The sequence below is a fragment of the Bidens hawaiensis genome, unplaced genomic scaffold (assembly GCF_021521415.1).
Source record: "Bidens hawaiensis isolate Kalapana, Puna unplaced genomic scaffold, B.hawaiensis_p1.1 tig00012474_1, whole genome shotgun sequence".
Classification (NCBI taxonomy): Eukaryota; Viridiplantae; Streptophyta; class Magnoliopsida; order Asterales; family Asteraceae; genus Bidens; species Bidens hawaiensis.
Genome location: NW_027492021.1, coordinates 336,275 through 408,363, shown reverse-complemented (window position 1 = coordinate 408,363; position 72,089 = coordinate 336,275). Strand labels below are relative to the sequence as shown.

Genomic DNA, 72,089 nt, shown 5'->3' with positions numbered 1-72,089 from the left:
CCTCGTCTATTTTGTCCGTTAAGTTAGGGGCAAATTAGTAATTTTTTTATTTATTTTCTCTTTTAGCTAAGTGTCATTTTCATACATGTAGTTTGTTCAATTACGCAAATTTAGTATTTTTTTTTTTGAATTTATTGCAACTAGATAATTTGATTAGTTTTGGATAGATAGACAAGCCAAGAGAGACATTACATATTACAATTAAAAGATCATCTATAACCCTAAATGAACAGATCAACCCCCCCCCCCCCCTCTCTCATTGATCCTTCAACCTCTGACCATTGTTCATATTCAAGTTCAATGAATTACGATATATTGTTTTGTCCATGTGATTCGTCAACCGTCATTCATCTACAAGTTCAATTGATGTTATATTAAGAGGTGCAAAGTTGTGTGATTGTTATTTGGCTTGATCCTCCGATGTGTAAAGAGCTACTGTTATCATACCCGAACTTTTGAAAAAAAAATGCACATAAAGAAAATGCACGAAAAATGGCTAAGATGAACTTGGATCTTGAGCTACTAGAAATAAATTGGCAATCAAGTCTAAAAAATATGTTATACATTTCATGGTTGTTTTTCATTTTCTATCATGTATTTAGTTATCTTTTAATTGTAATATGTAATATGTAATGTCTTTTTTTGTTTGTCTATCTATCCAAAACTAATCAAAGTATCAAGTTGCAATAAATTCAAAAAAAGATACTAAAGTTGCATAATTGAACAAACCACGGGTATGAAAATGACACTTAGCTTAAAAGAAAAAATAAATAAAATAATTCAAATTACTAATTTACCCTTAACTTAACGGAAAAAATAGACGGGGTTAGAAAAAATACTAAAATTGCAAGTTTGATAAAAGTGAGGTAATCATTTGCAATAAATTCAAAAACGGTACTAAAGTTGCGTAATTAGACAAAACGCATGTACTAAAATAACACTTAACTCCAAAATAATAAGTTGTATTTTCTAGTTCATGCCTCATATTAAAACACCTATGATTAAAAAATATAAGTTCCATTAGTTGTTTGTTTTCTTTCCTATGATTTGCTACTTTCATGAAATAGAAAAACGTTAGCATTTATCGATAAAAAGTGCTGTTGATTTACTATTTTCACAAGGTTGGATCTTAATTAGTTTACCGATATTATGGTTTTCTTGAAAATTACAATGTCGTAGTTGGAGGGCTAAAGCACGACCAACATTTTTGGTTTCCGTAATTACCATTTTGATCCCTCCTTTTCATGCAATTATACTCTCATTAAGATTTGAAAACACCACTATACATGTCCTGATGTCCACGATTCTCCATTTGCAATATAATTATAAGCTAAAGAAGAAATTTATAAACACATGCAAGTGATAGGATATTTGATAGTGGTTTTTTTTAATATATAAAAAGAACAAAAGAAATGTATCAAGAATATATACGACTCAATGACAGATACGATTATATGATAAATCACCCGCAATATGCCCCATGGTCCGGATCTATGTGGAGGTAGGAGGACTTGAGGAGACAAACTTGCTTGTGTGGCTCAAGTCCATGAGTAAGGTTGTGGCTGCAAACTAGAGTTGGACGAAGTATGAGGGGTCACCACTCTCACATCAGCCTCACATACACATATATACATTATATATACAAAATTTTAATATTTTTGAGTGATGTTTACAGAGCTTTTGTGCTGTGAGAAAGATGAAGGTTTTTTAGGAGGTTTTAAATTTGATATGACATGTTAAAGTGTATGAATGCGAGTTTTAGCGTTGCGAGTGCTTTTAAAACAAGGAACACCAGTGCCACGCCATGGAAATTAGTCAATTACCATTGACAAACCAGTTTAACTCTAGTAAATCAACGATGCTCCAGAGTTTAAATCGATTAGGTACATAATATTATGGTATAATTATTTTTTCCCAGTTATTTAAACATATGGCCTAACTAATATATATTACTAATCAAATATAATATAATAAAACTGCACATAAATACATTAAAATAATTCCAAAAGTTTGACCATCTAACAACTTCATGTGATCGGTATTCTTTGGATGGTTGAAGTGTTTGAAGATAATTAAAAAAGACTTTAGCTTATTAATGAAAAGACAAAATATTATATATTTTAATTGTTTTGATTTTATTTGTAATTTCTTTTGAATACTGTGTAACTGATTTGAATTTAATAAAATAAATAGTTACTGTCATTAATATTAAGGACAGTTCGCGCTTCGATAATTCTGTCGTAGATTGGGGGTGTGACTGATGACGGCATATCAGAGGTGGTGGTGGTGCAGACGTGACTGTGCATCATTAGTAAACAATGTTTGTTATGATTTTTCTAACATGTGAAACTTATTTGGGTGGGCTAAAATATTTAGATTTCAAATTATTTCTTTTAAATCTTTAGAATATCGAACCCAAATTGGTTTTTATTGCATAAAAAATATATAAATTCATAAAATGAATTTTAATTTTAAATACGAAGTTAATTCATTTTTTAAACTTTATTTATTTATGTTTTTCTTATTAAGTCATGCATTTTTTTTAATTCTTATTATATTTATATTATTAATTTGAAAATTTTGTTAATTTAATTACAGAAAAAAATAAAATAAAATGGTTGAAAGATGGATTGGGATGCATTGCAAAGTTTGAAAGATGAATTGAAATGGTTTAGGTATGGAATGATGAAGCGCTGACTTGGAATAGAGAGTGTTAAAAATGGCGAAAGATGGTTAGGGATGTGTTGCAACCACCCTAATATGTTCATTGCCGGCACGAGAAAAACATCCTGTTTTACTCTTTAAGCAAAAAAGTCGTTGGCAGCCACTTCTTTTCATGACGCATATGCGAGTGTTACGGTGAACTCATTGACGATTGTATAAATGTTACAATAGGTTTCTAAGAAAACAATTATTTTGAAGAAATATAAAAAGGTAGTTATTAACCATGACATTTGTCAATTTTCTAACCTGAAAATCCTATTTGTTTTAAATTTTGATGTGAATCGGATTCCCTTTTACTTTTATGGTGTTATTTATGTTCGAAACACGTCCGACAACCTCATTTCATGTAGTTTTATATCTAAATTTGCATTTATTCAAAGTTCAGGGATTAAAAGTCTCAAAAACTAAATTTTTGAAATTTTCATCATTCGTGTGTCGCGAAGGGATCCTTATCCTCTCTTTGCGGTACCCGACAATCTTAGGGTTTTCTACTCATTTCAGTTGGGCCGCGATACACAAAGCCCTGAACCCAAAGCCTCAGTGATACGCGACGATCCTCATGAGCACGCAACACCCATTTGGGTCGCGCATCGCGAAGCCTGTAGGCTTAACCTATTGATGGAGTATTTTATGTTTGTCTTGTAATTTGTACGTATTTGGTCTAGTTTGGATAGTTAATGTCACACCCCAACCTAAGGCGGAAATGCCGGGGCGTATCCGATTGCTCACAGCTCGAAGATACTATCATAAGTATAAATGACAATATCTAATTAATTATTTTATTTCAATTATACACGCACAATACCCAAATATAACAACCAATTCAAATAAACAAATACAACATGTTAAATTCATGTATGTCTTCATTATAAACCTACTGTCTTTCTAAGTGTTCATACTTCAACTTCAAGCAACCTGTATATGCGTAGAAAACAAAGTTTGTCAACAACACATGTTGAGTGAGTTTATCACCAGTTTTGACACCAAAATAATGTTAATATAATAAATAAGCAAAACGTAATAAATGCGGTAATGAAATCAAACCATAAGCAAGTAAGTTGTCGATTAAATCATTGCCAAGCGAATCGGGCACCGGTAAATCAACCATGAGCAAACAAGAATAAGACCGTTGCCAAGCGAATCGGGTGGTGGTCAATAGAATGAGAACCCTCTCCAAGGGGATATGTCAAACGAATGAATACAATAACACATAAGCACATAACAAGTAGATTTGACTAATCACACACAATTACACGTTTGCTATTTTTGATATGTATGTATAGTATGATATACGCATATGTACCCAAAACGGTTGTGAAAATTGATTAAAATAGGGGAATGATAAAACTCACCTGATCGATTAAGCCAAACGGGAATGATTACGACAAGAAAGTGATAATCACGATCTTTGAGAATTACCGACAAGAATCCTAATTAAATAATGTTATAAGTGAATTATAAATGATATAATACCTATAATGGATTTGGGATTTTGATGTGATTTGAGTTACAATTATGATTGGTATGTTACAGATTGAACGATTGATCTCTACAAATTATTGTTATCATTTAATTATAAAAATCGTTGTTTATCATTTAATCGAACTTACAAATAATTAGTTTAATAAATATGAGTTGAGATCTATTATAATAAATATCGTTTAAATATGTAATTATAGTAAAATTTATATTTTAAAATCGTTAACGAAACCCGATGGTAAAAACACGTCTTAGCATGTTAATTACGTTTATGATGATTTTGTTTAAAATAAATAATACATATATATATATATATATATATATATTTATATATACACATATATTTATACATACACATATATAATATATATCTAATAAATATGAGTGAATTTATAAAGACGTCTTAACGGCAAAAACATTAATATTGGTGTCGAGTTTTAATAAAATAATATTGGTTTAATAAATAAATATACACTTATAATACATACATATATATATATATGTATATGTATATACATACACACACAAAACTTGTATCGAAACTATTTGACACGAAACGTTAACTTATGATATCGGTATAAATAAAATATTGTTTATTTAATAATTAATATTAATTAATATATATTATACATCAATAAAACAAGTTAAAATAGTTAATAATAAAAAAAATATCAAAAATAGGGTCTGCTAGGACTCGAACCCGTGACCTGTGGACTGCTCAAAGGTTTAAAAACACACACACCAGCCATGCGTGCTGGTGTGTCAGTTGTTTAGGATCCGTATACGCGTATATAAATACAGAAACTGATTAAACCAATTTTGTACATAAACCCTAAATCCTAAAACTGATCAATCCATAAACCGTTTACTTAATTAATGTTAGGGCTATTGTAAAGCTTAACAAGACAAACTCGGACATATAGATTATTACTGTAGGTCCCGATTCGGGTGGATCTAACAACGTCTTTGGATCAACCTAACTTAGTGCTAGCGGAAATCACACTAAGCAACCAAAAGTTCTCGGATCTTGAGTTTATTTTCGGTAAAGGAAAGGAGAAGTTAGAGAGAGAGAGAGAGAGAGTGATAGAGTTCTTGCAAAAGGAGGTCCCGATTCGGGTGGATCTAACAACGTCTTTGGATCAACCTAACTTAGTGCTAGCGAAAATCACACTAAGCAACCAAGAGGTCTCGGATCTTGAGTTTATTTTCGGTAAAGGAAAGGAGAAGTTAGAAAGAGAGAGAAAGTGATAGAGTTCTTGCAAAAGGAGGTCCCTATTCGGGTGGATCTAATAACGTCTTTGGATCAACCTAACTTAGTGCTAGCGGAAATCACACTAAGCAACCACGAGGTCTCGGATCTTGAGTTTATTTTCGGTAAAGGAAAGGAGAAGTTAGAGAGAGAGAGAGTGATAGAGTTCTTGCAAAAGGTTTTCTTTTGTATATTAAACTTCAACAACCTTGCTTCTCATAGCATGCTTCCTATTTATAGGGAAGCATGCATGAGAAGTAAAGTACTTCTAATGCCCAATTGGCTTCTTTACAATGGACCGTGGCCTAACAATGTACAAAATGACCCATCGGCCCAAATACATAACTTAATCAATACAAAAGACTAACTATACAGAACGGGGCCTAACAATCTCCCTCTAGTCTTTTGTATTGAAACCCGTCGGTGTCGTATAACAGGCATTCGTCCTCGGTCAGTGGAAGTTCAACAAGTCTACGCACGAACTTGTTGAAGGCTTCCACTATCCGGTCGGTATTCTGACGGCCCAGATCCTCGATGGTTCCCAGCGGCTTGTTGTAGAGCTTCTTCACATCTTTAACGTGTAGTCCCATAAGCTCATGCTCGTCAAACACTCTGATCTCGTGCATGCCACGGCAGTGAATAACGGCCTCGCCGGTTGTGTTATCGAACTCTCAATATATGAAGTCTCGGAGAGTGTTGGGAAGATAAGGCTCACCATGATAAATCTCGTGTCATTCTTTCGGCGCCTTGTATCTCCACATAGTGCGAGGCTCTCCGGTAGCAGGGTTTATCTCTCTTGGATTCTTGTACCTGCGTCCCTTAATCGGCTCGAAGTCCTTGTAGTTGACTCTTGATTGTCGCTGAAGATAAGTCGGGACCCAACTTTCCAGCGTACTTCCAGTAGCACCAGGACCTAGAGCTTTCTGAAGATAATTCAGATCAAGCTCAGGTAGAGTCTTCAGCTCGTGATGACTAAGATAAATGAGATCCCCGCTGTAGCGTCTGATGGCCCAGACTTTATTCCGCTGATCATACCTTGCATACATGATCAGCGAGTCGTCATGATATGGATAGTTGAGCACGCGGGCAGACGCACAGCTCGTGACAATGTGCGTCTTTCGCTTCTTCTTTGGTGGTGGTACAGTGACAGGATCTGTTGCAAGAGCCTCTGAAGCTTGAGCGGGAGGAGTATCCGGATTTGGCGAGTAATTAATGTCATCGTCTCATTCATTCACTGCCTTCTCCGTTTCCGTTCCCTCGATGAACTCCTCAAAGCTCATACCTGCATTAATAAAGTCAGCGATCACACCTGTATTGTCAGTCGGAGAGATGATATCTTTGTATAAGCTGTCAAGTATTGAATCATCCTCTCTGACTTTGCTGGCTGAGCCGGGGTTAGCAGGGTCTTGAGTATCGTGTTGAGAGTGTGGAGGTGATTGAGTGTTAGCTCCACCTCCACCTCCTGCAGTCCCGGCCCCTCCATCTCCACCACCACCGTTGCCACCATCGTCAACATCATCATCAAAGCTGTCATGAACTCATCGTCGTCGTCATCTTCATCATCATCATCATCATCATCATCCTCTTCATCTCCATCATCCTCTTCATCACCATCATATCCACCACCGACACCGCTAGATTGGCCGCCCTGTTGTACTAACCGACCAACAGTCGCCTCTCCTTCTGACACAGCAACGTGTACTCCTCGCATGGTCACAGAAGGACCTGCGGCAGGTTGCGAACCACCAACTTGATAAGTCTCACCGGACCTTCTCCAAGTTCTAAATACGGCATCAAGCCTATCCTCCAGACCATGAAATTTGTCTTCTTGAATGCCCATGAGGTCTGAGGCCGCTTGGTACTTGCTCACCGTCTCTTCGTTTGTCTTGAGCTGGAGCTCATTCAGACGGGCTTGTTCTTTGATTCTTACTTTGATGGCTTCCAAATCGAGAGAGGTGGAGGAAGCGAGTTGATTTTCCAGATCAGTAACTCGTGAGTTTGTAGCTTCCTTCTCAACATCCCACCTTCTTGTAGCATCTTCAATTTTCTTGTTTACGCTCGATCTGAGAGCACTAGCACTTGGTAAGTCTCTTTCAAGTGTGGCCAATCTATGTCCAAGTCTAGTATGATCGGCTCTCAGATTAGCGTTCTCAGATGCCTCATGATTCATCAATGTCTGAAGATTTTGGATGTGGGTGTGGAAGGTATTGGTCAATAACCGTTGATTTTCAGCAGCTTCATCACTTGCTGCCTTCTGGTCTTCCAACACCCGGATCCTTTCCCTCAGGTCCGCCTTTTCTTTCTCGTCCTCAAGAGCCTTTTGTTTCATTTCTTTGATAAGCTTGAGGAGGGTAATATCTCATTCCGCCCTTTTGGCGTTTGATTCCTCCAGTGCGACGATCCTATTGAGGATAGGATCAACGTACACTGGAGGTGTCGCAGACATTCCTCGTGAGATTGGTTTGGGAGAGATAATGGTGGATGGTGGGGTGGTGGTTGTTATTGGTGGTGAGGTGGTTGGTAAGGGTAGGGTGATGGCTTGAGTGAGGACTTGTGAGGCTATAGTGGTGGGTGGTGTTAGTTGTATTGTAGTTGGTGTGACGGTTTGGGTTGGGGAAGTAAGGATGGTTTTGCTCCATATGCTTATAGTTTGTATTGGGGAGCTAAAAACTGAAGAAGTGAATATGGATGAGGTTGGTTGTGCAGGTGGTGTTGAGGCTTGGGTAGGTTCAGGTTGAGATTGTTGTTGAGGTGGTGAGTGTGGTGAGGAAGGTATTTGGGGTAGGAAAGTTGGAATTTGTTGGTCTGTAGGTGAGGATTCAGGTGAGTCATGGAGTAGGGTCTTAGTTTTCTTGGCTTTGGATTTCTTTCTAGTTTTAGGTGGTTTGAGGGCAGGGATTTGTATTTTGGTCACGTCTAAGGTTTTGAGGGCTTGGGCTAGGGCTTCTTTTGTTATTTTTGGTAGGTCTGAGGGCTTGTCTTGTGAGGGAGACTTGACATGAGACTTGGTTGACTTATGGGAGTCTCCATGTCTCCTCAAACGCTTTAGTGGCGGCTGGTCTTCTTCCTCCTCCTCAAGCTCTATTACTTTGCCCTTTTCTGCCAACTTTCTCTTCAAAATCGTGTTTGTCCTTTGTTCTATCTTCGGCCAGCTCATCGGACGAATCTTGACCACCTTCAAATATGGGTTCTTCATCACTTTCTCTTTCACCAGACGCCTCTTCCCCGGCAGGCTCGGTCTCTTCAAACAAACCAAACTTGGGCCCAGGTCGTGGTCCTGTATATTGATGACCTCTGCCCTTGGTGCTCAACAGCACACCAAAAACTGATTTCTTAATCTCGTGAACGTGGAATGGCTCTGGGTGAGACTTCTTGTCCTTTGCTTTCTTGTATCCCGGCCTTTGGACATCTGGGATCATATCATCTAATAACATCTGCACGAATCTTGGTTACATCAACCATGTGGCCCCACTTTTGATGTTCGCGAGCATGCACAAAAATATTCGCCTTGAGTAGTTGAACTTTTCTTTGTTGGTCAATGCGTACATAACTCGAACCCAATATGTGCTCATGCTGTCAAAACCGCCTCGAATATCTGTGAAGCAATGAGTAATAATGTGGAAGAGAAATCTCCAATATGGTGATAGATGGCTCTTTTCTAAGCTCTTCCATTCTGTGTCATACCCCATTTGTGCAACGAACCCTTCAAGCATCTTTTTGTTTCCTCTCTCGTACTTGTAATCGGGCTGGTCGTCGATCTTTAACACCCTTCTAATATCATCTTCAGTGATAGTCAATTGTTGTCTGGCAATGGTCGTGGTGAAGGACATAGAATCGTCAGCAATTTTGGCGAATGCCCAGAAATCTAAGATCCACCTATAATAGATGGCTGGATCCGCAGTGATGGCATATGCAAGGGGCAATTGCCTGAGCCCTTGACCATAGGAGTAAACACCTTGTCACCCTTTTCTTTAGGCAACGCTAGAGCACAAAAGTTGTTATGACCCTGAAATTTACAATCAAAAGATCATGAGAATCATTATTAAGACAGACCAAAACAGACCAGATATGTACATGGACATTAATAATTTATACATTAGATAAGTTAGATTTAATACTACCATTATGTACATTCTAAGTGTAATAAGTTAATAAGTTAGTTTTAGACAATCTATAAGTCAATTGGATCATAATGTACAAAGATCAAGTTCAAAACAGTCCACAAGTCCAAACAGTGTGTTTGAGTAAAAACAGATCAGTTGCAATGGGTTTTAAGATTCTGAAAAAATTTGCTAAGTATAGAATTTTCGCATGAGACATTGTTTCACTTCGCATGATCAAGCGAAGCGAAACAGAAGGTGTTTCGCTTCGCATGGTCAAGCGAAGCGAAAGACTCTTTCATGCGAAATCCTGTACTTAGCCCCTTTTTATCCACTTCTTTCTTTACTCAAGATCGCCTTTATGCAAATTAGGTTTCTGGAAGGTTTGAACTTGAAGCTCCTATGATTACTAGGTCAATTTGTCCTTAGAACAGATGAACAAAAACTTAAATCTACAAACTTTGTACAAAAAACCCTAATGCTAATAATTAATGATGATACTCAAAATTTATAAGTCCAAAAACAGATTATTCATAACATATGAACCAATTTCATATGAAGATCAATCATGAATCGACCCGACGGCTCATCTGAACCGTCGTCTCGATTCACGAGAACCCAAAAAACATGAAGATGAAGGATTCATGATGTTTTGATGTTATACCGAAGGTGGACACTCTGGATTCAACGGCATATTTGTGATTATGAGGGCCGGATGCTATGAAGATTTGAAGAAGATCTGGGTTTTGAAGGTTTGAAGATTAAGAGAGGAGAGAGTGAAAACTCAAAAGATTTTGGTGAAAAGTGAAAGATATTTTAGGTTTCCCTTATATATAGAGTCAGCCTATCTCGCGATAAGGTCAAAACATCGTGAGTATTCACCGAAAATACACTCTCAGTCCTCGGTCTTTAAAAATATTTGCATTTTCAAACCCAAAAAACATTTACCCACTGAATCCAAGCACTAGATTGTTTATAATATTTTCTTTTGTTGGTCCGTAACTGTTAACATTTGCACGATCAATCTCTTGTGTCAAAACAAAACATACTAAAAGAAGACACTAAAATAAAATAAAAAATAAAATTAAAATTAAGGATGAGATAAAATAAATAAAAATTAAAAAAAACTTAAAGTTAAAAGCAATAATATTAAATTAATTTACATAGTACTTTCTTTGATTAATTTTCAAAGAATGATCATGATATGGAATCATATTAATTTGCAAAGCTCTACATCGTGTTCCATTTTGAAATTATTGTGACACAAGTTCATCATTAACTGTAGATATTGTCCTCCTTTTTAACTTGACAAGTGTTTGATGCCAAAAGTGATACATTTAGGGTACAATTAGGCACGGTGCGTATGTGGTCTCCACTTAATCAGACATGTTACTGATTCCATCTTATTTCAGGCCTACTTTGTGTTAACATATCACCTCAACTTGACTTAAACCTTTCTTAGTTGATCACAGTACACTTATTAACAGACTGACTTACTGTACACTGTACACAAGACATTTTGTGCTTTGCACACTTGACTCGATCTAGAAAGATTAAATAAAGCAGAAGTTCAGGCCATAACAATCAGGTCGGATAATACCATATTATCGCGCAGAGAAAGTCCAAGGCTTGAACAAAAGAAAGAAAATAAAACAAAGCAGAAGACTCAGGGCCTTAACAATCAGATCTTGTATGACTACAAACGTAGAAAGTCCAAGGCTTGAGTCGAAAATAAATGAAGAATTAAAGCAGAAGTTAAAATTCCTAGGACTGACTCTTTTTCTTGATTTTTCTTTTTCTTTTCTGACTCTTTTGTTTTTCTTTTTCTTGCTTTTCTTGACGCTTTGCTTGACTCTTTTCTTGACTCAATAAAAATTAAAAATGACACTGACTTTCATAAGACGACTGTGATCAAGTAAAGAGAGGCTTGGGTATGACATGTGTAGTTACATTTTTGCCTTCATAAATATGACTTAACGGAATCATGCAACCGCTTCATAATTGTATATCCACTAGTACCGGCATTGGTTTAAGTTTATATCACTCGACACTTACTTGTTTGTCAAGCCTACCTACACATCAATGAATGACCTTGTAGCCTTTTGTTCTATTCTTTTAACGCGCTAGAATCATTACAAACCAATGTACTATCACTTTCCATATAGTCAGATCAAATTCTCAAAATTTGAAAATTTTAATTTTCGGACTCCCTCTAAGCAGGAGCTTCCTCTAAACGGGACAATAATTCTTTTTGAATTTTCTTGAACTATAGAAATAAAATCTTTTTGTTAAGTCAAATGACTTGTTTTTTTTTACTGAAAGTAAATTTAAAATCTTTTTGGTGAGTTAAAGTTAACTCATTTTCTCCCTCTAAAAGTGTGACATATTTGAAAAATATTTACAGTTTTAAACTAAAAGATAGACGATAAAAATTTACTGAAAGGAAATCATGCCCAAAGACTCAATGAGAAACAAAAATCGGGCACGACTGAAAGCTTTTGTAAAGAGATCTGCAAAGTTAAAATCAGTATGGACCCGTTTTATGTCGACGAGCTTGCGATCATAACAATCACGAATAAAATGTATCCGAATGTCAATGTGCTTAGTCTTTGAGTGCTGGACCGGGTTTTTGACAATAGCAACTGCTGCCTCATTATCACATTTGATTGTTGATCCATAGAAATTCAAACTGTAATCCAGCAGCTGATGCTGGATCCATATCACTTAAGAGCAGCAGCTGGATGCGGCGATGTACTCGGCTTCGGCTGTGGATGTAGACACAGTGACTTGTTTCTTGCACTGCCATGAGATCGACCGATCTCCCAGGAATTGACATCCACCAGATGTGGATTTTCTGTCCAAGTTGCATCCTCCATAGTCACTGTCGGTGTAAGCATGAAGTTCCAAGGGAGAATCCTTTGGGTACCAAAGACCCAAACGTGGTCTCCCTTTCAAGTATCTGAAGATACGTTTGACAGCAGTCATGTGGGATTCTCTTGGGTCAGACTGATATCTGGCACACTGACAAACAGGGAACATGATGTCCGGTCTGCTTGCAGTGAGATACATTAAGGAACTAATCATTGACCTATAAAGGTGTTGATCGACTGGTTTTCCTGATGGATCAGGAGCGAGAACAGGACGCGTAGCGATATATGTCATGAAAGCTGTTGAGTCCTTAAAACCAAATTTCTGAACAATGTCATGAACGTACTTCTCTTGGTGAATCAATGTCCCGTCCTTATTTTGCTCAACTTTTAAGCCCAGGAAGAAAGTCATCTCCCATAAGGAACTCATTTCAAATCACTTCTGCATGATCTCAGAAAACTCCTTGCACAGAGTCTCATTCGTGGACCCAAAGATAATATCATCAACATACACTTGAACGAGAATCAAGCCATCCTTCACTTTCTTGACAAAGAGAGTTTGATCAACAATGCCTCTCTTGTATCCATTCTTCACTAAATGATCAGCCAGTGTGGCATACCAAGCACGAGGAGCTTGGTGAAGACCATAAAGTGCTTTGTCAAGACGTAAACGTGGTCAGGATAATTTGGGTCTTCAAAACCTGGAGGTTGGCTCACATAAATTTCTTCTTTTACTTTCCCGTACAAGAAAGCAGTCTTCACATCCATCTGATATACTTTGAAATTCATGTACGAGTCATAGGCCAAAAAGATACGAATTGCTTCCAATCTGGCCACCGGTGCATAAACTTCATCGTAATCAAGTCCTTCTCGTTGCCAAAAACCTTGTACGACCAATCGGGCTTTATTTTTGATGATCACCCCCGTGTCATCTTTCTTGTTACGGAACACCCATTTTGTTCCGATTGGTTTCTTCACCAGCTTCCAAAACGTTTAGCTTCTTGAACTGCAACAGTTCTTCTTGCATTGCTTCAACCCAAGAGTTCTCCTTCAAAGCAACTCTGTAGTCCTTGGGCTCTACCTGCGAAATAAAACAGGCAAAAAGACATCTGTTTATGTTACCAGAAGTGTTGCATGTTTGGATGCCAGCGGATGGATCTCCAATGATGTTCTCAGTCGGATGTCGGCGATGAATTGGTAACTGTGGAATTTGTTCGACACTCTCGACTGGCGTTGTCTCAAGCTCAATGGTCAGGCTCTCTATGGGATGAAAGACCGTGGTCTCATCGACAGTGGCATTTGGTTGGGGCTCACTTGTATCTTCTTCTTGATCAACCAAATATTCCTGAGCGATGGTGCCTTCCCATAGGTTGTTGTAGAAAGGTACGATGACAGCAGGTGCCGATGATGAGTCAGTGGGGCGAGAAGTTCCAACAGGAATGGTGTCATTTTGCACATACTCTTGAATAGCTTCCTCAGCAGATCCATGAACGTCTTTTTCATAGGAAAATGTAGGAACTGATTCAACTATACTTGGATCATGAGCTGGGGAAGTTTCTGTTTGGTGGGTTTGTTGATCCGCCGCTTGAATGGTCTGGTCATTTCCCACATTGTCAGCTGACATAAATGAGTCGGTGTCTGAATCATCTGCGTCTTTGACAGCGGGCATGTCGGTAGACTCTGTAGAAGTTTGTACATTGACTTCCGGGACAGGTTGATTAGCCTCGTGTGGACCATTGAGTGCGGGTGCGGGTGCAGCAATCTGAATGTCCGTCAGACCTTTCACAACGGCGTGCATCAAGATTGATTGATCAACAATTGTCGGAGATGGTGCAGGAACAACAGGAGACATCACTGGTGCAGATGGTGGTACATACATTCCTCGAAACTGCCTGAACAAGCCTTCGTAATCAAACATCCAATCAGGACCATTGTGTGCATCGGTAGGGTTCAGTTCTTGCCAATTAATGTTGTAGGACTCCAAAATCACTCGGGATTTCTTGTTGAACACACGATAAGCACTTTTGTCAGCGGAATAGCCAACAAAGTAGCACTCATCCGCCTTTTCAGCAAAATTTGAAGTGGCACCAACATTTGGCTGAAGAACTGTGCAAGGACAACCGAATGTCTTGAAGAAATTAACCCTTGGCTTATTTCCATAAAAGACTTCATAAGGTGTCTTATTCAGTCTTTTGTTCAGCAACACACGATTCTGAGTGTAGCAAGCAGTGTTGATAGCTTCCCCCCAGAAGAATAAGGGAAGCTTGGAGTATGACGGCATGGTTCTTGCAGCTTCAACCAGTGTACGATTTCGTCACTCAACCACCCCATTTTGTTCAAGAGTGTAGGGTGCACTAAATTGACGAAGAATCCCCTTGTTGTGACAGAATTCGTTGACGGATTTGTTGCAGAATTATGTTCCATTGTCACTTCTGATGCACTTGACTCATTTGTCCGTCTGATTCTCAACCAACACGATGAATCTGATAAGAAACTGAGTTGTCTCATCCTTGTGACCTAGCAGAAAGGTCCAACTGAAACGCGAGTAATCATCAGTAATAACCAGACAATAGGCTTTTCGACCTATTGCCATTGGTTGAACGGGACCAAAAAGATCCATATGCAACAGTTGAAGAGTGGAGTTTATGGAATTGACAATCTTAAGGCGGTGAGGGAGTTTGTGCTGTTTGCAGTTAGAGCAAGATAAACATTTTTCAGCACAATGAAAAGCTTTTATCATGGTCACCTTTAACCAACTTATTCAAGTTCTTAAAGTTGACATGCCCTAGACGTCGATGCCATAAGGATGAGTTGTTCTCTGAGGCCTTGGACATCAAACAAGAAGCAGTCCTCATGGAATAATTGCTTCTCATGTCCAGAATATAAGCGTCATTGTGCCTCGGAGTACGCAACATAATCCACTCTTCCGGGACCTTGAAGCCTGGTTTAAGAATAAGACATTCATTTTCAGTGAAAAGAGTTGAAAATTTCTTATCGCAGATTTGAGAGACACTGAGTAAGTTGTGGTTGAGTTGTTCCACAAGATTGACTTCGTCGAAGGTCAATGTGCCATTAGAGACCTTTCCTTGTTTCGTGATTTCTCCTCCTATGTCACCAGCAAAGGAAACATGTCCACCATCGAATGGTTTAATGTCAAACAACAGGGACTCATCTCCTGTCATATGTCGGGTACAGCCACCGTCCAAGTACCAAATACTGTTGACAGGCCTTCCAGGCTGACCCTACATACATGAGCAGCTAGTTAGTAGAAGGGCCCCGAGACGAATTTGTCTCGGGTAAAACAAACAGAAAATCACCTAGTTTTATTTTATGATGCTTGAAAATGTAATCTTTTGGTGAATCTGAATCTGAAGTGCAATCACTCGAGGAACTTGTGTTAAGATTCCCTCGGTTTTGAAAAGATTTTCTTGATTGCCTTCGTTTTAGTTTGGGTTTAATTGTTAAATCTTCTGTGTTTGCTTTTGAAAACGGTTTAGAGGGGTTTTTAGGGTTTTCAGCTTCTGACCCTTTGGCTAACCGCTTCCTTTCTCTTTGTGTTAGCCAAAAGGGTTTGTTGGGTTTGTCGGTTCTTTTAATTCTTGAATCCGTCTTACTGGCTAAGGTACAAGTTTGATAAGACATTTTCTTAGGTTGAACGTTTAACTTAGTAAATGTCTGACCAAAACTTGCTTTTGGCGTCTCTTTGTTGCTTATGCCAGTTCTTGTAGTGTCTCACAAGATGAGACGGATTTCCACACACAAAACAACATTTTCTTTTGTTAAAATCATAGACATGTTGATCACTGAAATATGTGGGGTGAGGTGATGTGGTAGAGTTAACGTATTGATAACCTCTATCTGTGAACACATTTGAATGATTCGATGCAAAGTAATTTGACTGCCTAGGTTTATGACCATAGTAGTAATAGGAACTATCAAATTGATCATAAAATTGAGAACTATTTCTATTAGTAGTATTTTGTGAAAATGAAGTTTTCCTTGAAGGCACATATTTACACGACGTGCTTGGTTTTTCATTCTTAAAGACAATTTCTTGTTTTCGTAAGTCCTCAAAATCATGATCAGTTGACGAGCAACTAGAACTTGTCTGTTCATAAACTTTAGCCACATTTGTTTCATCAAAAATTGTTTCACACTCAGAATCAGATGAAGAACATTCACTTTCATTACATACTTCTTTACAATTTTCTTCACAAGTGGTTTCACAAAATACAGGTTTTGATTCCGACATTAAACATTCCAACATGGATTCACAAACTTTGTTACAGACAGGGTTATTAATACTTTTGGTTAGACCCACACATGACTCAAAATGTGGTTCTAACCCTCCATTTTGCTTAAAACCCTTATTAACTTTCCCACAATCACCATTGTTCATATTACCTGCTACACAAGACACATTGACATTAGATTTATCAAATGATTGAATTGGAGCAATAGTCTGAGATGTTGCGGGAATAAATGTCACAGGTTTTGGTATCCTACCAACACCGTATGCCATTTCTTCATTAGGAGAAGTATTATAGCTAAAGTGGGGCAAACTGGTGTAGTTATCATTGAATGGTGGTGGTACGGCCGTGTAGTCGTACCCCAACCCCGCTTTAACTTTAGTGCTTCTCTAGGCTCCAATAAGATCATCCAATTTCTCAGATGATACCTCAAACCTTTCGACTTGTTTTTCCATTTCTTTCTTATTAGTAACTTCGAATTTTATTTTCTTAATCTCTTCTTTTAAATCATTGATTATGTCCTTATAGTAAATGACATTATGTTTTTCTCGAAAAATTTCAAGTCTAAGATTAGCGACATCAACGTGATGAGTTTTGATCTTTTCAATGTAGATCTTATCAGCTTTTACATATTCAGTGTTCAGCTGACGAAGTTTTGCATTTTCTTTCAAAACTTCGTCTTGCAAGTATCTATAGTATGTAACTTTGTTAACACATGCTTTTGTGCAAAGATTTCGTTTTACCTCATCAAGGTGTGATGCACAAGAATCGGCAGCAGAAGATGAAGAGGGTTCATCGTTTGAAGGGAACGACATGCCAGCCATATTTAGAGGATTCTGCAGCTCTTGAAACTGTTCGTCCCAATCCATACCAGTGTGGATTTCTGTTTGAGAAACAAGGGCTCTTGAGTTTGAGCTTGAGCTGCCCTTGTGTGGACGATTCCCGATTCTTGGAGCTGAGTTGTTTGCCTTTTGATCCTCAGGCCTCTTTCCAGCAGCTTTTTCATTCTCTTCATCAGTTACTTCTGTCACCTATATGTCGTTTGCTGGTTTGGGAGGATTTGTTCATTCTCTGGCAAAGTGACCTGCACAGTTGTAGCATCGAAGCTTGCTCTTGTCAAAACCAATTCACTTTCGATCCGAATCATTGAAGCTGTCTTTTCCGTAGGTTTTGATGAAGTTGGTGGCCCTTTGCACAACCATGGCCATCTGGTACTTGATGTCCATTTTCTCAAGATCCTTTTGATTGATGTCTTTCATATCACCTATTTCGAACTGAGCCGGCAACAAATTTCCTTGCAACAGCTCTTCATGACAAGACAGAAAAGCTTTCACGAGTGTCACATTTGAATCATTCAGCATGGGAATTGCTTCACAATAGCTAGAGGGCTTGTTTGCTTGAGGTTTTGTTGCAGAAATTCCATGTGCCTTCAGAGCTTGAGCAACTGCACTGTCAACTGCCTTTTGAAACGAACTAGCACTGGATGGAGTTGATGGGTTGCTGGTGGAGATAAATGCTGTTGATTATGAAGGAACAGTTGTGAGTACTTGGGATTGGTCACTGGATATACATTCGGTTGGGTTTTGCTGACAAAAGCTGTTGGCACACTTGAGGATGTAGTACTTACTCCGGCTTGATTCAGAGAATTCATGTGATTGTTCATCCTTATCTGTTCATCCATTTCGAATGATTTGATAGTGGATATTAGTTCACCATTTGTCATCCCATTTAGATTTGTGGTTCTCTTGATAGTTATTGTGTTTACACTCCAACTGTAAGGCAAAGAGTTCATTAACTTGTGATTTACCTCAGAGTTGGGAATGTTAACACCTGCAGCTCTTACTTTATCCATGAGCTTCTCAAACCTCTTTACTAAGTCTAGCACAGCCTCACCTTGACGATGGTTGAACATGTTGAATTCTTCCTTCAACAGTGCTTTCTTGTTTTCTCTAATTTCAGCATTTCCTTCAACCATCTCAACAAGAGCTTCCCATAATCCCTTGGCACTTCTGTGTTCTCGTAGTGTCTCTGTGATTTCATTTGAAAGACAAACTGTTAACAACAGAAACGCTTTCTTGTCTTGTGCTAGCTTATCCATATCATCTTGATCATAATTCTCAGGTGCCTTAGGTTGTTCCCCAGCATCAGTGCGAGTTACTGGAACATGAGGACCAACTTCAAAACATCTCATCAAATCAGTTTCAGTTAATGAGATGAAGTTCATGAACCTCCATTTGAAATCAATAAAGTTATCATCTAAGGTCATAAACTTAGGAGGTTTTGAGGTGTTCCCACTTGATTTTCCAACAGCAAATAACCCTTCAATAATTCTGAGTCAGTACTAGCCATGGTATAGGCCTTCAACAAAGTTTAATCCTCAAACAGTCAACTTTTTCGCTTAAACAGCTTCAAGCGAAGCGAAACGGCTTCAAGCGAAGTGAAAGGATTCCAAGCGAAGCGAAAGAATTCAAGCGAAGCGAAAGGATTCTTAAGTGAAGCGAAAGAATCCAAAAAGCAAATCTTCCTTGGGATCTGTTCCACCCACTTTTGTCAGTACAAGTACGATGTTTGGTACAATGTTTGAGCGAAGCGAAAATTTTTACTTTTCAAACTAACAAACTTGAAACCCGTAAACACCACATTTAACACTTGAGACTTTCACCAAGAACACATTCTAAGACATTTTATGAAGTTTTTGCCAATTATTTTTGTATTTTTGATAATTTTCTTTGTCAATTTTTCTTTGTCAAGAACACTTGAACACTTATTTTCTTCTTTTCAAGATCAAAACCCAAGGTTGTGATCCAAAAACCCTCAACTAGTGAGCCGAAGCTCTGATACCAATTGTAGGTCCCGATTCGGGTGGATCTAACAACGTCTTTGGATCAACCTAACTTAGTGCTAGCGGAAATCACACTAAGCAACCAAGAGGTCTCGGATCTTGAGTTTATTTTCGGTAAAGGAAAAGAGAAGTTAGAGAGAAAGAGAAAGTGATAGAGTTCTTGCAAAAGGTTTTCTTTTGTATATTAAACTTCAACAACCTTGTTTCTCATGGCATGCTTCCTATTTATAGGGAAGCATGCATGAGAAGTAAAGTACTTCTAATGCCCAATTGGCTTCTTTACAATGGACCGTGGCCCAACAATGTACAAAATGACCCATCGGCCCAAATACATAACTTAATCAATACAAAAGACTAACTATACAGAACGGGGCCTAACAATTACCTGTATCGATGATTACAAACAGATCAATTTTAATTAAACAGGATCGACGAACATGAGCGAAGAACAGGTATCACGATGTGACGACAATTCAATTAAGCATAGGGGTTTGGTTCATCTATTTATGTAGATGGTGAGGATGCGTTTAATTGAATTATTATGATGATTAAGGAACAAGTTACGAGTTGGGCCTAAACGGTTTGTTTATTACCTTAATACGTATTAAATTGGATTTTTTTTTTCTTAATCAAATATGTTGTTTAGGCCGAATATGGTAAGTAGAATAAAAACCCTGATTCAATTCCTAATTTATGACGAAGATTGTGGCTCAAGTAAGATAAACGGGTCACGAATTGGGTATACGGGTCATGGATTACGGGTTTGGGTAAACGGGTCATAAGGAAAATGTTAAAAATTGCATTTTAATCCCCATAGATTGAAGGTGGAAACATTAGAGGGTTAAAGTTTAGTTTCGGGTTAAAAACGAACGTTTTCTAAAGTTACACATATATTAAGTAAGTATATTAACAATTATAAATTTTTTATATAAATATCTCAATAAACGTGCTTACTTTTTGTTGTTAAAATTCTCTGAACATAAAACGAGTCGGGCTATGGATTTAAATTTGTATGCGAAAAACCCGAGTTGTTACAGTTAAGGGGGTAAAAATGTAAATTATGTAAAAGATACAGACTCATATGCTTAGAGTCCAAGCGTATGAGGCTATATGCTTGTTTTGATAGCCAATATTCGTATGTAGTTGGCGTAAGAGGTGACATTTGTTAGATTAGACAATTTTTGAGGCGTATTGACAGTCCAAATTCTAAAATATTTCGAGAAAAAAAGGGCTATTTTGGTAACCCTCTCTTTAAAAGGGACTATTTTGGGAATTTTCCCTATACAAAATAGGTAAACTTGTCTTTTTTTAAAACGCAGTTCACACGTGAACATTCACTTCTTCAAAGAATATTTACAAGTTTACCTCCATCATGTTTAACTATATATTATTTTTAATTTCAATTTTAAACCAGCTTCCTTCACAATTTTTAAACGGACATAAAATTATTTGAATATATTAAAAAATAAAAACGAATATGATTCTACCGCATGCAATTACCAAATCCGGTCCTTGATATAATTTGTACCATGTTTCATACCAACTATAATGTACCCTTTTGTTCATCACGTTCCAATTTGATTTATGTATGGTTTTATAATAAAGTTTTCAAATTTATGAAACAAAACATAATAACTATTATTTTAAATGCCTATCTAAGCGACAAAGAAACCAAACCTTCAGATAGTTACATTACGCTTATTTCAAAACCAATAATATGTTTAGATCAAATTACTAAAACTTCAAAATACACTTATACATAATGCATAGAAAATAATAAATAAGATGGTTTCGTAACCGTCACACTTTCTCTTCATCACTTTGTTCCAACTATATTCTATACATCACGTATGAGTATCTCGTAGTTTTTCACAATTCACAAACATAATCTTGGTAGTGGAATAAACCTCGCCAACCTTAACAAAACATTCTTTCTCGTACTTACAAACTATTCAAACCAACCAATGTCGGATCTTCTCCTTCACCCCTTTCTCTTTAATAGTATCCAAACTAGGTTTCCATGATCTTTTCACCGACAACTCCCGGCTCAAATAATAACCATCCTCCCGCCCGACGAACAACTCCGGCTTCACCTCCACTGTCGGCCACTTCGCCACCACCTTCTCCTCCTTCAGCTGCTTCTTCTTACTCTTGACCACCGCAGCCGGACACATCCTCGCAAACACCGGAACAAACCCGGTGTACGCAGTCAAAACCGCATCCGTCCTGAAAAGAATCCGCCGTGCTTCTTCCAACGATATCGAAGGCGCCGCCAGCTTCCCCCTCTTCATGGCCACCATCAAGTAAACCTTATTGTTCTCCAACGTAACATCGGCCCCCAGCGGCTTCGGTTTTCTCCCAACCGGGTGGCTGAACTCGACCACCACTTGTTGCGGGTGGTCGAGCATGAGCTCGGCCACGGTCACGGGTTCGGAGTATTCCTGAACCATTCCATCGGGAAGTAAGACCCGTGTTGAGCGGTGAGAGGTGATGTGGTTGCCCATTGTGATGAGTTACCATAAACGGTGTGATGGGATTTTAGTTTAGTTTATAAAAAGGTAAAGGAAGTGTTAGTTAAACCGCTCCATCTAGCACCGGTAGAAGTGGGCTTGGTGAGTAATAACTGAACCAACTGTGACGTGTGTGTGTTCATGGGTCCAAGTCTAACCTAACTTTAACAACAAACTTAGTTTGGATCTATTATTCCAATCGTTCAACAATAATGTTTTTCATCATTCCACTACCAAAATGACGTAAGATCTATTGATCTATACAAAAGTTAATTAGAGATAAATTGTTTTATATATAGTCATAGTGATTGTTAATACTTAGGGGCTGTTTGTTTGTGTCTGAATGGAGTCATTCAGACACTTTTTGCTGAACCGGTCAGCTAAATAGGTGTTTGGTTGGCAAAAAAGGGTTGCTGAATGGAACCATTAAGGTCTGAATGGTCCAGCTTTATTTTTTAGCTGAATGAAACAGATGTTTTGTTTCCCACTTTTACCCCAAATCTCCAAACCCTAACCTCTCCTTCCAGCCACCACCACAGTTTTGTCGGCACCTCCACCACCGCTTCTCCAGCCACCACCATCGTCTCTCCCAACCCCTACCACCACCGCCTCTCCCAGCCACCACCACCGCTTCTCCCGGCTCCGACCACCGTCAAATCTCGCCTCTTCTAGCCACCACCACAGTACGAGGTAAATCGATCTTGTGCTCTTGTATTTGCATCCATGTTTATAAATAACTGAACAATATGTGATTTGAAATGAAAATTTGGATGATTTGACTATAGAATTCATATGAATATTGTTGAGTTAAATATATGCACATAAGGTGTTTGATGAAATGCCTCAAAGAGAATAAAATTCATAAAATGGGTGTGTAATCGGGATTAAAGTTTCCGGTGGGTTAACATATAACAATTTTATTTGTATGTTGATTTGCTTTGAACATGCCCCTAATTTGTTGAACTATTTTACTAATTTGCTTTGAACATTCTCCTAATTTGTTGAACTAATTTGCTTTGAACATGATTTTGTGGAAACGCATTTGCCTTTTATTGTTTAAAGAAATGGTTAGGATTAATTGGAAACAAGAAGGTGTGGAGAAAACTTTTCTTGAAGCATGTATTCACGAGTTAACCGTTAATGGGCGTGAGGGAGGTAACCTTAAAACATTGTCATGGAAGAATATTTCGGAAAAATTAAAAATGCAACATAACTTCATAGTGGAACAAAAACAAATGAGGAACCGTTATAACTATCTAAAAGGAAGATTTTCAGCTTGGAGAAAGCTTAAAAACAAAACAGGCAATATTTATAATGCCGTGACAAACATGTTTAATTTGTCGGAAGAAGAGTGGCAACTAGAGATGAAGGTATTTTTTAAACAATAATATATTTTCTCTCTGAATAGTAGTTCTTAATATATTTCAAGAATCTTATAGAATTTTATAATATTTTTTTCCAAACAGACTAACAAGTATGTAGAAGCCTTAAGAATCGTGTCACTTGCTTACTCCGAACTATGTACTCAATTGTTTGAGGGCTCTACATCTAATGGCTTTGAAAGTTGGGGTCCATCTTCTACACTTCCACATCCTTTTAAGGAAGTGTTGGACAACACTTCAAATGGTCTTGAGGACGTTGATTTAACTGCAATAGGTACCCCAACTGTAAGTGTTAATGACGACTCACCTGTTCAGCCTAAAAAAAGGGGGTGAAAAGAAAGGACAGGGAATCCGTAAATTCAAGTCTAATAGAAATTAAGGACAATATTAACGAGATGGCAAAAGTGTTTATTGAGAAACATAAAGCTTCTAATGATATTGAGGCATGTATGGCGAAGTTAGAGTTAATGGGATGGGATGTACTTGATACAAAATATCAAACAGCGATTTTACTTTTTGGTGAAAGTGCCGATCTTAGGAAGGTGTGGTTACTTCTTAATCCGCTAGCTTGTGAGCCATGGGTGAAAAACGCAGGAGCGAAATACAGATTATTTTGAATGTTTTTTGTTTAAGATTATGTTATGAACTTTTTGGATGTTTGTTTGTTGAAGGTTATGTTATGAATTTTTTGGATGTTTGTTTGTTGAACGTTATGTTATGAATTTTATGGATGTTTTTTTTAAAGAAAATTATGTTATATGTTTTATTCATGTTTTTTATGACAGGTAACATATGGATTCGGACGATGAGATCATAGTTTTCATGGTAATTTGTTGGTATTGGCTACAATTAGCCTTAAGAGGAAATGAAAGGATAAGAGATCTTAATTCGGCATTGACCGGTCATGCATATACGCAAGAATTGTTGCATGGATCAAGTACACAATGCCATGAGATCATACGTATTTTGCGTGATGCATTTGTACTATTGTGCAATCATGTTATACAAAATAATTGGTTGCAACGTAGTCGGACAATAAGCGTTCAAGAAAAGTTAGCTATGTTTTTTACTGTCATAGGACATGAACGCTTTCGAGTGGTTAAGCGACGGTTTCAACATTCAACGGAAACGGTTCATAGATGTTTCCATGAGGTCCTAAATGCAATGATGAACTTTGCAAGAGAAGTTATAGTCCCTACATATACCAATGAAGCCCCAAATACTTCAGAACGACACAGGAAGTTAAAAGAAATATTTCCCGGAGCAATAGGTGCATTAGATGGAACTCTTATACATGCAATCGTTGCTGTTGATCAACAGACCCGTTACAGGGGAAGAGGAAAAGGTGAATGCTATCAAAATGTTTTAGCAATTTGTGACTTTAATATGGTATTCACCTTTTTATGGGCCGGATGGGAAGGCATTGCACATGATTCAAGGGTTTTAAAAGAAGTAGCATTTAACCAGACTTCCGGCTTTCCTTTCCCTCCAACAGGTTTTTAATCATTCGTGAACTTTTATTATAAATATATTATATGTTTTCATGTTGTTGTTTTGACAACAGACACTAACGGTTACAGATAAATATTACCTTTGCGACGCTGCATATACCAATACTCGTGGATTTATGACTCCTTACCGTAATACACGATATTGGTTAGCCGATTTTCGACGAAGACGTGCGTTAACTAAGGAAGAAAAATTCAATTATGCTCACGCACAACTTAGAAATGTTATTGAGCGCTCGTATGGTGTTTTGAAGGCCCGATTCCCAATCCTACGGCGAATGGCTCTCTTTTCTTTTCCAAAACAAAGGGACATAGTGATTGCTTGCTTCGCCGTATATAATTTTATAAGGAAATCAAATATTTCTGATCAGTTATTTATGGAGTACGACGAGGACACTACATTTTCAGAAGAACAAGGTGGAGACAACAATAGTGAGTCAGTTCATGACATAGAATGAGGTTCACAAGACATTCACTATATGAATAATTTGCGTGACCAAATAACTAATCAACTAGTTTGATTAGTTAAAATTGAATTGTACGCAAAGTATAAATTTGTATTTGAATTTTAGTATGTGTTTTATGGATTATGAAGGATTTGTGTAATTTAGATTTTCGATGTTGTTTTGAATTCTCTTTATTTTAATTATTCGTCATTCAGTATAGTCATTCAGATTTTTGATCAAACAAATACATTTCATTCAGTACATAATTCTGCACAGGGGTAAAGTAGTAATTCTGCACAGTTATTCAGATGTCTAACCAAACAGCTCTTATTGGTTCAGATGTCTAACCGGTTCAGATTATCTTACCCATTCAGACAGCTTAATGGTTCAGACTTAATAATATATCATTCACTTGTGGTGAATTTTTACAAGCCTAAACTACATCGGCATGATACAAATTCTCTATCACCTACCGTCACTCTCAAAACTCTAGTATTTTTTTACAAGGCTGGTAATTGAATATCTATTTAAGACACGCTAAAACTTGTTAATCATTAACACCCAATTTTTTTAAGATATAAATAATATTATTTATGAATGAATAAAGGTTAAATATAGGAATGGTAACCATAAGTTCATAACTATTTTAAAAAAATTGGGCTGATTAGAGCAAAATAAATTTCTATATGGTTTCATGATCTCAAATTAAAAAAATGGGTCAATTTGGATCACTCAAGTTAGAGAACGGGTAAGATTAAGATCATGTATCTTTCATAAAGGTTAAACTAAGACGGGTCAACTTCTCATCATCAATGTTGACACTACCGCCGCCTCTAACTCCACCTTTATCCTCGTTTTTTGCCACCATTAAAATTGTCTTCACCACCCGCACATGCCTCTCTCGTTGCGTCTGCAACCATCACCCTCGTAGTGTCAAGGATCAACTGGCTAAACATGTCTTTACCCAACCTATTTAAAGAGGATGGTCAAGGGCTTTAAGTATCATCAATCATCGTTCAAATCGACTTCATCTTTCTTGAGATTGTTTTTGGCTTCATTCGCTAAACAAATCTTGCAACTAATTTGTAGCCTGTGAGATTGGATGCACATATCGCCTTGATTTACCTTGATCAACCAGTAGTCTCGACACCACTGTTGTAATGAGTATCTCGCAACTTGTTCGAAGCTTTTAGGTTCTATAATCGTTTATATGATTTTTGGTTGTTACTAGTGATTTGGTTTGTAACTGTTCTTTTGAATAAAACGAGTGTTAGATTGTTGGCACGGTTGTATGTAAAATTACTTTTTTACGGGGTTTGAAGAAAAGTGATTACTTTGAAGATGTTGATTTCGTTTTGTAATTAAACTGAAGGGTTGTGGCCCTATGGCTATTACATTAAATCACATTTTAAGTCCAACTTTTGATGCGGCTTAGGTTATAATAGGAAGTATGGTGCTTGTAAGAATAATATTAAGTAACCCAATTCATTGATTTTGTATATTTCATGGTTGAGATTAGTTTATGGGTGAAATCAAATGTTACATACGAGGAATGTTATAATAGGCATAACACAATTGTTGATTTTTTTCTCTCCACATGCAAGATGTATGCCAATTCCCTCCATCATTTTAAAGCGTCTATAATTTTTTTATACGACATTTAAAAAAAACAAAATCACCATAATAACGAGCGTTTTTTATCTTTTATGTGAGTACCATATTGCTATATAAAAATATAAAAAAAAATTAGTTGGTTTTTTACAGATTGTGTTTTACCAATAATTGTGTTATACAAAATTGTGTTTTATTAAATTGTGTTATACAATTGTGTTTTTCCATTATCTTTTTTCCATTGTGTTTTTTCATAGTGTTTTCCATAATGTTTTTTTCGGCAAGCTTTTCCAACGACTATATTTCAGCGACTTTCCGGTAACTTTTTCGGCCAACATTTCCGGCGACTTTTCCGGACAAAAAAAAATCCGGACTTTTCCAACAAATTTTCTGGAAAATTTCCTACGAGGTTGTGGCGGTGGGTGGCTGTAACACCCCAACCCGGAACAGGCTGACGAGTCACTATTACAGATATCAAATCAACGCCACAATCCAAAATACAACAAAAATTAATGCAACCTACGTCATATTATAAAACCAAATGAATTAACTTTTAGAAGCTTGCACTTCATTTTTTTTATCTCTCATCACTAAATTCCCAGAAACCCGGATCACCTGAAAACAAAATAAGAAAAACAAAACAAGAAAACACGGCTGAGCCAAAAATTGCCGAGTAACGGAAAGAACAATAGTATAGGTAAGGACAGACGTAAGAGAATAAATATACGAACTTCAATTCAAACTCGAAACCAACCCTTTATACCTAAACATATACTTAATAAAATTCGGATGTATGATTCGACACTTGGCCAGAACATGGTCAAACGCATGCGGAAATATATCAGAACTATAACAAAAACACCCAGAGCCAGAAACATATAACTTGTAACATATAATGTGTGACGAGTAACATATAACGTGTAACATTTAACTGAACTATAATTTAATGCGAAACATAATCCGATACACGATCGGGACGTAATCTGAATATACTCAAATTTAATCAAATGCATATACACATATCAAAACGGACCAGAAATATAGCGAAACAAAATATAATTACTAAAATACACGACGATGATGTTAAAATACATAGGTCGTGTAATACGGAAGCACCCAGAGCCTAAACAGAGGGGTACACAGCTAGCTAGTCCATGCACCAAAGAGACGGTGTGGGTGGCGTGCACACATTGTTCCATCTCAAACAGAAGTCAGGAGTCAGGAGTCAGGAGTCGGAGCTAAGATCGATCTATACGCCTCTAAGTGGCCAAGGTACTAGATGAGTACTTTCAGAGACGCCGTGAACTTTGATTACGCACTGTCACGATAAGTGTCATGTCAGGAGTCAGGAGTTAGGAGTCGGAGCTAAGATCGATCTATACGCCTCTAAGTGGCCAAGGTACTACATGAGTACTTTCAGAGACGCCGTGAACTTTGATTACGCACTGTCACGATAAGTGCCATGTCGTTGACGCCCCAACGACAAGTCAGAAATGCTCGGGTAACAGAGTACTGAACTAAAGTCGTATAACTAAAATATATTATATAAAATAACTGAACTCAAAATATAACCGACGCGTAACGAAAATCCGTGCTACAAAGTAACGGAATAGATTCAATACTATTAGTAAACGAGAACAAAAGCCGCACTACGAAGTAACGGAATATAATTAATACTATTAGAGAAAGAAACCAGAAACCGTACTACGAAGTAACGGAATAGAGTTAATATACTATGACTAAAAGTAAACAGAAACCGTACTGCGAAGTAACGGGATATAATTGACACTACGAGTGAAAGAAACCAGAAACCGTACAACAAAGTAACGGACTATAATTAATACTAAGAGTAACCAAAACAGATTCCGTACTACAAAGTAACGGAATATAAATAGTACTAAGAGGAAACAAAAACAGAAACCGTACTACAAAGTAACAAAATAAAAATTTATACTATGAGTGACAGAAACCAGAATTCCGTACTACGAAGTAACAAGAAACAGAATCCGTACAACAAAGTAGCGGACTATAATTAATACTAAAAATAGCAAAAACAGGAAACCGTACAACAAAGTAACGGACTATTAGTAATACTAAAAGTAACAAAAACAGAAACCGTACTACCAAGTAACAAAATATAATTTATACTATGAGTGACAGAAACCAGAATCCGTACCTTAATTGTTAAGCAAAAGTAAACAAGTTGGCTCGTCTTCAACAATTATGAGAACCTACGGTTTATTGGCATTTTACTTTAGATTCTCGAACTTAATTTACATGGGTGATTCGTTGATTTCCCCGACAAACACCCTTTTCAAAGCTCATGCTTAATTTTGAAAATCTTAATTCCTACTGTTTGTTTTAGCATTCAAAATGTTAGTATAAATTAAAAGCATCCATATAGAATTCTGAATTTGTGACCCATTACCCATTATTATAATATAGCACTTCATATTAATTTATATGTGCACACTGTTGATGACAAACAATATGATATATAAAAACAAAACCAATCAAACTCTTTTATATTGAAACTATCTGCATGAATATTTCTTTGAAAATCAAATCTAGAGTGGTCTGTGCGTTAGTCGTCGAAAGAAATCAACGATCATAGGTGTCGCGCCATATTTGAATACTTAAACATATACGGACCAGAAGAAAGGGATCAGACGATTACCTAAGCAGTCGAACATAGTCGGTGATTCACGAAAGCGTGATGTCGGTTCAGAACAAATCGAAGGCGGCTCGAACGGTGGTCCACTTACAGGGATGATGGTTGTCGGCAGTGGTATCGCCAGACGCCAACGGACAACTTGTAGCAGGACCGAGTCATCACACGTCGGAGAGGTGGGAGATTGTGAGAGTATGCGGTAGGGTTTTTTTTGTGATGTTGATAGAGTTAGGGTGCTTAAAAAGAAACGAATCGATCATCTCAGATATATCCGAAAGTTTGAATTTGAAGAAGCCAACTTGATGATAAATGGAAATTTAAAATAATGCACATGTGGTTAGTCTTGAGTTTGAACCCATCCATTATTATTATTATTATTATTATTATTATTATCATATATATATATATATATATATATATATATATATTTATTATCCAATATCAAAGTTCGGGTTATTATAATTATACTCCCCTAAAAAAAAATTTCGTCCTCGAAATTGTAAGACGGTGACACATACTTTCGGATATCACGGAAACGAAACAAACTTAAAACTTTCATAAATTCAGACATGACAATTGCAAAGTCTTGGAAACAGATATTAGGACATATAAAACAGAATTCATATGAAATCAAAACCATCCAAACTGAAATAGCTGACTCGTTGCCATGATGATATTGAACGAAACTATGGGTAACCTAAAACTTGTATCGGATAATACTAGTTCTTATAAACGGAAATCAACAATTTCATTTGAACACAGAATTACATATAACATAGTGGATAACTAATAACTAAAATAAATAAATTTTGATGAGCTAAAGCCTATGACTAAATTGTGTAACTAATAACCAAAACGAAAGACAGATAACTGAAACATGTGACTTATAAGTGGAAATAAAAAGTGATAACTAATGGAATACTAAAAAAAAAAAAAAAATCAAGACTTAAGACGTAAATTTTCAAAAACATATTTTGAATATTAACATGCATTTCTACACTGATATGAAAATAAATAAATATATAATAAAAGACACGTAACACTAGCAGATAATAGCGAAAACTTAAGACAATGTCGTATCTAAATATTAGAGGAACATTAAGCTGCAAAATGGATTTTAGTAGCACACATACATACCTGTAAATTCATGGTTATGTTCGCGACCATAATCATCAATTTACCTTACGAGTGTGTCCTAACGGTCCTTCCATTACACATCTTAAAGACTAAACTTATATAAAAAAAAATGACGTGTTGATATACAAAAAAAATGATGTCAGAGTCTTGACATAAATGATACGAAACACGACCCAAATATGCTAAACTTCAAACATACCAAACATAAGAGTCTTCTAACATGACAGATAAACAGAGTGTGAAACTTAACAAAATCCAAATTCGCACGAAATCAAACCCAAATAAACTGAAATACGGGGTACTAAAACGAAAACAAATACGGATAATCAAAACGGTTCATGGCTTCAATTTCCCCAGAACTAATCTTTTTGCGCAGGTCTAGCGTTTTCTCCATTATTAGCTCTAGGGTCCCGCTGAGGGCAGTCTCTGATCATGTGTCCTGCATCTCCGCATCTAAAACAACGACCTTCAGCTCGACGACAAGCACCTCCATGACGTTTCCCACAAGTGCCACACAGAGGAGTATTTCGGTTTTGTTGATTAAGTGGTTGAGCTCTGGTGGGGTTATGATGTTGTTGCATATTATTCTGTGCGGTCCTATGATTCTGATTTTGATTTCCCCCATTTCGTGGCTGATTGTTGGAATTCCCATCAGTACGCTGTCTACGGTCTCGGGGTACAAGGGACTGTTCGGTTCCAACCTGAGAAGAAGATTGACCCTGATTATTTTCTCTTGGCCGCTTACGACTTCCATCAAAAGACTTCTGGCGGTGTTTCTTATCATTATCAAGGTTCTTAACCGCATCAACTATCTCATTTATGTCATTAAAACGGAGGTTCAAGATAAACTTCCTATCTTGGTCACAAATGGCCCACTTGAAATGGTTGGTCTGTTGTTCTTGCGTGCCTACAGTTGGGCCAAGAAAACTAACCAATCGACTGAAACGATTTTTAAACTCAACGATGGGCTCATCATTAGCCTGAATAATTGAAGAATATTCTCTCAAATATTCACTGCGATCAGCATCAGTGAAATACTGTTGGTAAAACAAAGTACGGAATTCATTCCAAGGAAGTGTAGCAGCATAATTGTCTCCACCACGTGCAGCTTTCAGTGTCTTCCACCATCTGTGAGCGTCATCTTCGAGCTTGTAAGTAGCTAACCGAACCTTAAACACATCTTCAACACCCAGCACTTCAAACAGTTTCTCGATGTGCGCGATCCAGTTTTCAGCTTCTACTGGCGAACTAGCAGTACTAAAGGATTTTGGCTTTTGCTTTTGAAAACGCTCAAGCCAGACATGAATACCAACAGGGGGATTGTTGCCTCCAGCATTGTTGCCACCGGCGTTGTTCCCACCGGCATTGTTGCCACCGGCATTATTTTGCTGCAACTGTTGTATGATGTTAGGGACTATTTCCGCAATAGCTGCATTGACGGCGTTAGTAACAAGGGTCGCAAGAGGAGGGTCGTTTCCAGCATCATTCTCGTTTTGGCGATTCACACGTCTTCTAGGAGGCATCTGGAAGTAAGGTAGCGTATGAGCTGAAAGATAAAGATTTACGGAATACGCGGAGAACGAAAAGAGGAATCCTAACCCGACGTCTACCCATTAACTCACATGATTAATTATTTATTGTATAAGTTTTCTACAGGAAAGAGCCTGAGCTCTGATACCATAACTGTAACACCCCAACCCGGAACAGGCTGACGAGTCACTATTACAGATATCAAATCAACGCCACAATCCAAAATACAACAAAAATTAATGCAACCTACGTCATATTATAAAACCAAATGAATTAACTTTTAGAAGCTTGCACTTCATTTTTTTTATCTCTCATCACTAAATTCCCAGAAACCCGGATCACCTGAAAACAAAATAAGAAAAACAAAACAAGAAAACACGGCTGAGCCAAAAATTGCCGAGTAACGGAAAGAACAATAGTATAGGTAAGGACAGACGTAAGAGAATAAATATACGAACTTCAATTCAAACTCGAAACCAACCCTTTATACCTAAACATATACTTAATAAAATTCGGATGTATGATCCGACACTTGGCCAGAACATGGTCAAACGCATGCGGAAATATATCAGAACTATAACAAAAACACCCAGAGCCAGAAACATATAACTTGTAACATATAATGTGTGACAAGTAACATATAACGTGTAACATTTAACTGAACTATAATTTAATGCGAAACATAATCCGATACACGATCGGGACGTAATCTGAATATACTCAAATTTAATCAAATGCATATACACATATCAAAACGGACCAGAAATATAGCGAAACAAAATATAATTACTAAAATACACGACGATGATGTTAAAATACATAGGTCGTGTAATACGGAAGCACCCAGAGCCTAAACAGAGGGGTACACAGCTAGCTAGTCCATGCACCAAAGAGACGGTGTGGGTGGCGTGCACACATTGTTCCATCTCAAACAGAAGTCAGGAGTCAGGAGTCAGGAGTCGGAGCTAAGATCGATCTATACGCCTCTAAGTGGCCAAGGTACTACATGAGTACTTTCAGAGACGCCGTGAACTTTGATTACGCACTGTCACGATAAGTGCCATGTCAGGAGTCAGGAGTCAGGAGTCGGAGCTAAGATCGATCTATACGCCTCTAAGTGGCCAAGGTACTACATGAGTACTTTCAGAGACGCCGTGAACTTTGATTACGCACTGTCACGATAAGTGCCATGTCGTTGACGCCCCAACGACAAGTCAGAAATGCTCGGGTAACAGAGTACTGAACTAAAGTCGTATAACTAAAATATATTATATAAAATAACTGAACTCAAAATATAACCGACGCGTAACGAAAATCCGTGCTACAAAGTAACGGAATAGATTCAATACTATTAGTAAACGAGAACAAAAGCCGCACTACGAAGTAACGGAATATAATTAATACTATTAGAGAAAGAAACCAGAAACCGTACTACGAAGTAACGGAATAGAGTTAATATACTATGACTAAAAGTAAACAGAAACCGTACTGCGAAGTAACGGGATATAATTGACACTACGAGTGAAAGAAACCAGAAACCGTACAACAAAGTAACGGACTATAATTAATACTAAGAGTAACCAAAACAGATTCCGTACTACAAAGTAACGGAATATAAATAGTACTAAGAGGAAACAAAAACAGAAACCGTACTACAAAGTAACAAAATAAAAATTTATACTATGAGTGACAGAAACCAGAATTCCGTACTACGAAGTAACAAGAAACAGAATCCGTACAACAAAGTTGCGGACTATAATTAATACTAAAAATAGCAAAAACAGGAAACCGTACAACAAAGTAATGGACTATTAGTAATACTAAAAGTAACAAAAACAGAAACCGTACTACCAAGTAACAAAATATAATTTATACTATGAGTGACAGAAACCAGAATCCGTACCTTAATTGTTAAGCAAAAGTAAACAAGTTGGCTCGTCTTCAACAATTATGAGAACCTACGGTTTATTGGCATTTTACTTTAGATTCTCGAACTTAATTTACATGGGTGATTCGTTGATTTCCCCGACAAACACCCTTTTCAAAGCTCATGCTTAATTTTGAAAATCTTAATTCCTACTGTTTGTTTTAGCATTCAAAATGTTAGTATAAATTAAAAGCATCCATATAGAATTCTGAATTTGTGACCCATTACCCATTATTATAATATAGCACTTCATATTAATTTATATGTGCACACTGTTGATGACAAACAATATGATATATAAAAACAAACCAATCAAACTCTTTTATATTGAAACTATCTGCATGAATATTTCTTTGAAAATCAAATCTAGAGTGGTCTGTGCGTTAGTCGTCGAAAGAAATCAACGATCATAGGTGTCGCGCCATATTTGAATACTTAAACATATACGGACCAGAAGAAAGGGATCAGACGATTACCTAAGCAGTCGAACATAGTCGGTGATTCACGAAAGCGTGATGTCGGTTCAGAACAAATCGAAGGCGGCTCGAACGGTGGTCCACTTACAGGGATGATGGTTGTCGGCAGTGGTATCGCCAGACGCCAACGGACAACTTGTAGCAGGACCGAGTCGTCACACGTCGGAGAGGTGGGAGATTGTGAGAGTATGCGGTAGGGTTTTTTTTGTGATGTTGATAGAGTTAGGGTGCTTAAAAAGAAACGAATCGATCATCTCAGATATATCCGAAAGTTTGAATTTGAAGAAGCCAACTTGATGATAAATGGAAATTTAAAATAATGCACATGTGGTTAGTCTTGAGTTTGAACCCATCCATTATTATTATTATTATTATTATCATATATATATATATATTTATTATCCAATATCAAAGTTCGGGTTATTATAGTGGCGGTGGGCGGTGGAGTGGTGGTGGTTGTAGGAGATGAGTGAAGATGTAAGTTGGTTTTTGAGTGAAGATGTAAGTGGGTTTTTGAGATTAAAATAGGGACCAAGATGCCATCCTTCTTAGTCTTTTTAAGAAAATCAAACTTATTATTTAAACTAAATCCTGTTTTATATTATTTTGTTGTGTATAGGTTTTTAGTACCAATCGAGTCATATGCCCAAGCCCATGAAAACTAGGGTTTGGCAAGGTCACCCTGATAAATGTTGAATAAATTAACCATACCCGAAGATGAAGCACAACCATGAGTGAAGGCAGTGATGATGAATTGATTATAACAACTTGATTAAATCTTGGAATCGTGGTATCACCATCAGGTTAAATTATTTATGGATACACTTAATGCTTAATCGGATTTGACCAAAAAGTAGATGAGGAATTTGATTGTGAATCAAATGTTGTGTACCAAATCGATATATGACCAAATTCTCATCTTTTGTTTGTCGGCCGTTTTCTATTTCAACGGTTTTCAAAACCGTCATACAAAACAGATCCCAAATTGGATCTTTAAAAGAATTAGCCCAATTGCAATAAAATCTCTAAGGCCTCCAAGCCCAATTGCATTTACATCACCAAAGCCCAATTGCAATTATAACCCAATTAGAGGTGCATAAAAAACCCGAATCCGGAACCAGACCCCAAAAAAATACCCATAACCGGTTTTTTTATACTTGGGTCTTTAATACCCGAACCCGTACCCGACCCTACCCGTAGGGTACAGATAGGGTATGCATTTCGGAACCAAAACCCGTACCCGGAACCGAGCCCGATTTATACCTGGTAATCCCCGAAAACCGGAAACGGGTTTTTCCAATACCCGATCTATACCCAAAATTACCCGAAAAATACCTGAAAAATACCCGAAAATACCCCTAAAATTGCAACCCCTTTAGAAAATTCAATTTATACACGAAAAAAGCCAAAAAAAACCCAAAAATAGGGTTTTTTCAATACCCGTAAATAGGGTATTCAAATACCCGTAAATAGGGTACTCAAATACCCGGTTCGATACCCGACTAGAACCCGATGCATAGGGTATGGTTTTCAGAGAGAATACCCGGACCCGAACCCGACCCGGGTATTGCCAATACTCGATTTTTCAATATCCGGTCATACCCGAACCCGAATATTTAAAAAACCCGATTTGTGCACCTCTAAACCCAATTGAATAGAAATAAACGAGCATGCACTCCCACATCTTATTAATAACTAATTAACCCAATCACTAAAATCATGTTGATAAAATTACATCATTCCTTCCTCATTTTAGTGATATTCATGATAAACTTAAAACAATTCTCAAAAACAAACTTATGCATAAATGAAAATGTCCTACACTCCTACTGATTGAATTTTCATCTTAGTATGTTACACATTCGAATATCAGGGGGTCTCTATGGATTAAACCCATGATAACCCTTTGAACACTTGAAGGTCAAATACACATAAGTTTACAAATTCGATTTTGTCGGATATCAAACACAAGTCGTAGTGTTTGAAAATCTCCAAGGCTCTTTGGGTTTTGATTAGTGTAACGATGTCGTTGTTGTTGGCCATCGGGTTCATAGCTTGAAAACTTGAAACGTATGAGCGGTTTTGCGTTTTAGATAGCTCAATGAAAGCTAAACCAATAGCAATTTATTTATACCAAATTTAGGGGGGTAAAATGGCCAAAACTGACTTTTAACGGTCCCAAATGGTTAGAATACAGTTGGAAACTGATTCAGCCTTATAAAGCCAAGTTTTTAGATTAAAGCGGTTTGAAACCGGTTTATGTAGAAACTAGTTTTGAACCGACTTTCTTAGGTAGCGTTTGGTATGCATGAATAATAGGGGGAATAGAATGATTCATTACGTAAGAATGAAAAAAGTGGTGTTTGGTTGCTTAATGGAATGGAATCATCCATTACACATGGAATCCCATTCCATTAAAATCATTCCTTCATACCCCCCTTCTTTTTTTTCATTATATTACTCCTTCACCCTACTTTCTCAACAACACCATCACCACCTAACAACAACTACCACTACCATCGCCATCACCGACACCTTACCGCCACCATCACCACCACCACCGCCTCCACCACCACCACCTTACCACCAGCGCAACCACCGCCACTGCCGTCGCCACCATTGTCGCTGTAACTACCGAAAACATTGTAACCGCCACCGCCACCGCCTAACCATCACCGCCACCCTACCATCGCCATCACTACCAATGCTACCACCGCCACCCCCACCACCGTCGCCATTGCCACCACCTGACCATCACCGCCACCCTACCATCGCCATCACTACCAATGCTACTGTTAGTCCCGGTGCTGATCGATACGAGATCCGCACGAGGTCTAGGAGTGCGGAATCCTCCTAGACTCGTTTATTGGTGTATAGACGAAGAACACAAACACGTACACGATCAAATACACAAACAAATACAAGAATGGATAATCAAATCTGCAGATTCATATATAAAATAATCACGTTACATACCGTAACATAAACAGAAACACGACTGACCCGAGGTGAGCTCTACCTCGGGTCGTCTCACACGACTCTCACTCTCTTGCTCTCTCTTGACACTCAAACTGTAACACACACTCTCTGAATTACTGGATTCACTCTATATAACCTAACACGACACATGTATATATAGACAATCTTCACGGGCTTGGGCTTCAGTAGGCGAAGTTGTTCATAACTTCGCCTAGGGCGAAGTTGTGATAACTTCGCCTAAGGCAGAAGTTGTTACAACTTCGCCGTTGGCGAAGTTGTTATAACTTCGCCTAGGCGAAGTTGTGCTAACTTCGCCTGTGACGATCCGCTGGTCAGAATTGCATAGCGACGGTCACAGAATGCACCAACAGTCTCCCCTTTGACCGTTGCTCTCAATTCTAACAAACACGAAAGATCATCTGTTACAAAACATGCACTAACAGACTCCCTCTTAACTGATGATCTTCTGTTTTGTTCATCAACCAGCCGTGTCTGAATCTGTCCTGTAGCTTCACAAATCTACCAATCACCCAGCGTCTTCCATATCAGATCTCCCCTTCAGTGTAAGCTTCTCCGACTATAACGATTGAGGTCTTTGAAATGCATGCATCCTCGTGCCAATAGATCATCTCAACCAATCACGTGAGTCCATCTGACTTCACCAACACATGAAGTTGGGCTTCCTCCACAACTTCACCAACTCGTCGGCATACGATAAGGTTTAATCTTCAACTACTCAACATCAGGTGATCAATTTCATCACAAAACCACCTTGACAGAATATAACACATGACCATTAATTAATCCGAAGCATCTTCAATCACCAGGGATAACAATCAAGAACATAGACACTTTAATTCCCGGTTAAATCCAACTTGTTCCAGAATCTTCACTCGTATAAATAAGCATCACGTTTCAGGATCCAATTCTCGAACGCCTTGAAAATAACATAAATAATATGCTCTGACCGCAATCCAGTAATGACGAAAACCTTCAGTTCAATTTGACTTTCTTCGGTTAGTCAACCACGAACAACAACAATTTCATTGCCCACAAACACCCGAATATGTGTCAATATCCAGTTTCAAACAATATCCCATTCACAACCTCAACTCCAAATCCAGAGTTGACACGTATTTGTTCACACGTAAGACCAAGAGATAACAAGATCACTCGTTGACGGAACAACATCTTTGGTCTCACAATAATCGTGTACACCCGGCCATACAGACGAAAACTCCAAACAATTTTTTTTTTTTTTTTTTTTTTTTTTTTTTTTAACTTCACCTGGCCATAACTTCGCCTGGCCATAACTTCGCCTGTTCATAACTTCGCCTGGCCATAACTTCGCCTGGCCATAACTTCGCCTGGCCATAACTTCGCCTGTTCATAACTTCGCCTGGCCATAACTTCGCCTGGCCATAACTTCGCCTAAACCCTAAAATTTAAGCGACAACTTCGCCTGAACCCAATAACTTCGCCTGCGGCGGCTGTTCGGCCGAAAACGCACAGAAACGTGCCAGAAACACCAAAAACGCAGATCTCGAACCATAGCGTAAGAGCCTAAGGCTCTGATACCAATTGTAGGTTCCTGGACGGATCGTACACGGGATGTCTCTAACAACGCAGGTGCGGAATCCCTGCGTAGGTAGATACGAGTGTAGAGTATGTAGAGATCGAACACACAAGCAATAAACCAACCACGTTATATTAATAACAAACACGTGACCCGAGGTCACCGTTACAGACTATGACACGTAACTCGGTTACTGAAAACTGAAACGAAAACCCTAAACCAACTCTTAAACTGTTTCGTCTGAAACAGTATATAAACACGACAACTTCGCCACAGGCGAAGTTGTCAATAACTTCGCTGATTCAACAAGTTCGCCATAGCGAACTTGTTGACAACTTCGCGCATTACAAAACAAACATAAACAAAACATAATTACATTACAGACTCGATTACAAATGCTAGACTATGAACTACTGACATACATGTACCAACAGACTCCCCCTTGGCAGTAGCTTCATATCTTGATCTTCAAATCTTGAGTCTTGTAATCGTTACCTCTACGCGTGCGCCCCTTCTCTCACACATACCGACACTACCCTTTGATATTTCCTAGCTTGATCCTTCCAAGCAGGAATGTAGAAGATCTTCTTCTCGTTGAGCACTTTCAAATCATCCTTCGATAGATTAACAAGATGCATCGGGTCGTACACCCGAAGTACTTCTTGTTCATCCTCATCTTCCATTACCGCCTCAGCTGTCTCACAATCCACGTACCACCATTTTAAATCTTTTAGGACGTTCTTGGGCATAACTTTCATCGGTACTTCTTTCAAATGACGGACTGGTTTATACTTCATTACCATTCAAGGTTTGCCGTCAGCCCTCATTCCACGATCTTTGTCTTCTATCAACTTTCCTTTTTGAGGCTTTAGGAGTTCAAACTTTTTGTCTTTAATGGCTTCTTTCCAGACGATCTTCCCAATGATTCTTGCCATATCATCATTACTTCTATTGATCAGCCCCAATCTCGCTAAATCTCTCACCTCACATTCTGGTAAGGAATTCAGAGATCTCAACAATCTCTTAAAGTACTGAATGCCGTCGTACCGTTTGATCACAAATAGTTTCAGCTCTTTGTCGTACAACCAGCATATGATTCCTTTCTTTGACTCTGCATAGCCCTTTATATTATAAGTCTTTCTGAACATCGTTGGCACTGCAGGCTTCTTGGTTTTAACAAACCACTGAGCACAGCCTTCTTTCCAGTTCGGCTGCTCCTCCCATACTGTATCTTCTATCACACTCTCATCCCCCAATTCTGATCTCTCAACAGCTGGAATCTCATGTTCCACTGACTCATCTACAATCTCACCTTCTTCTAATACATCTTCCACATTAATCTGTTCTCCAATCCTCTCAATCTCATCCATAGGCAACACGTCATCATCATCCATCAACTCATCGTCCTCCTCCTCATCCAACTCCTTCAACGCATCAATAACGTCTTCAACAACAGCGTCGTCATCCACAACTACAACATCATCACCAGCTGCATTTGTAGACTCCCCCTCAGTTGTGGAAGCTCCAAGAGCCTGAGAGGTTCTTGGCAGCTCATCACCTGCACCTGAAGGTGCATTGGGATCATCGTCATGATCTTCTCGTCTTTTCGTTCTCAACTCATCGCCCCTACACGTCTTCTCCCCCTGAGATGCCAAGTAATCCTTGAAGGCATCTATTATTCGTCCATGTTCTACCAGGAGGGCAGCTTGTAGTCGATTGGATTCCACTAGGCGGTCAATAGTCTTTGACTGTTCAGCAACAATCCGCTCTAGCGAAAGAATCCTCTCGGTATCTGAAGTAGGCAATGGAGTTGGTGGAACATCAGCAGAAGTGACCGCAGGTGGTACACTTGGTAACCCTGCAGTAGAGGTGATTGTCGACTCCACAAACCGTGCAACTACCACCGATGGATTAAGCGGTTGAGGTGGTAGGGACACAATTGTTGGTGCCGACGTCTCGATCGCTGAAACCTGTGCAGTAGTAGGAATAAGAGACATACCAGATAAGGCAGGTGGAGCAAAACGTACTAGTCTTGAAGATTCTCCAGCTCCCGAACCTATCCCTCTCTGTTCTCTTCTTGAGCGTCTTAGCACGATCTGTACTGCCTCCTCTTCATCCACTTCATCCTCATCCTCCCCCACAGTTCTCGGCCTCTTTCCCGTAGTCCGTTCACGAGACACCATAAGTCTTCTTGCCTCAGCAAACGTCTCGTCTAGATCAGAGTCAGCTACCGAAGTAGCTGCTCTGGTAACATCCATAACCTGAGGACCCGAGACATCCATATCAAACAAACCATGTCCACTAAAAGCAGCATCTAGATCAACGTTTTCAGCATTGGACACAGCCTGAGATATAGTAGCTGGCACAGCAGCAGAAGATACAACAGGCGCAGCTGATACAGCATGAGGTGCTGCCGCCTGATGTGGTTGCGGATCCCTGAACTCGTCCCCTCCTGCAGGAACATACTCCGGGTTAATGAGATACCCGAAAAGTGGAGTATGCCTGGGACGCCGCTCAGGGTTGCTTCGAGTGCTCGACGTTCTGCACTGAGCAAAGATACGTTTTGTTACGCACTCAACGTATCTGATAGGGCGTCTTTGCGGTACAGACGGAGCGACATGATTGATAATCATTTGTAGGAACCGAGGATACATAATAAAACGCTCGCGCGCCGTCGCCCGTCTCTGACGATCAATCTCGTAAAAGATTAGCTGACTAAACGAATATCTGCGGTTGTAAGTCAGCGCAATCATAGCCGATTGCATCGTCGCACCCATCCCATCTGTTCCTGCCTTTCTGCCGGACATGCATACTATCAACACATGCATCAAAAAGCGCCATTGATCCAGCAGAAAGCCTTTCCTCCTCTGCGAGTCCCCCAGCGGACCCGAATAACCCATCCTTAAGTAAGCTCCGTCACGGAAAGGAGCTACGAATTCCGTTGGGTCGTCTCTCGTTTCATCACCGAACTGCAGAGCCAACCGTATGTCCTCCGAGGAAAACTGTATGTCTTGACCATTGACAGTTGCTCGCATCACTGGAGGCTCAGGTCTGCAATCATAATACACCGTCTGCCAGAAATCTTGAATGTTGGGCAGAGATATGGGTAGTGTATTAGTGATCGCGTGAAAAACTCGTGATCGTTGGAGAAATGTGATAATCTCCCTATAGTCCTCAACGCCTCGTGCATCTGGATCCAAAGTGATGTATTGGTTATGGGCTGGGAAGAATTGTCGTTGCTCATCACCATCATCACCTCCAGTACCTCCAACAGCAGCCATATCTGCACAAAACAAATCAAGTTAGAGACCATATAATCATCTCACAAGTTCGCTGTGTACCATATGCGAAGTTGTGATGTGCATGGCGAATTTATAGTTGAGGCGAAGTTGGGAACAACTTCGCTTCATCTGTAAGTTCGTCTATAAACTTATAAAAAATTTGAAATAGGCGAAGTTGTGTTCAAAGCGAAGTTATGGATAACTTCGCCATAGGCGAAATTAAGCTTCAAGCGAAGTTGTGGATAACGTCGCTGAAGGCGAACTTAAGCCACTGGCGAAGTTGAGAATAACTTCGCGTAAACCTTAACTTCGCCTGAATCTGAAACGGCGACTGTTCAGATTCAAACAAGGTTTATCCGATGTTTCGGACCGATTTAACGATCTAACAATGAAGTCCAACATATTTCAATGGTGTTAGGACGAAAAGGTCGTCCATGAACACGTAACGTGAGGTCGGAAAACTTGGTTTCTAAGGTTCGACGACCCGAGGTCTCGAACCGGGTAAAACTATAACGAGAAAGATAGGATGTTATTGACTACACATACCACTAGTATAGTAGAAACAAGGAACACAAGATCGAAATCGAAAGTGAATAACAAGATCCGGATGTATTGATTATTCGAACAAGTTCGCTGGTAAATCGAGAAAAAACGATACAGTTTACTGTTTACAATCCCTTATATAGGGCAGAGTTGGTTCAGGCGAAGTTACGCTTAACTTCGCCAAGGCGAAGTTAAGCACAACTTCGCCGAATTCAACAACTTCGCCCGTAATTTTCAAAATCAGCCCTTTAAATTTGAATAATCCTGAATTTAACCTTAGAAATTACCAAAAAGAGTTAAACAAATATGATCAAGATCTAGTAACCAACAATGAAATGATATAACTACAAAAAACAAAAAAATCTTAGAAAAATTTTAACGTAATAAGGGATCAAATTTCAGTCTAGTCAGGGACCACTACGTTTTAGAAAAGATCCTAACAGGAATCATACTAACTATGTGACTGTCACTTAGATCCGTGTTTGGCTGTATTATGACATAGAGACACAGGTTGTAAGCATGTAAATAACGTAAATGGTTTTCATCGTTTCTGTGATACGGATTAAGGTTCAGTTAAGCTCAAAAGTTTAAGTTGGCAACATCTCAGAGATAATGATGTCTTCTATCTATTCTCAAAGCGTATTTGGCTATACCCAAGTCACCCCGAATTGACTTCGACCCATAATGTCTGATTAACTTGTATATACTCGTTGACTGCTTCCCGTTCTCTTCTTACTCCAGACATGAGAAGTCTTGATTGTTACTATGTCTCATAAGTACTAAAAATATACATGTTTTTTTTTTTTTTTTTTTTTTTTTTTTTTTTTTTTAACCAAACATTCTTATTGACTTCGGAGTATTAAACTACTGCAAGTCCCGAATCTGGATCACTGCAGTGTCTTGAAATGCTTTCTTCACGGGAATCAGATCACTCAGGGGCTCGTGTATGACTGGGTAGTCGCTTTTCTGCCTATCATTCGGAAAGATATGTGTGAAGACATTCAAAACTCTTAAGGAGTTTCCACGTAAATTCGAGTAGTTTAAGTTAGTATCACATACACTTTTACGCACCATAAAAATTACCACGACATACAATGACTGTTCTAAAGCCTTTTAAGCCTAATAACTTCACTAGTTAAGCACACACGATTAGTATATATATCATTTTCCAAGGTTGGATCAATTTTCTGTTAAACACAGCATAGAACTTCATACGAAGTAACAGACTTGAAAATTAATTTCATTTCCCTCTAAAAACTTTAAATTCAATCGCCCCAATCACGTCAAAGTCGTCAGGTAAACGGCTATCCTGAAGATCCAATGGATCAACTGGACCGACCACATACAAGTATGTGTCCTTCTTACTAAGTATGACCGACTAATTTTCAGCAACTGAAAGAACACACGTCATAGCTGCACCGGTCACTTTCAGTCTTCCGGTTAATGGCTATCCTCATTCTCTAAGTTGAAACGAGGACCAAAACATATCCTAGGATATGTCCATCAAACTGAGGTAACCGACTAATTTTAAGCAAAAATGACCCATGTTTTTTTTTTTTTTTTTTTTTTTTTTTAAACCAAAGACATGGTTACTCGGGATTGATCATCCCGTTTAGCTCAATTAGGTTTTGAAATCTGGATTTATCAAACGCTTTTGTAAACAAGTCAGCAAAATTTTCAAGTGTATCAACTTTTTCGATCTTGATCAGTTTCTTCTCAGCACAATCCCGTATGAAGTGATGACGAATGTCAATATGCTTAGTTTTACTGTGCTTCACGGGATTGTTAATTACTGAGATGGCGGCAGTGTTATCAATTAAAATAGGAGTAAGTAAGAAATTCAGACCATAGTCGCGCAATTGTTGCTGAATCCACAAAACCTGAGAGCAGCAGTTGGATGCTGCCATGTATTCAGCTTCGCATGTTGAAATTGCAACTGATGTCTGTTTCTTGCACTGCCAGGAAACTAATCTTCCTCCAAGAAACTGACAGCCTCCTGTTGTTGACTTCCGACTCTGATTACAGCCACCATAATCAGAATCTGTATACGCCACCAGTTCAACGTCTCCCCCCTTTGGGTACCACAACCCTAGTTTCGGCTTGCCCTTAAGATACCGCAAAATCCTCTTCACACCTTTCATGTGAGATTCCTTTGGGTTTGCCTGAAAACGAGCACAAAGACAAACAGAAAACATTATATCGGGCCTAGAAGCAGTTAAATACATTAATGAACCTATTATCGCCCGATACAGAGTAGGGTCCACATCTGCGTCACCATCTGATTCAGCGCCCAATTTGTGATTGACGCAGATTGGGGTGTCATATGGAGAACTGTCCTCCATCTTGAATCTCTTCAGCACATCATGAACATACTTTGTTTGATGAATGAACATCCCATCCTTCTTCTGATCAACCTGCAATCCTAGAAAGAAGGTTAATTCACCCATAGCACTCATCTCGAATCGTTTCTTCATGACAGCCTCAAAATCCTGACACATGGATACTCTTGATGCAGCAAAAATGATATCATCCACGTAGACTTGAACCAGTAAGAAGTCACATCCTTCTCTCTTCACAAACAGCGTACTGTCAATCAATCCCCTTTCAAAACCATTTTCCAGCAAGTAGTCCGATAACGTTGAATACCAGGCACGAGGTGCCTGATGTAACCCATATAACGCCTTGCTCAACCTGTATACGTGATCCGGAAAGTCTGGGTCAGGAAAACCCGGAGGTTGTTCAACAAACACAACCTCATCAACTTTCCCGTTAAGAAACGCGCTCTTCACATCTAACTGAAACACCTTCATCTTTTTAGATGCAGCAAACGCCAAAAACAATCGAATCGCTTCTAACCGGGCAACAGGAGCGAAAACCTCATTGTAGTCAATACCCTCTTGTTGATTAAAACCTTTAACAACCAGCCTCGCCTTATTTCTCACGATAATCCCCTTTTCATCCCTCTTACACTTGAACACCCATTTCGTGCCTATAGCATGAACATTTCTTGGTTTTTCAACCAAGGTCCAAACTTCCATTTTCTCGAACTGAGCCAATTCTTCTTGCATGGCTTCGACCCACGAGCTGTCCTTTAAAGCCATTTGATAATTCTTTGGTTCAATTTGGCTTATAAAGCAGGAGTACAAACATTCATTCATTATACCCGTTTCTTTTATGCTTGTATAAACACAGGTGTGCTCATTCAAGCTACTTCTGGTTTGTACACTCGAGGACACATCACCTATAACGTTCCCCAAAGGGTGATCTTTGTGAATTCTCGTGGTCGGAACAGCACCGACATGTAAATTGTCTTCCAAATTCGAAGAGATCTCATCTATGGTTGTTTCTGGCTGAGAGTGAAAAGGATTAATAAACTCATCTTCAGTTGAGGCCGCAGGGGTATCGATAGGATTTGATGTGGAAGGCTGAGATTTTTCTGTCATCTGATGTTGCACTACCTCCTCTTCCTCATCAAAGATCATCTTCGTCACTGCTCTTTCGTCTTCTTCAGAAATTTCCAAAGTAGGTACGTTAAACGACTTAAAAAGTTTAACATAGTCAAACAGCTCAGCAGGTCCATTGCTTGGTTTTGGCGGTTGGTAACTAGTAATGTCGGTGTTACAAACCACCTCCACCTTGCAAGTTGTCGTATTGAAGACCCGTCTGTTGGGAGTCCCAACAACATAACCCACTAGGATTCCCTCATCGGCTACTTCACCAAATTTCGAGTTAGTCTTCAAAATCGAACAAGGAGACCCAAAAGGTTCAAGACCGCACAAGTTGGGCTTCCTTCCGTGCATAAGCTCGTAACAAGTTTTTCCAAGTCTCTTAACGGTTAACACCCGATTCAGAACATAGCAGGCTGTAGCAACTGCTTCAGCCCAGAACATCACAGGAAGCTTTGAGTCTGCCAGCATAGTTCTGGCTCCTTCAATCAACGTTCGGTTCTTCCTTTCAGCTACTCCGTTCTGTTGTGGAGTATACGGAGCGCTGTATTGATGCTCAATACCCTTCTGAAGACAAAAGATTTCCATCTCAAAGTTCTTGAACTCTGTCCCATTGTCGCTTCTGATGAATTTAACTGATTTACTCATGACGTTCTCGACTTTTGTAATTAGATTCTTCACCATTAATACAGCTCTGATACCACTTGTTAGTCCCGGTGCTGATCGATACGAGATCCGCACGAGGTCTAGGAGTGCGGAATCCTCCTAGACTCGTTTATTGGTGTATAGACGAAGAACACAAACACGTACACGATCAAATACACAAACAAATACAAGAATGGATAATCAAATCTGCAGATTCATATATAAAATAATCACGTTACATACCGTAACATAAACAGAAACACGACTGACCCGAGGTGAGCTCTACCTCGGGTCGTCTCACACGACTCTCACTCTCTTGCTCTCTCTTGACACTCAAACTGTAACACACACTCTCTGAATTACTGGATTCACTCTATATAACCTAACACGACACATGTATATATAGACAATCTTCACGGGCTTGGGCTTCAGTAGGCGAAGTTGTTCATAACTTCGCCTAGGGCGAAGTTGTGATAACTTCGCCTAAGGCAGAAGTTGTTACAACTTCGCCGTTGGCGAAGTTGTTATAACTTCGCCTAGGCGAAGTTGTGCTAACTTCGCCTGTGACGATCCGCTGGTCAGAATTGCATAGCGACGGTCACAGAATGCACCAACAGTCTCCCCTTTGACCGTTGCTCTCAATTCTAACAAACACGAAAGATCATCTGTTACAAAACATGCACTAACAGCTACCACCGCCACCCCCGCCACCGTCACCATTACCACCACCATTTTCGTCACCGGAGCTAACACCACCACCATCGCCATTGCGATTTTTTTTTTGTAAAAAAAATTATTTTGAGATAGTAGTGTTTTTATTATTTCTATTTCAATCATACAATTTTTTAGGATACCAAACAAAATAAGTAATAATTCATTTCATTCCCATAGGTTAAACAAACAAGACAAAAGAATGGAATGATCCATTCCATTCCTTCTTCTATTCCATTCTTCCTTTATTCCATTAATTCCAACCAAACATACCCTTACTACTTTAGGTTGTGTTTATAATCAAGTTGGTCATAAACTGGTTTTGACTGCATCTTTTTTTTTAAGGTAAAATACGTATAGAAAATACATACATGTATTCGTAACTGCTCCGTCTCTCTCCAACCTAACCTGTGTGTGAGAGAGAAACGTAAATCGATCGAAAAGGCGAATCAGAAACAAGAAGCGAGTGAATCGATCATGTTTCTATTCGATTGGTTCTACGGCATATTAGCATCACTGGGCCTATGGCAAAAGGAAGTCAAGATCTTGTTCCTGGGTCTGGACAACGCCGGCAAAACCACACTGCTTCACATGCTCAAAGACGAGGTCCGATCTAATAATATCTTTCACTCAATTTAATTTAATTTTGATGTGGATTTGGGTTAACAAACAAACGAACAGAGATTAGTTCAGCATCAGCCAACGCAACACCCGAAGTCGGAAGAGTTGAGTATCGGCAAAATCAAGTTCAAAGCCTTTGATTTAGGAGGTCATCAGATTGCTCGTAGAGTCTGGAAGGATTATTATGCCAAGGTAGGTATATATATTTATTTGATTTGATTTACATGCTCGTAGTTTGAAGAAACACTAATCGACCCCGGGCAGATTACGGACAATCTGGGGGTTAAATAGATGTTTCCCACGAGGATGAGGTCCAGCAAAGAAAGTTGTTCTTCAGGTGACCTGCAAAACAGACACCGTAAGCTCGTCACTGAGAAGGGGGGGTTCCTCCTTGTGACCACCCTCCGGCGTGAGAATCAGACTAGATTGCTCTGAATATAAGTGTATATTAAGAGATTGCTAGAGAAGATAAGATAATGAGATATCAGATGATGTCCTTACCATTCCAAGGTGTTGGAGTATTTATAGCCGAAGGTAGGTTTCCAAGAAGGTACAGCCGGCTGAATAGTATCCCTGTTCTACCAACAGTGGGCTACGCACAAGCCATGCTGGTTGGTGGATAGGCTGCGGCCGATAGTGACAAGGCCGGCTGTATACTGTTCCTTTACTGCCGGCTATGCACTGTTCCACCAACTGTAGGCTACGCACGTCCCACAGTGAGGGTTGGTGAGTAGGCAGCGGCTAATAGTGACAAACAGTACTAGAGGGTGCTCCTCCTCGTACTGTTGTCGGTGAGCTGTCACCCTGTGATTGGTTCATGGGCTGTTTTGGTCAGATCGTCTATTCTGCCCATACCTTGGCAGGTATAGTACAAAAGATCTTCCAGAAGCATACGGACTGGCTCATTTGGGCGGGAGTATTCCCGCCTTGCTCATTCCTTCAGGTGACATTACTGAAGTATCGAGTTAGTGCCTTGTGCGTGTAGCCTTGCTATCAGTGCGGGTAGCCTTCCCTGATGGCTTGTATCCGCAGCTGCGGGAACAAGCAGGGTACTTCACCATTGGGAGGCTTTCCCTGCGGGAACAGCTGGCGTACTGCGCGTAAGGTCTTCTCTGAGCATGGTGGGTCCTGCGGAAGCAGTTGGTCCTTGCGCAGACGTCCCTCTTCAAGGTGAGTCTTGCGGGTCCAACTGGGCTCTGCTGGGACCTACCTCTTCAAGTCCCCCCAGTCCAATGTTCTTCTCATGAATTATTAATAAGTGAGGTGAACTTTTGGACTTTAGCAAGGGGTTTTGAAAAGGATTTTTGGTTTTAAGGTTTTCCGTGGGGATTCTTCCCGCGGTTTTCCTAATGTCACGCAGAAATTCCCGACTTTTCTGCTTGATCTTTGGGTATGAAGCGGGTAGGTCTGTAACCTCCTCGCAAGTCAGGAGCGTTGAGTCCCACTTGTGTGGATTCTCCATGAGGTTTTGGTAGTTTTGAACATAGTGATCAATTATGTTAAAACCACCAATTCCATCTTGGAGTTTCAAACAATATAGTCCTCGACGTTCCCGCTATGCGGGGATGTTATTCCCGTTTCCGCAAGCATGGCCCAGAAGATCCTTCTTGGTTTGAATTCCCTGCGGAGCGCTAAGTATGTGAAGGGTTTTGCCTTGACACTGTACCCGCACTCGTCTTACGGTTACTTTACTTCCAAGGTATTCCTGGCGTCAATTCCCTGCGGGTGCTAAGTATGTGAAGGGTTTTGCCTTAACACTGTACTCGCACCTGTCTTATAGTTACTTGGTTGCCAAGGTAAGGGGTATTTTCCCACTTACTTTTGAATCTTTTTGAAATTTTGAAATTCGAAGAGTTGGTGAAAGGATAAGAACAGTCCAAACTGTTGAAACGTCGTCCGACGGTTTCTTCTGATAGTGTCAGGACGTGCAGGAAGTTATGGCGACGTGACAGTATATGGTCATTCCAGGCGCTTTTTCAGGCGCGTGGGCGCGAATTTTCGGGCGCGTGGCCGCGAAATTAATGGCACGCGTCCTTTCAACAGCTGTTGCCAGCTTGCTCATTGCCACGTGTCATAGTTTCATTGCACCTGCGATTTCTCTCTCTTCCGCATTAAATTCATCGCATTAATTGCGATGAGTATATAAAGGGGGAGAGGGTCCTTTGCAATCCACACTTTCACTTCTCTTCATCTTCTAAACGATTTCCGGCGAATACTCACTATTCCGTCGAGCATTCTTCTGAAATCGTTTTTCTGTACATCCAAACATGTCTTCTTTTGCCGAGGAGTCTGACGTGTTCGTCGAGAATCCTTCGTCCACTTCTGATAAGGACGATAAGAGTACAGCTGGCGAGTGCCAGTGTGCTCTTCCGGCCGACCTGTATCGGTACGTCGTCCGGAAGTTCATGCTCTAGTCGTTCGAGCCTGAGTTTCCGGAGCCACACCAGACGGTGTACGATGCCCCCCAGGGCAAGATAGGGGTGTACGCTGCATTCTTCGTTTATGGGAATCTCAGGTTCCCATTGACGAAGTTTGTATACCGTGTCTTGGAGAGGCACGGCGTGCATCTGACGGAGGTACACCCGATGGCGATCGCCAAGATCCGCCACTTTGAGTGGGTGTGCCTCATTCTGGGCGTGGAGCCCCATGCTGACCGGTTGATGACCTTCTATTCTTGGAGGTGCATCCAGGGGTGGTACACCTTGGTCAATCGGATCAAGGGGTTGAAGATCTGCGCTACCGAGCGCAGTCTTCGGTCGTGGAAGCGTGAGTTTTTTTATATCTCCGCTCGCGTCATCCCCCTTGCGATGACCTTTAAGAATGGGAGAGCACTCCCCGCCCTTCACACCCTCAACTACCAGGAGGCGGAGTGGTTCGCCAAGATCTCCCGGGTCCAGACTCCGGTATACCGCTTTGCGGAGTCTGGGATGGTGATGCTTGGGATGAGCCGGGTGTGGAAGGAGGCGTCACAGGTTCCCATCGTCCTCGAATACGGTTTGAACTCTGTCCCTTACGGTATGCTCTGTCTTCTTTGTTTATATAGGTTTGTCTTCTAACTGTTTTTCTTTTGTTTCAGAGGGGAACGACTTGCAGTCGCTCCTGCATCCGCGGGAGGCTGATAGTCCTGCTCGGATGGGTACTCGTGCTCTAGATGAGAACGAGTTGCCCATCCTTGAACAGACGGCGGATCGGTTCGTGGAGGTCTACCCGCCAGGCCACGAGATCCTGAGCGCCAGGCGGCCAGGTAAGGAGTTATTCAACCATCGACCCCTCAATGCTGAAACCTCTGCTGGAATTCCTCTAATCTTGTGTTCTGATGAGGAATCCGCAGATGGTCCTCCGTTGGTGCGGAAGAAGAAGGCTGCCGGCGGGAAGGGGAAGGCGAAGGTTGCCTCCACTGCCGATCCGGTGCCTCGGTCTGATTCAGAGACCGAGAGCGAGGAGGTGGCGGGGAACCCTGGTGGTGATAAGACCACTGCTCCGGAGGCTGAGACGACCGTCGCCTCCGAGCAGCCCAGGACAACGACGGTGAGCGGCGTGAAGAGGCCGGCTCCATCGGGTTCGTCCCCGCCTGTTCGCACTTTTAGGCTCAAGAAAACCCGTAAGTACAAACTTTACATTTTAACTTCATATATTTCCGCCATTATACTTATATATTCTTTGTGCAGGCGTGGATGCTACCGCATTCCAGGGTGGAGCGGGGAGGAGCACCTCCGGACCAATGACGGTAGGTTTGGTCAACCTACCTGAGGCGATGACCCAGGCGGCTGCGCCTGCTTCAGTTGGTTCAGTTGCTCACCCAGTTGAGCCAACTGTTCCAACTGCGATGACATCTCCGCCGGCTGTCAGTGCCATATTTACCGAATCTGTTACTGAGCCGGCGGTGACTATTCCTGCGGGTACTTCCACAGCGGCGACCACGGTTGTGAGTTCACCTCCGTTGGTTTCTACCGTGGCGGCCTCCATGCCTCCTCCGACGTCGGCAGCTACGGCCGATCCTTCAGGTATGCTTGGGGCTTCTCGCCAACCTCTGCCTCCTTCCCATCTACCTGACCTCTTGGATGGATTTCCCTTGGGTTCAGGTGATGGGTTTGGCGGCTATCGGCCTGTTGTCGACCCTACAGGCGCGTAGGGTTCTTTTGGCCTAACTGCTTTTTGTTTTTTTTTATATATCATCTTTTCCTAACTGCTTTTTGTTTTTTGCAGTGTCGGATTCCAATGAAGTGTATGTTCCACGATGGAACATCCGCCGAGGAACAACCCTTCGCACGCCTGTGGAGTGCGTGGAGTGGGCTCGTCACGCAGCTCCCAGTGGTGCGTTGGGGGAAGCCATGGCTAGCTACCAGGAGGGTAGGCTAACCAATGAGCTTCGGGTTCTCCTGGCCCGGATGCAGCCGCGCGTCGAGCTGCTTTGTCGTGAAAACGACAAGTTAAAAGCAGCTCGTATCCAAGAAGTAGCTCAGGCGCGGGCTGTCCGGGAGGAGAATAGGAGGCTCTCCGCCGTTGCTGCGGAGAAGGAGAAGGCCTTCAAGGCCCTTGAAGTTGAAGTTCAGGCCCGTCTCGAGGCCAGTTCCAAGGCTGCCCAAGCTGTTAACGAACAGCTTCGGCTGGCTAAGGAAACTGCTCGGAACGCAACTGAAAGGGCCACCAAGGCTGAAGCTGTTGCTGAGCCTCTACGCCTCGAGAATGAGGAACTTAAAGCCAAACTAGAGGCGCTCCAACAGGCTCATGATGCCTTGGCGATGGAAGACGCCAAGAAGCTCCAAGAGATCTTGGACCAGAGGGGGGTGCTTGACCACACTGAGCGGAAGCTAAAGGGCGTTGAAGAGGCTGCGGCTAAAGAAGTGTTGCTTGCCAACCTCAACAAAAGTGAAGCCGAACGCGCCCGTAACCAAGCTCAAGCTGCCCTCCAGGAAGCTCTGGTTACCAAGGAATGGCTTCTTCGAGAAGCGTTGTCTCAGGTATGCGTAATTTCATATCTTTACACTTTTCTTTGCACATAGAAAATGTTTTGACACTTGTATTTTTTCTTGTAGGTTGTGCATCGAGTCTTCATGGACACATCATACGACGATGCCATGAGCGCAGCCCTCAACGCTTCTCATGAGGATGGGGAAAAGGCCGGCTTCCTGCTTGGTCTAGGGTTCGTTGAGAAAGGCATCCCGCCTTCCAACTTCCCTTTGTATGATGTGGATACTGAAGCTGTTTATGACCAAGCAGTGAACCAGTATGCCGCCTTCCCGCATCCGGTGGTGGAGAAGGTGAACGAAGTTGCTGCTGCTGATGATGGGCTAGCTATCCTTAAAGCTTTCCTTGAACCGCCACGCTCTACTGATGGTGCGGGTCCAAGTGGAAGTGGTCCTGAAGCTTGATCCTGAAGATCCCTTTCCACCATTAGAGTAGATTTTTATTTTTATATAGCTTCTTTTGTATGCGGGTATGCACCCAGCAATATTTGTAATATTTGAATTTTGATGGAATAAAGATTATGTGCTAATTCCTTGCCTTGTTTATTTTACGCATGTTTTGATTTAACTTAGCAATTTCTTTAGTACTTAGATAAGTTAACTTTTTAACGTGGCAGATTATAAGTTTATGCTTCCTCTTTCATGATTGTGCGGGTATGACCGTCACTTACACTTAGGATGGCTTAACTTTACTTATATCTGACCTGCGTGGAAGTTTTCCTCATCTTTTCCTTTGAAATTTTCTAAGTGTTTAGAATAAGTTAACCTTTGAACGTGGTAGATAATAGGTTGAAGTTTTGCTTCCTCATTCGTGATTGTGCGGGTAAGACCGTCACTTGCACTTAGTAGGATGGCTAAACTTTGCCTACATCTGACCTGCGTGGAGGTTTTCCTCATTCTTCTGTTAGAAATTTTCTAAGCATTTTGAATAAGTTAACCGTTCGACGCGCGGTTGTCAATAGGTTAGTTCAGTTTCCTCTATCATGATTTGTGCGGTTAGGACCGGCACTTTCATTTAGTGGGATGACCAAAGTCCCACAGATGGCGCCAATGAAGAAACACTAATCGACCCCGGGCAGATTACGGACAATCTGGGGGTTAAATAGATGTTTCCCACGAGGATGAGGTCCAGCAAAGAAAGTTGTTCTTCAGGTGACCTGCAAAACAGACACCGTAAGCTCGTCACTGAGAAGGGAGGGTTCCTCCTTGTGACCACCCTCCGGCGTGAGAATCAGACTAGATTGCTCTGAATATAAGTGTATATTAAGATATTGCTAGAGAAGATAAGATAATGAGATATCAGATGATGTCCTTACCATTCCAAGGTGTTGGAGTATTTATAGCCGAAGGTAGGTTTCCAAGAAGGTACAGCCGGCTGAATAGTATCCCTGTTCTACCAACAGTGGGCTACGCACAAGCCATGCTGGTTGGTGGATAGGCTGCGGCCGATAGTGACAAGGCCGGCTGTATACTGTTCCTTTACTGCCGGCTATGCACTGTTCCACCAACTGTAGGCTACGCACGTCCCACAGTGAGGGTTGGTGAGTAGGCAGCGGCTAATAGTGACAAACAGTACTAGAGGGTGCTCCTCCTCGTACTGTTGTCGGTGAGCTGTCACCCTGTGATTGGTTCATGGGCTGTTTTGGTCAGATCGTCTATTCTGCCCATACCTTGGCAGGTATAGTACAAAAGATCTTCCAGAAGCATACGGACTGGCTCATTTGGGCGGGAGTATTCCCGCCTTGCTCATTCCTTCAGGTGACATTACTGAAGTATCGAGTTAGTGCCTTGTGCGTGTAGCCTTGCTATCAGTGCGGGTAGCCTTCCCTGATGGCTTGTATCCGCAGCTGCGGGAACAAACAGGGTACTTCACCATTGGGAGGCTTTCCCTGCGGGAACAGCTGGCGTACTGCGCGTAAGGTCTTCTCTGAGCATGGTGGGTCCTGCGGAAGCAGTTGGTCCTTGCGCAGACGTCCCTCTTCAAAGTGAGTCTTGCGGGTCCAACTGGGCTCTGCTGGGACCTACCTCTTCATAGTTCCAACGCTAGGGTTCAGTCTAGTGACTCTCAGTTACATAATAATTGTTAGATCAGAATATGGTGTCTGAGTGGATTTGGTGTGTTTCAAATTAGGATTTCATCTTCTATTCATTTTTGGACTCATCTTCTCTTAAACAATGAGTCCAGTGGATCTTTAGAAACCTTAAAATGGGGTATTCTATTCAATGATATTAGGACCTTGAACCGGATAATAGGGTCAGGGAAAGAACGTTTGTTTGCGGCATTCGGACTGGGCGGGAATCCTAGTCGAGGGTCTTTGAAGGTGATGGCGGCGGTGGTGGGGTCCATCAATCGAACCGATGGTTAAGCCCTTATCAGATAGTAAACAGCGACTTCTAGAACACAAGCAGTGACGGAAATCCGGTATTGGAACTGGGACAGGAACAAGTAAGCCCTGATTGGACCAGGGAACAACGGCTTCTGTAAAAGGAACACGGATGAGTATCTAGTGCTGTAATTGAGGCATGAATATGAAAGGCCTGATTAGAACAGTGAACATTGGCTTCTGGAACTGGTAGCGGGAAACCGGAACTGGAATCGTAACAGAAGCAGCAATTGAAACTGAACCAGGAATGTGGGACTGAAACAGGCTCCAAGGAAGGAGGTAGAGCACGACTGCCACCTGTCTGTGGTTTATGACTTTATGTCGTAGCTTGAGCTTTAGCTCTGATAGCAAGTAAAAGTGAATGGGAAAATGCCTGAATGTAGTTAATATGGAGGGGAATCCTCAATACATGGAAGTAAGAATTTAGGAACCCTAGAGTAGGCTAAACTCATATAAACCGTCATAATAAAATACCAAAAACTATAACTAACAAAAGACGCATGCCCATTGCAAACTGTGTTTACATGATGCCGTTGGTTAGCCAGGTTTGGTGGGTCCTATGACTTTTACCGGCAATGGGTTCTCACGGCTACAATAAAGCGTAGATCTTTAGATATTTCTTTTTGTAAGTGGCTTTGCTTATTAAAACTGCTTATTGCCTTTAAGATATAAGCTGCATTCAAACAACTTGTTCAGAAGATCTTACTACACTCGCAAAGGTTTTTCGGATTTGCAGTTTAGAAAGAAAACTCAAAACACCACCTAACACAGAACAAAAGAGATTATTATTTTTCAGTTTCTCATAAGTTGATCTCATCATCTGTGTGCAGGTTGATGCTGTGGTTTATCTAGTTGACGCCTATGATAAAGAACAGTTTGCAGAGTCAAAAAAAGAATTAGATGCACTGCTTTCTGACGAGAGTCTGGCTGCAGTTCCGTTTCTTATATTAGGTAACAAAATTGATATACCGTATGCTGCTTCAGAGGATGAACTATGTTACCATCTGGGTTTGACCGGTGTGACAACGGGTAAAGGAAAAGTTAACCTTCAAGATTCAAATGTTCGTCCGTTGGAGGTGTTTATGTGCAGTATTGTGAGGAAAATGGGTTTTGGTGATGGGTTCAAATGGGTTTCACAATACATCAAATAGGTTATTCAAGATTTTGCTAGATATTATTATTAATATCATTGTTGTTATTGTTTCAAGAAAGACAAAGGCAGGATCTTGAAAAAAAAAATGAAATAACAAGAATTGAAGAACAGAACATTTTGATTTTGATTGTGTTTGGTGTATCTTTTATGGATTAGTGTGGAAGAAATTGGTCTTTTTTTTATTTATTTGTAGAATTCATTTGGTAGCTGCAGCTGCAAGCCCATCATTGCTGTTCAATAGTACTTGCTTAATTCATAGTTTCATTTATTCTATTACTTTTTGCTGATGGAAAATGTTGGTTAGAAATGAACCCTCTTTTACACTTAGCTTGCCCCTAGCGAGCTCTGCGTGGCTGTTTGGAATAGGGGTGTGAATGAGACAAGCCTGAGCTCGACTAGGTTCGTTCGAGCTCAGAGCTTGGCTCGTTTAACTTACAGAGAGCGTTAAAGATCTAATTCTGAAGCTCATCTCGTTTCGTGAGTAAGTTTTCAAGCTCGAGCTTGGTTCGGGCTCGTCTCGTGTATCATATTTTAATTAACGCAAGGTTGTCCATGAGAATTCTTATAAACTCCAAGCCTGAGGCGGGTAAAACAATTCAAAGTTTACATCCACATAAGCTAGCTGTATTATAATTGGAGTGCATTTTTGTAGTGCCGTAAAGCTTTGATTTTCTCTAGCATCAAAAGCGCGTTTTAAAATACTCGAATTTTTCCTTTAAATCACCAACTATTTTAAAAATAGTTATTTGTTCATTTGAAATCTTCTTCAAAACATCTCGGGGTGAATGTTGGATTGCCATTGTCAGAGTATTATGTCAATAACCAGTTATGAGACTCTAGACTGTCGTCTCAATGAACATGCCTAATTAAAAAAGATGAGAATATTTGAATATAGTTCTCTCTGATTTGAATCAATAAAAAATTAGTTTTCTTAGCAGTCATTTTTAATTTTTTATATCTAAATCTTTACATTATAAAGTTGTATTAATGTTTGTGTTTTCCTAAATGCTTCTTAGTTTCAGTTCAATGTTAGTAAGTTGGTGTTAGTTCTTAGTCTGGATTACATAATGGAGTTGATGCCTTTGGTTCAAAGTTGCCAGAGGTCTGCATCACTGCACAAATATTTTTGTGAGAATATAAGCTTAGATATATTTGTACTACAACAACAGCCCAAAAACGGCGCAACATGCTGTGAAAACACCTAGTATATTTGATGAAATGGAATATTGATTCCCAAGCAGTCCTATTACCATTTTTACCAATCAAGCGACACTTCTGAGTACTTCAGATTCAACAAATTAACACACCTAGCCAAAAACAACGAATTGTAGAGTTAATTGTCATCACCGTCATTATCATTATTACTTTTATTATTAATATTATGATTACAATTATTATTACTATTATTATCATTATAATCACGCCGAAGACATTTTGAACATAAACTTAAATATATGTGGAAAAGATGTTCTCACAATTATTGTTACTATTAACTATAATATTTGCAACTTCAATATCTTTAAAAGTCTAGTCATTCAAATTCAAACATCTTATAAAGAAGTCTTAATTCTATTATTTTAATTTAGTTGTGCTGTATATGCTACATTTGCTCAAATCCATTTTTTTAACGACGATTTTTTTTTAAATATACGTTGTCAGTCAGACTTAAACCTAAGACCTTCCTTCTCTCAAACCATGATGTTTAAATGCTTTCCCTTTGTCAACGGACCACCATCCTATTGATTGCTCAAATCTATGCATGCTGTTTATGAAAGTTCTTTTTAAAGCAGTAGATTTTAGCAAATAATTTTACATGATTGGTAAAAGTACTAGATTTTCTTTTGGGTTTGTAAATATAGTTAGTGCGACCATGAAAGCCTAACCACACCGTGATTGCAAGCACAACTGGCCACTTGTAAGAATCTTTGGATGTTCTAGATTTGGCATGTTACAAAAAGAGAATATACAACCACTCGTGCTAAGAAATCAACAAAACCAAAAACTTTGTCGCCCACTTTGTAGCTAATAGATTCTATCACAATATCCAAAACCCTTTTTTCAGTGCCAAAAAAGTACATGCATGCTTCCAAATGGTATTCCCACTTATCTCACAACACATTTGCCTGTGTACACTAACTTAACCTCGTGATTATGTGATCTTAAAATTATCAGAACACAAACATCTTGGGACCAACAATAATCGACCACTAAATAAAGTTATCGAATGCAAAATCTCCACTAACCATCTTTAGTTTAGCATGATACGAAACGCGTGAAATGGAAACTTTTTAACTAACGAGTTCAAGATATAAACCTTTCTTTACATTGAACTCTACATGGGATAAATTAAAGGGTCCAACTATAAGAAAACTATAACGCTGGATACATTTGATAGAGATCTAGTTCCACTAATAGTTTAGCGAGATCATTATTACCGGTTGGTTTAAGATTATAAACAACTAAATTTAGTTACATATTTTACTTCACTTGTTAAGAAGGTTGAACAAGAACTCTTTCCTCAAAAAAGTTACTGCTTATGAAACTTTTGAATGATGAGGAAGACATGGGTAACTCCTCAAGTTCATCATAGAAGTCATTTTCTTCCGTTTTTGATGTTGAAGATTTCATAAGATCAGGATTTGTGAGCGGTTCTTCATCAATGAATGCATTTTCAAGATTTACTGCCAAACAGGTTTCGTCTTCTAGAGTTTTGATGTAGTGAAAATCATCGTTTCCAAGCGTGATAACGGGTTTTTCCTCTACAATATCTTGATCGGGTTTGCGGGTTGCATTAATATCTTCTGATATTGGTTTATTTTTGGCTTGTTTGGGGAGATTAGGGTTTGGATGATTATGGATAGAAGTGTAGGTGACTATAAGCATGGATGCATCTGTTCTGCATATCTCCACTTGTTTCTTGGCTAAACAACTTTTTGATGTGCTGCATTTGTAGTATCCCCTATAAAAAAATATTAGAAAAAACCAACTTTATGAGCAATAATTGATGTTTTAAGTTGGTGGAATTGAGTGATTGGTAAAATTCACCTATATGCATCTAGCTTTCATATGGTACACATGTTTATATGTGCAAGCCTTGCTTGTACCTTTTTTTTTTCTTAACGGCGACTTTCTCAGTTAAGTGATAACGCGATCGCATTCGCGGCCCATCACCCTCGGTCTAGACTATGTTGACATTATCGGGACCCACGCTGGAACCTAAGGATCATTTGTCATTCCTGGTAAAACCCCCGCTCACCCCGCCCAAAGGCACGACAGGTTTTATGCATCAGGGAAAATCCGGTCGGTATCAGAGATCGAACCCGGGTAAAACCCCCGCTCCCCGTGTCTTCCCATCCTTTGCCTGGCCAACTGGGCTAGCCCAGCTGGTTTGCTTGTACCCTTTTTAACTTATGCTATTTATTCACCAACTTGTTTAAAAATCAGGATAACAATAATATTTTGGGGCAATTGTACCATCTTTTAGGTGTAAATAAAAAGATATTAATGAGTTTGAATCCTACCACAATGAAAAGTTGTAACTGTTTTTAACCAGGAGACCAGGAATCTATCACATATTTGTGAAAAGCTGGCAAATTCTGCATTGTCATACGATCGTATGACAGCTATACGATCGTATGGAGTCAAAGGGTGTATGGATAAGTCCAATGATGTGTGGATAACCATTGCCATTTTATATTGATAAATACTAAAAGTAGGAAACCTATCATTTCTTCCCAAAAAAAAGACCTTTTTAGTATGGAATATACTAAAAAGGAACCATCAATATTATACTAAAATACTAAATCATTATTCATAGTTAGTTATACTGAAAAAGTCTTTAACACGATTTCTTTACATTAAATTTTTTAAGTATGTTTATAATACATGTATTTTGCGAACCTTATTAAAAAAAAGTGATTTGTTACCTTTTAAACTGATAAAAAAAAGTTGATGAAATGAAGTTTCAAGTGTGTAACAATGTTGATATAAGATTATATAATTTATATCGATGAGCTAAAAAGTAATTTTTTAGGATTTTTTCCGCGGAACTAAAAAAAGAATATGTTGGTTTATTATGATTTAAAAAAATCTTGATTGAGTCTAAAAAAATAATTGAACAAACTAAATTTCAGCAGAAGAACCTTGGATAAGGAGATCCTTTAATGGGTTTTTGACCATATTTCCTCCAAGACCAACAATCGCAAGAAGGGTTTTGCTCACTCTTCTTTTTCCCTTGATCATTTTCTTCAAGTTTCACTTTCACCACAATCTTATCAACCACCTTCCTATCTTGCAAAAAGAATCATAAAAAGATGAAAACTTTTTGTGCTTTTAGAGTCATATACAAGCTAGTTAGAAGTAAAATAAAAAAGAAACAAGAAATCTTAATTTCGATGGCAATTGCTATCTCATATTGATATTGATGAAGAGTGCACTTGCCTTTTCTTGGAAGCATGAAGATCTTCCATTTTGAACTTGTTTATGTGATAAAAAAACTGAAAAAAACTTGTTGAATGGGTGGAATTGAAGTTGGAAGCAGGAGGAAGAAGAAAGCATTAAAGAAAGATATAATTGATTTAAGACTTGGGGAGAAAAGGAAATAAAGCAATAGATGACAAGAACCCATAAGCATGCACTTCACTACTTTCACCCATGTGGATTTACTTTAATACCCTTTCTCCTCGCAACAGATAACACTCTTTTATCCATAGTTTATCAAATATACAAGTGGACGAGTTTATTATTTAGGTGCTATTTGTTTTTTTAGAGGTGAAATATCTGCAGTCTGCGTATCACACCTGCATATATCTGTAAAAGAAAAGATGAAACAAACCTCTGTAATCTGCAAGAAAAAGACTGTTTGTTTTTTAACATCTGTAGATTGCTAAAATAAACTGATAGAGGTATACGAACAGTGGTAGTGGTTGGTGATGGTGCTGGATGGTGATAGTGGTGGTGGGTGGTACTAGACGGCGGTGATGGTTGGTGGTGATGGTAGAAGGCAGTGTTGGGTGGTGGACAGTGGTAGTGGTGGACGATGGTGGTAGACGGTGGTGGTGGTGGTGGCGGACAGTGGGTGGGTGGTGGGGGTGGATGATGGTGGTGGCAAACGGTGGGTGGTTGTGGCGGACGGTGGTAGTGACGGACGATGGATGGTTGTGGTGGCGAACGGTGGGTGGTGGTGGTGGTGGTGGTGGCGAACGGTGGGTGGTGGTGGTGGATAGTGGATGTTGATAGAGTGTGATGTTTTAATCTTTTGCAGATCTTAGAAAATCTCAAAAGTGGATGAGCCAAGTCTGCACCAAGAAGAGCTTGGGCAGACGTTTTTTAATGAAACGTATTCGAGGAAACAAACCGTCTGCAGATACCAATGTCTGCGCGTGGTCTGCGGGACGCAAACAAAAGAGTCTGCGTAGACAATTTTTAGAAAAACAAACAACACCTTAGATATGTTTAATCAGGATGGATCATGCGAGAAGTTTTTATATATATATATAGGAAGGATCATGCGAGGAGTGATTTTATAGCGAGAAGTGCGAGAAAAAAATCTGAACTATTGATTGTGTTTAATCATTGGTCTATATTATAAATGGCAAATTCATAATTAAAAACACATGTTATGACATATAATTTAATTAAAAGGTTAGATATGTCTCTCGTGTATGCATTATTAAACCAGATTTTAATGCTTTAAGTGGTTACATTTTGTGCCCATTTAATGCTCATTAGAAGGTTAATACTATTTTTTTTCATTAAAATTATGATCTTTTTTTTATGGTTGTGTAAGTTGTTTATTTGTTTTTTAGAATTTGTTCATAAAACACATAAATTTTGTAACATTACATTGTATATTATGGATTTGTTTATATAGTACATACAATGTATTGAAATAAGCCTATTTTTATTTGTTTTGCCAACACTTTATTATATAAACAAATTGATTCCTACACAGCATTAGTTTTGCCTACACTATATTAGATACTACATTAGTTATAACTACACAACATTCAAAAGTTTTCATACACTATATTTTTTTTACCTACGCTACATTAGATATGTATACGCTACGCTAGTTATGACTACACAACCATTTGAAAGTGTACCTACACAACATTAGTTTTGTCTACAATAAATTAGATATGTCTACCCAACATTAGTTTTGCCCACACTATGCTAGTTTTACCTATGCAAAATTAGTTTTGTCTACACCACATTAGATATGCCTACACTACATTAATTATGACTACACAACATTAAAAGTGTGTTTACACTACATTAGATATGTTTGCGCTATACTAATTATAACTACACAACATTTTAAAGTGTGCTTACACCACATTACGTAGCTACATCTACATTATATTAGATTAAATAATGATAATAATATCAATAATTAGCCATTTTTAGAATAAAATGATTTTAGATCAAATAGAATCCAATGATTCAAATTTTATATGAAATAACAAATAATAAGAATAATAGTTAGTAACTTACCATTTGCTAGTAACTAATCATAATTAATAACCCATTAATGAGTATGAGTTACAAAATAAAAGACTTTATATTTCACTAATATACCCTTGCATATAAATAATTTGAATATAAAAAAGAAATTATGTGATTGGTTAAAATCTCTTTTTGCACTTCTCGCAATAATAAACACTTCTGAAATGAACCTAATCATATATATATATATATATATATATATTGGGGAGAGCCGGAGAGATAATTTGAAAACCTTGTTGAGTTTTAAAAACTTTAAAGAACTTAATTCTTGACCACACATTTATTTAAATATATTAGATTATATGGCTGAGATTAAATGTGATTAGAAAATTATAGTAGGAGAGAGAATAAAAATGTACAGTGATTACACTAATTTAAAACCCGTTACACATATGTAAAGTGCCGACTCGGTGCGTAAAAAATTCTGTAATTTTTTTTATGTACATGTAACCTACATATATTACGTATGTGTAAAAAAATACAAAAAAAAAATTGTTACGCTAAGTTCTTTCGAGTTCTTAAAACTCAAAGTGGTTCTCATTTGAAATCTCCCCTATACATACATACACACAAACACACACACACACACAGACACACACATATATATATGTGTGTGTGTGTGTGTGTGGTTGATTTCTTTTGAGAACCACTTTGAGTTTTAAAAACTCTAAAAAACTCAACATAATAATTTTTTTTTTGAAATCAAATCGAAGCCGTTAAAAATTGGAAAACCCCGTCCTCTCCAACGAAGGTTCGCTCATTTCTTGGTTTAGCGGGATATTACCGTCATTTCATCCGCAACTTTTCAAAGATTGCTTCAACCCTTACCGCATTACCCACAAGCGGAAAGTTTATGAATGGGGTCCCGAACAAGAAAAGGCGTTTCAAACCCTAAAGGACGTGCTTTGCAATGCTTCTATCCTTGCTCTTCCCGAGAGCAACAATGATTTTCTTGTGTTTTGTGACATTCGTCAGTTTTTCGATTCGTTTTCGTATTTGTTAACCCGACCCGTTGGGTCGTTTCGATGTACTAAATATTTTAATAAAGTGATTCTCGACATTCAATATTCATTATTCGATGTTCGTTGTCATTCAAGTATTTATAAATTCTCGAGCCTTAAGTAATCAAGCCGTACGGGTTAAACACGTAAAACCGAAAACTATTTAATTTAATTATAAAGTTTAGGGTTAAAAATGTAAACTTGAAAACTTTATTTAACTTAAAAGATATTTATATTATCATTTAAAGGTTCTTTAAACTTCAGGGACTAATAGTGTAACATTTTTAATTCAATTTTTATTAAAAAAACCCTACCCGCCCCCCTCCCCCACCCCGTTTTTCCGGCCACCCTCCGGCCGTCGGAAGCGGCGTCGGAGGTGACCCAAACACCACCCAAAGTTATTTTTTTAACCAAATATTTATATAAACGTGTTTCTCCGTTGACCTAAAGCATCAACCGACTAATTAATTATGATTCCTTGCCGTAAAACACCCCGTAATCGTCGCCGGAAATCACGGATTCACCATTAATGCAAATATCGCGTATACGCTCCACCCCATAGTATAAATAGATGCCCAAGCTTCATTACAACTCGCTCATTCCTCTCAATCCCCCTCTAATACACTGAGTAATCTGTAATTGAGCATTCTAATAAATTCTTTTCCGGCAACTGGGTTTCGGCCAAATCAAAACATATTAAGGTAATTATTATATGCTTTGTACTGTCGTAACATCAATGATTAAAAACCCTAAACTAATTTCACCAAACCTTGAACAGATTAATCGATTGTAAAATTTAGGGTTTATGTTCTTGATAAAGGAAGAAGATGAATTTTCATTATTATATATATATATATATAATATTTTTCAAGTATAATCTGAATTGCTCTTTAGACCAACTGGTTAACATGTTAGGATAACAAACAAGAGACCCGGGTTCGAAACCCGGGTCACGCATGCCTTCCTTCCTTTTTTTATATAACATGTTATTATTTAACCAAAATTATTAGAAACTGTTATTATATTTAAACAAGGGAAACCAAGCATAAACGAATGTTCACCCAAGCTCAACTGGTTACACACTGCACATGTAAACCTCAAGACCCGGGTTCGAAACCCGGGTCAGCCATATTCCTTTTATTTAATTTTTCAACTAATTAATAAATCCTTTTTAATCATTAAAAATCAAAATAAATTGATAAAAACCTTTTTAAATTAAATAAAAATTATGTAAATTAACTATAAAATATACCTCACCATTTCACACTTAAAACCCGAGTTTTTTCGTTTTCATAAACCGTAACTAAAAAAAAATCGTTTAATAAACGTAAGGTAAGCTTTAAATTCCTAGAAATCGTTTAGTCAACGTAATAATTATAATTATAACTTATAACCATTAGTTCAAGCTTTTTGGACATATAAACTTCGTTTTCTCACCGATTAAAATACTTAAACCATATTAATAACCAAATTTCCCTTAAAACTTAAATGTTAATATTATAATTGAAGAATACGAAATAACATGAAATATTCAATAAAGGTTATCGATTGAGTCTTATTTTTATCTATTTTAGTTATTGATCACACGCTTCGGCTTTCGTGACGTGTTCGGTTGTTGCATTCTTCAACGTTTTCAAGCTTCTTTTATTACCTTATTCATAAGATGAGTTTTTCACCACCCCTTTTTAATGTTTTAATGTTTTGGGGTAGCATATGTATCCTTATAAAGATTCAAGTATTATTTCTTCTATTACAAAACTACAACTCTTATATGGACTTGTGTGTTACTTGTATTACTTGCACGGATATTACTTGCACGATTGGGAAGCCTCATTAACTATGATCATACGCCCCCCTTTGCACTCTGGTCCATTTGTATCGAGTGGAAAAGGGCCTCATTATCCAAGTACGTTGGTTGTTACCAATTGGAAATGACCTTACTTGCGCGATTATCCAAGTACGTTGGTTGTATCAACTGGAAAGGACTTACTTGCTCGTTTATCACATGTCTATGAATTGTATGGTTTTTTTATGTACGTATTTAAACTGTGGAAACTCACAAGCTATATTTATAGCTGACCATATTTTATACATATGTTACAGGTACCGTGATTAGAGGTTGAAGTATTGAAGACACTTAGATTAATTAGGGTATTTCAATAAAAGAACTATTGTTATGGTTATGTTTTGGTTTGAACTTGTATTGTTACTTTCGAACTTGTGTTACTTGGCTTATTAAATGAATTAATGTTATTATGGTCACTTAATAGTGCCACGTGTGTTTGAGCAATCTGTACGTCACACTCGGGCGTTTCCGCTTAAGCCGGGGTGTTACATGTTTTGCGACGCTTCTATCCAAGGTCTCGGTTGTGTTCTTATGCAACGATGCAAGGTCATTGCTTACGCTTTGTGTCAACTCAAGGTTCACGAGAAAAATTACACGAAGCACGATCTCGAACTCGGTGCGGTCGTGTTTGCCTTGAAAATTTGGAGGCACTATCTTTACGGCATGAAATGTGTGGTCTTCATCGACCATAAAAGTTTGCAACACATCTTTGACCAAAAAGATCTCAACATGAGACAAAGACGATGGGCCGAATTGTTAAGCGATTACGGTTGCGAGATTTGCTACTACCCCGAGAAAGCAAATGTCGTGGCCGATGCTCTTAGTCGTAAGAGTCACATTAGATCCGTCTTGCTCAATTGTGTCACCATGCAATCCGACCTCCAATACCGCATCTTCGACGCTCCGTCTCCGTCACCGAAGGTAACTTATACGACGAGATGTTGTGTAGCGCCGAACTCCAACTTGAAACCAAACGCAACGGTTTACTTTATTATTTGAACCGTTTATGGGTTCCCAATCCTGACGGTCTTCGCACATTCATCCTTGATGAAGCTCATAAGTCACGATACTCTATTCATCCCCGTGCGGATAAGATGTATGCCGATCCTCATCCCATGTTTTGGTGGTCGGGAATGAAAAAGGACATCGCGGTACATGTATCTAAGTACCTCACTTGTTCTAAGGTTAAAGCCGAACGTCAAAAGCCGTTTGGCTTGCTCGAGCAACCATCGATCCCCGTTTGGAAATGGGAGGACATAGCCATGGATTTTGTCACCAAACTCCCCACTACTCAAAGTCGCAATGATAGTATTTGGGTAATTATTGATCGGTTGATCAAGTCGGCTCATTTCATACCCATTCGAGAAAAGTTCTCCGTGAGTCAACTAGCTTAACTCTATGTCAAGAATATCATTTGTTGCCATGGAACACCTTTGACCATCATCTCCGATCGTGATGACCGGTTCACCTCTCACTTTTGGAATTCGTTGCAAACCGCATTGGGTACCCGTATTGATCTAAGTACCGCTTATCACCCGCAAACCGATGGACAATCCAAGCGCACGATTCAAACGCTTGAAGATATGCTCCGCTCGTGTGTGCTAGATTTTGATGGAAATTGGGATACTCACTTACCACTTGTAGAGTTTTCCTACAATAATAGTTTTCACACTAGTATTGGCATAGCACCCTTTGAAGCTCTATATGGTCGAAAATGTCATTTCCCGATTTGTTGGAATGAGATTGGTGAATCGCAAATCACCGGTCCCGAGCTTGTTCAAGAAACTTCCGACCGGATTGCCCTTATTCGTCAAAACCTTCTTACCGCTCGTAACCGTCTAAAGAGCTACGCCGATAAGCGTCGTAAACCGCTTGAGTTCAATGTTGGTGATCGGGTTCTGCTTAAAGTATCTCCTTGGAAAGGGGTAGTTCGTTTTGGTGAAACAAACAAGTTATATTCTCGTTTTGTTGGGCCATTTGAAATCGTTGAAAGGGTTGGTCGAGTTGCTTATCGTCTCGATCTTCCCGAGGAACTCTCCAATATTCATCCAACTTTTCACGTTTCCAATCTTAAGAAGTGCTTAGCCGAGGGGAATCTCTACATACCCCTCGACGAAGTACAGGTTGATGAATCTATGCATACTATCAAGAAACCCGTCGAGATCATGGATCATATGGACAAAGAAACTAAGCGTAGTCGTATTCCGCTTGTCAAAGCTCTTTGGGAATCCAAGCGTGGTCTCGACTTCACTTGGGAACGGGAAGACCAAATGGAAGCCAAGTACCAGCACCTCTTCGTTATGGCTTAATCTCTAATTTCGGGCGAAATTTCCAAAAGTAGGGAATTAACATTTCGGGCTTTCCGTTTCATGTTTTTGTAATCGTTACCCGACCCGGTTCGTAGTCGGGTAAAATTATCAATAAAATATTTCATTTATTTAATTATTTCTTTTATATATTTATTGTTAATCTATCAAAGAATTGCCAAAACAACCCCTAAACTAAACTCTTAATCATTTTTTTCACCCACCACAAAAGATGAGGGACCATACTACAAATATTATTCAAAAATTAATCTTCTTCTTCCCCTCCTAGCCATTCCCGTCGACACCCCTTTCCCCTACCATGGTATCTCAGATTTTTTTGCCATAAATCACGAAATTGACTTTATAAAAATAATTCTCCACTTAATTACGATCCTACCGACACTTTAATTGTAGAAAACGAATAAGAATGGACAGCTAATTTCGTTGATTTCGAACCACGGCTAAACGAATCCCATAACACTATAAATACATGATCAAATTACAATTAACCTCATACACACCTTCCTCACAGCATCACGATCCTAAAACTTAACATAATCGCAATTTAAGAAGCTGTACAGACCCTAAACGAATTCGAGTTGAGCCGTGAAGCTTATTTCGTCGTTCATATCCAAACTGTTATCGGTATAGGTTGATTTATGCATTTAGTTCATCTTTCAAAAATTAACCAAACCCCTAAATAAATTTAAACAAACAACTAGCAATTCAACGGATTTAAATCCTAGGGTTTATTGGGTTAATATGGACAACTGGATCAATGTATTTATATTTTTCAATTTGGTATTTTAACAAAGTTACATCATGATTAGGAATGGCAACGGGGCGGGTTTGGGGCGGGTTTTGCTTAACCCGAACCCGAACCCGAAACCAAAAACCATCCCCGTACCCGCCCCATTACCCGTCGGGTTTAATTCGGGGATTCCCCGTTTGGTTTTTTGTACCCCCCCGACCCGCCCCGTCCCCGAACCCGAAAACCCGAAACCGATCCGACCCGAAATTGGTTATTTATTTCTGTCACTTGCAGGGACTTTGTGCAGTAAGTCTTTTATTTATTTCTGTCACTTGCAGTGTCTTGCATCTTTTATGTATTACAAGTTAAAATCATTCTTTATGATTCTTGACTTAGAGGTGGCAATTTTGACTTCCGCTCGTTGTATTAAAAGGAGCGGTGGAGAATCGAATTAGCTCCTTCTAACACGACGACGACACAAAAACAATAATTAACAACCTAACGAAACACGAAAATCATCAGAGCTAAAAAAATTATTCAATGCAGCAGCTAATTAGCTAACCGAAATCAATAACTTCAATACGACTTACGTGTTACATATAATTCAATCGGAACTCATGTCAGAGTTAATCAAGTTAACCTAAATCGCCATCTCATTCATCAACAAGCCATCGATCACATACTTACAAACACTATCCAGCTCCAATCCAAACTCATCTCAATAGCCACAACACGCAAACTGCCAAACTGTCTAATTTGACTACACGTACTCACCGAATACAATCAACAGTCAACTACAGTCTAATTATTCAATGCAGGAGCAGTTAAATAGCTAGCTAGCAGAAATCAATAAGTTCAATACGATTTACATTAAAACATGCAATTCGATCGGAATAAGTTCGTTAATATTTACGTTAACATAAGTTGGAGTGAAAACAGGTGAAATAATAATAATAATAATAATAATAATAAGAGAATTAGGGATCTTACAGGTGGTAGGATGAGAACGAGGAGGAGGAGGGTGGTCCGGTGGTGCAGACGGCGATTGAGTGGATGGTGATGGTGGTGCAGACGGCGATTGAGTGAATCGGGGGCGGACTGGCGGTGGCGGAGTCTGGATGAGTGGATGTCTGGTCCGTCTGGATGTAGGTAACCTAATCAGTCACTTTCCTTCCTTGTTAGGCTTTCCTTGTTAGGCTTCACCAAAGATCCTAAACATATATATATATCGTCATCAGCCGATAACAGACTAACAGTTAAAGAGAGACCTAATTAAGCAGATTGTGAACCTACAGTAGGTTTAGGTTTTTAATATATATATATATATATATTATTTATATTTATATTTATATATTATATCGGGGCGGGTCGGGGCGGGGGTACCTGAACCCAAACCCGAACCCGAAACAATCCCCGAAACAATCTCCGAAACCCGACCCGAAACCGAAAAAACAAAACCCGACCCGACCCGAAATAAGCCGATTTTCGGGTTTCCCCGTCGGATTCGGGGATTTTTGCCATCCCTAATCATGATGGCAGGTGCCTGTTATATTGACTTCAAACCGGCCTGGGGACCCGTGTACAATCCCTCCTAGGCCTGGTTTTGTCTTTTTTTTTAATTTCTTTTATTTTAAACCTTTTATTAATAATATAATAACCAATAAACATTACTTTAACAAAACCGAACCCCAAAGTCACATTTTTCTTATCGTGAACCTTCAATTTTTGATTTATCTATAATATATACGCATATATATATATATATATATATATATATATATATATATATATATAAAAGCTCACTATATATATCAAAATACACATTTTATCTTTAACAAAATATGGTCCCTTTTAAACCAACTAATAATCGAACCAAAGAGGTATTATTTTGGCCATGGCTTCGCGTCATATTTTCCCTATCTATAAGTATATATATATATATAGGAGAAGTATAAAATGAAAACCCACTTGAGTTGTAAAAACCTGTGAAAACCCTATGTAACATCGTTTTTTTTGTTTTTTTGTTACACACGTAATATATGTTGTTACATTTAATACAAAACATCGAAAAATAAAAAAAAACATTTTTTTGCTATTTTTTAACATTTTTTTACTAATTTTTATTTATGTTTTCAGGAGAGAGAAAATGTTATATATATGTTTACATTTTTTATTAACTTTAATTGTGTACCACAAGATTTAAACTTTAATTAAAAACATGTGGTTGAGAATGGGTTTATAGAGTTTTCACAACTCAAGTGGGTTTTTATTTTAACCTAACCCTATATATATATATATATATATATATATATATATATATATATATATAGAGTTAGTATCATTTGAGAACTCTTAAATTATTTAAGAACTTGAAGGAACTCTTAATAACTAACGTTTTTTATAAAAATTTTTGTATGTTAATGTTATTTAAGTGTAGTTTTATCACTTTTGACATCTATATTTACGATTACAATTATGAAAATTACTTTTTTTACGCATATCTATGTTTTTTTACACATATGTAAATTTTTATCACATAAATTTTACACATGTGTAACTTGTGATTTATATATGTAATCAAAATTTTTTTTTATAAATATGATAAAACAAGTCTCAAATAATGTTAATATATAAAAAAAGTTAAAAAAACATTTGGTTTTTAA

The 72,089-nt window shown here is 39.0% G+C and overlaps 5 protein-coding genes across 5 annotated transcripts; 3 read left to right on the top strand and 2 right to left on the bottom strand.

The window, feature by feature from the left end:
* Nucleotides 1-21,395: 21,395 nt before the first annotated feature.
* LOC143541194 (uncharacterized) lies at nucleotides 21,396-22,038 on the bottom strand. Its single transcript, XM_077034077.1, has one exon. It carries the CDS (start codon nucleotides 22,013-22,015, stop codon nucleotides 21,464-21,466), a length of 552 nt encoding a protein of 183 aa, XP_076890192.1. The 5' UTR covers nucleotides 22,016-22,038; the 3' UTR covers nucleotides 21,396-21,463.
* Nucleotides 22,039-23,085: 1,047 nt separating this feature from the next.
* On the top strand, nucleotides 23,086-23,736 carry LOC143541208 (uncharacterized). The gene is made up of 2 exons (XM_077034088.1): nucleotides 23,086-23,391; nucleotides 23,488-23,736. The coding sequence occupies exons 1-2, from the start codon at nucleotides 23,086-23,088 to the stop codon at nucleotides 23,734-23,736; spliced, it is 555 nt and encodes a 184-aa protein (XP_076890203.1).
* An 831-nt stretch (nucleotides 23,737-24,567) lies between these two features.
* On the top strand, nucleotides 24,568-25,369 carry LOC143541207 (uncharacterized). The gene is made up of 2 exons (XM_077034087.1): nucleotides 24,568-24,898; nucleotides 24,984-25,369. The coding sequence occupies exons 1-2, from the start codon at nucleotides 24,568-24,570 to the stop codon at nucleotides 25,367-25,369; spliced, it is 717 nt and encodes a 238-aa protein (XP_076890202.1).
* Nucleotides 25,370-48,367: 22,998 nt separating this feature from the next.
* LOC143541193 (small COPII coat GTPase SAR1A-like) lies at nucleotides 48,368-57,013 on the top strand. The gene is made up of 3 exons (XM_077034076.1): nucleotides 48,368-48,496; nucleotides 48,572-48,703; nucleotides 56,693-57,013. Exons 1-3 carry the CDS (start codon nucleotides 48,368-48,370, stop codon nucleotides 57,011-57,013), a joined length of 582 nt encoding a protein of 193 aa, XP_076890191.1.
* A 2,124-nt stretch (nucleotides 57,014-59,137) lies between these two features.
* LOC143541192 (putative WRKY transcription factor 27) lies at nucleotides 59,138-61,484 on the bottom strand. The gene is made up of 3 exons (XM_077034075.1): nucleotides 61,452-61,484; nucleotides 61,158-61,297; nucleotides 59,138-59,974 (listed from the first exon to the last, which is right to left on the bottom strand). The coding sequence occupies exons 1-3, from the start codon at nucleotides 61,482-61,484 to the stop codon at nucleotides 59,506-59,508; spliced, it is 642 nt and encodes a 213-aa protein (XP_076890190.1). The 3' UTR covers nucleotides 59,138-59,505.
* Between the last annotated feature and the right edge of the window lie 10,605 nt (nucleotides 61,485-72,089).

What these genes read in the sequence shown, in the direction of transcription:
- LOC143541194 (XM_077034077.1), bottom strand. Translation starts at nt 22,015, where the DNA reads ATGGGCAACCACATCACCTCTCACCGCTCAACACGGGTCTTACTTCCC.
- LOC143541208 (XM_077034088.1), top strand. Translation starts at nt 23,086, where the DNA reads ATGGTTAGGATTAATTGGAAACAAGAAGGTGTGGAGAAAACTTTTCTT. An exon ending in AGTGGCAACTAGAGATGAAG is followed by an intron (nt 23,392 to 23,487) that starts GTATTTTTTAAA and finishes TTTTCCAAACAG; the next exon opens with ACTAACAAGTATGTAGAAGC.
- LOC143541207 (XM_077034087.1), top strand. Translation starts at nt 24,568, where the DNA reads ATGATGAACTTTGCAAGAGAAGTTATAGTCCCTACATATACCAATGAA. An exon ending in CTTTCCTTTCCCTCCAACAG is followed by an intron (nt 24,899 to 24,983) that starts GTTTTTAATCAT and finishes TAACGGTTACAG; the next exon opens with ATAAATATTACCTTTGCGAC.
- LOC143541193 (XM_077034076.1), top strand. Translation starts at nt 48,368, where the DNA reads ATGTTTCTATTCGATTGGTTCTACGGCATATTAGCATCACTGGGCCTA. An exon ending in TTCACATGCTCAAAGACGAG is followed by an intron (nt 48,497 to 48,571) that starts GTCCGATCTAAT and finishes ACAAACGAACAG; the next exon opens with AGATTAGTTCAGCATCAGCC. An exon ending in GGAAGGATTATTATGCCAAG is followed by an intron (nt 48,704 to 56,692) that starts GTAGGTATATAT and finishes ATCTGTGTGCAG; the next exon opens with GTTGATGCTGTGGTTTATCT.
- LOC143541192 (XM_077034075.1), bottom strand. Translation starts at nt 61,484, where the DNA reads ATGGAAGATCTTCATGCTTCCAAGAAAAGGCAA. An exon ending in ATGCTTCCAAGAAAAGGCAA is followed by an intron (nt 61,298 to 61,451) that starts GTGCACTCTTCA and finishes CAAGATAGGAAG; the next exon opens with GTGGTTGATAAGATTGTGGT. An exon ending in AAAGGATCTCCTTATCCAAG is followed by an intron (nt 59,975 to 61,157) that starts GTTCTTCTGCTG and finishes ATTTTTTTATAG; the next exon opens with GGGATACTACAAATGCAGCA.